The sequence below is a fragment of the Panicum virgatum genome, chromosome 5K (genome assembly GCF_016808335.1).
Source record: "Panicum virgatum strain AP13 chromosome 5K, P.virgatum_v5, whole genome shotgun sequence".
NCBI classification, from domain to species: domain Eukaryota; kingdom Viridiplantae; phylum Streptophyta; class Magnoliopsida; order Poales; family Poaceae; genus Panicum; species Panicum virgatum.
The window spans coordinates 29,394,435-29,466,372 of NC_053140.1; the positions used below are offsets into that span (position 1 = coordinate 29,394,435).

General features: G+C 49.1%; 2 protein-coding genes across 2 annotated transcripts; one reads left to right on the forward strand and one right to left on the reverse strand.

The window, feature by feature from the left end:
• Positions 1 to 26,495: 26,495 nt before the first annotated feature.
• LOC120707062 lies at positions 26,496 to 27,962 on the reverse strand. The gene is made up of 4 exons (XM_039991833.1): positions 27,506 to 27,962; positions 27,250 to 27,427; positions 27,015 to 27,180; positions 26,496 to 26,944 (listed from the first exon to the last, which is right to left on the reverse strand). Exons 2-4 carry the CDS (start codon positions 27,295 to 27,297, stop codon positions 26,817 to 26,819), a joined length of 342 nt encoding a protein of 113 aa, XP_039847767.1. The 5' UTR covers positions 27,298 to 27,427; positions 27,506 to 27,962; the 3' UTR covers positions 26,496 to 26,816.
• A 40,830-nt stretch (positions 27,963 to 68,792) lies between these two features.
• LOC120707063 lies at positions 68,793 to 69,438 on the forward strand. The gene has a single exon (XM_039991834.1). The coding sequence runs from the start codon at positions 68,963 to 68,965 to the stop codon at positions 69,080 to 69,082; it is 120 nt and encodes a 39-aa protein (XP_039847768.1). The 5' UTR covers positions 68,793 to 68,962; the 3' UTR covers positions 69,083 to 69,438.
• The last annotated feature ends 2,500 nt before the right edge of the window (positions 69,439 to 71,938 follow it).

Consider the following 71,938-nt stretch of genomic DNA (forward strand, 5'->3'; position numbering starts at 1 on the left):
ATGAATCCATGCAGGAACAACTGCGGCGTGACGATGTGGACTTCGTTGACGAACGAAGGTGGCGTGCAGCAATCCGAAATGCACGCTACAAAAAGGCGCTCAGGCGCTATCATCAACGGTTCGTGCACAGTAGGGAGCTCCGGGCTGGCGACCTCGTCCTGAGGTGGATCCTGAGCCGAGCAGGGCTCCACAAACTCTCCCCCAGCTGGGAGGGGCCCTTCAAGGTTATAGAAGTATGCCGGCCCGGATGAGTTCGCCTTGCCACATAAGAAGGGGTGCCGCTTCCCAACCCATGGAATATAGAACATCTGCGTATGTTTTACACTTAGATAGAGCAGGAAAATGAATTTTTCCTTTGTAATAAGATAGAATTAGCGTGCGGCCCAGAGTGGTGGGGGTCCGTCCTCGTAAACCCGGCCTCTGGCATCCATCGCACCATCGGCTAGCATTAACGCGCGGCCCAGAGCGGTAGAGGTCCGCCCACAATAAACCCGGCCTCTGGCATCCATCTCGCAAGCCATGAATATCAAGTTGCAAAGGAAAGATTTGCCCCCGGTTCTGTCTTTGTGTGAAAATTTTATTTCGCATTTTGATTCTCGAGTTTTTGCCTTTCTAACCCCCGCACGGACTTCCACTCTGGTCGCTACAGCTAAGATCTGTATTGAGTTGCTGCACTGCCGTACAGGTCCGGACCCCCTTGCTACTGGAGAGGGGTCCGGACCCCTAGGGACCTGCTCTGAAGAGGGGGTGCTTGTTTCCTGGGGTGGTCCGGAGTCCTGTGTAGCCGCTTAGCCTGTTCTTTACCCAAAGTCTACACACTCCACCACCCTGTAACGAGTGCTCTAGTACTCGGAGCTGGGTAATTAGGGGCCCGGACCTCGTTCTAGCTCAAGGGTTGGCTTCCTAAGTCCTACACGGCAGGTCCAGCTCCATATCTCAAAGGATCGAGTACGACAGAATGACCTCACCCACTGCTAGGAGGGGTCTGAAACGTCGGAGCCAGGTCCGGTAAAGTCGTGTTTGTTTCCTGGAGTGGTCCGGAGCCCTGTGTAGCGCCTTAGCCTGGTTCCGCACCCTAAGTCTACACACTCCACCACTCTGAAACAAGCATTGAACTGCCTGGACCTGCGTATCCGGAAGCTTTGGACCTCGTACTAGCCTGGTCCCTGGTCCAGAATAAGTCCCGCGGACCTGCTACTAAGCTTTGAGTTTGAGTGGTATGCAGGTTAGGCCTTAACTAGTGGTAGCTAGCCTCAAACCATTGAGCCTACCTACCAGGGGGTCCCGGCATCCGCTTTATTGCTTCATGCAGATCGAGGTCCAGTCTGTATGGTAGACAGACTCAAAACAACTGAGCCTATCTCCCAGGGGGCCTGGAGTGTTCGCTTTGAGCCAGACATCACGGATCGATTCTGCATGCATCAAACAGCTAAGTTGCAGTATCATTACTACCATACAAGTGAGTTTGATTTTCCTCTCTGTAGTTTTTTCTGCTATACAGGGAATAAGTCGCTCGTTCGACTTGCAATCTATGCTACACCTATGCCCAAGGACGCTTGCTCAATCTCATACGGGGGTCTGGAGTGTCTTCTTCGACTCTGATGGCAGATAGGTCCTAACAACTGAACCTATCTACTAGGGGGCCAGGGCGCCGGGGTGCTACATACCGCAAACCAGAACAACTGACAAATAGCTAAGTTGAAATTTTCTTCTATTAAGTTTCAACAAGTACAATGTTTTTTACATAACACAAAAAACAAAGGATCGCCTGCTGTGATGGTCTAGCTCAGGGATCTGCAGGCTCCCGCTTGAAGTAAGCAGCAATGAAGTCGACGACGTCCCGCACGCTTTCTTGAGCAGAGGCCTCCGTCTCTGCCACTGGCCCATCGACCACGGGGGCTAGCGAGATGGCTGGGTCGTGGCTCCAGAGGCAGGTCAGAATGTACTCCACCACCATCCGGCACAGCTCGCGACCCTCGGCTTCAAGATGACCGGCAAGGATCGGCTCCAGGCGCCGGAGTCTATCAGAAGCAGAGTTCAGCACTGGGAGGGCGTCAGCAATCGAAGCTGGCGGATCCGGATCCCACAGTCCGGGTCGCCTCCTGTCTGGCGCGCTGCCAGCCCACCGTCGTCGAGGGTCGGTAGGGTGACCAGCACCGCAGTCCTCAGGCATGAGTCCTCACAGAGGGGGACGACACCCTAAGGAAGGATTAGGTGCTCCGGGATGAGGATCTCCCCCGTCACCGCCCGCACCAAGACCTCCTGGGCTTCCTGGGTCAAATCGCTGTCCTCCCCGCGGTGGGTCCTGCTTCAGTCTTGGGGCCCGGTGAAGCTCCAGGCAGGACGCAGCCGTTTCTTCAGAGGGGCGATCCGGCGCTTCAGGAAGTCCCCGAGCACGTGCAATGAGGTGAGACCGCCCTCCGCCAGCGCCATGATCTTGCTCAGCACGGAATCGAACTCCGACGGCAGGGTCGGCTTGGCCCTCCAGGACTGGCGGTCGGAGGCGGGTCCCCCGGTCGGCATGATGAGGCGCTCGTTGGCTTCGGTGGTGGCGATCACCCACTCCTTGTGCCAATCCTCCCACTTCCCGCCAGTGAGCCCGGGGATGTAGGGCGTCCGCAAGTCGCTCCTCGTCTGGAAGTAGTACACCCCCACTTCTTCTTTGCCCTTCCCGGACTTCACCAGGACGAAGAAGTGGCGGAAGAGGATGACGCAGGGCCGCACCCCCACGAACATCTCGCACAAGTGGACGAAGATGGCCGTCAGGAGGATGGAGTGGGGCGTGATGTAACACCCTAATTTAAATTTAATCTTTTATTAATAAATTTAATTGGCTTTATTTAAATTTCTAAGGTTTATTGTGTTTAGTATGGCATATAATCCAATTTTGTTCCTCAAGTAATTAAAATTTTATCATAGATTTAATTGTTGGTGTTGCATTCATGCTGGTGCATTAATTTATTTGTTTGAGTGCTAGTTGAGAATTCAAATTTGAATTTGAATTCACCTAGTTGTGTGTTAGTTTGAATTAGAAATAGAAAAGGAGAAATAGAAAGAAACCCAAAACCAAAACCCAGCCCAACCCAAAAAACTGGCCCAACACGCTCCCCTCCTTTTCCCGCTCGGTCCGACCCAGGCAGCCAACACGGCCCAGCTTGGCCCAAGCACCGCGGCTTCCCCCTCTCCCGCACCCGGGCCCCGCTCGGCCTAGCAGCGCAACGCGCTTAACCACCGCCTGCCACTGGGTCCCGCTCGCCAGCGACACACCCCGAGCCAGTGTCGCCCCGCGCCCCCGCATTGCGCCCGCGCTCGCCCGCTCACCCGCTGAACTCCAGCCCCACCCCGCCAGCGACACACCGCGTCAGACGCTCTCTCACACGCGCTGCGCGTCGCCCTCCTCTCACTGACCGTCCGGGCCCGCTTGGCAGGCCCGTCTTCCCCGCATCCCTCGCGCTCGCGCAACGGCCCCGAGATCCCTGGCCGCGATCACCGCCGGCCTTCCATCCCGAGCCCAGGCGCCGAGATCCCCGGGCCTGCCCTTCTTAACCGCAGCCGCACCCATGGACCTCATCATCTCCACTCCGCGGCCACCCTCAAACCCTAGAGCAGCACCGCCGCCATCGCCCCGATGAGCAGAGGTGCTCCGCCACCTCAATTCCCCCACCACCCGTGCCACTCCGGCCGCGCTGCCCAGTTCGCCAGCACCGCCCGAGGCCGCTGTGACACCCTAGGTGCCTGCACAATAAAAACTGCATTTGTTTGCTATGCTTCATGTGTGAATTGTTTGAGCAAGGGCTTAATTTAAATTTATAAGGGCCTTTTGTGTAATTTTGAATTAATATAGGGTCATTCTTAGAGTTTTATTTGAATTGATTGTGTATATGTTGCTTTTGTGGAGGGTGTTTTTGCAAAATTCAGTGCATAAATTGTTTTTCACTTTAGACCTCGGTAAAAAGGAATATTTGAGCTTAGGATGACTTAGGTAATTTCAAAATTAAAGTTGTGTTTATTTGAATTTGAAAGATTTGACGGATTTCAAAATAATTTCAAATCTGTAACTCTTTTGAACTTGGGTCTGAAAGCAAAGTTGTAGAACTTTTTAAAACCTACAATTTTCATTTTAGGTGTTTTTCCATTTGAGTCCTAGTTTAGCGGAAAAAAATGACATTACAGTTGGCCCCCTAGGTTTTTGAATATTTACAATTCGGTCCTTGTTTTCCCTCTCTTTCTTCCCTCTGCCGAGCAGAGGAGCGCCGCTCACCGCTTGCCGCCGGCGTCCCCGCACGCCACCTGCCTCGCGCCACCTCCTGGCCTTGCCACCCGGCCCGCGCTGCCCCGCCTTGGTCCCACTTCCCCTCGCTCTGGCCTCTTCTCGCGCAGCCACGCCATCCTGAAGTACGCTCGCGCGACGCGCGCGCTTCCAGCAGCGGCCACGGCCGAGCGCCGCCTGCCGCCCTTCCTCCGGCTGCCGGCTGTCCCTGCCGCCCCTCCCCGGTGCCAGCCGTCACCATCAGCTCCACCTTGGCCCCCTAGCGCCCACGCGCACCCTCCCCTCCGCGACACACCGCCCGTCGGGCAGGGCCACCCCTGTAGCGCCTCTCGCGCTCGCCTCCCCTCTTCTGGCTCGCGTTCGAGGCGACACCGAAGCCCTACAACCGCTCTTTCTTTCTCCTCCTTCCATTTCTCTCCGCTCCAGCGCCAGCAGCTTGCCGGAACAAGCTCCTAGTGCCACCGCCCCTGCCTCCCCGTCGAACCACCACCTCCAGTCTCTCTCCTCTCAAATTGGCGGCGCAGTCACTTTCCTTGCACCCCCGTGAAGCTTCCCAGCCCCACGCCGCTGCCCACTTGCTGCCGGACCACCGTCGGCACAGGCACACGCCGCCGCCGCCTCCTGTCCGCCGTAGGGAGCCCCGCTCAGGCCGCCTCGACCCCAACCAAGGGAACCCTCGGGTGCGTGTCGACCTCCTCGTGCTCCCACGCCCTCTCTCCCCCGCCGCTGGTGACCCCTCTCACCGGTTTCGGCCGGTCAAACCACCGCCCCCCTCTCTGACCCGGCAAAGGGCTTCGGGTTTGAAATTCCAGAAACCCCAGGGGGTTATTTGAGTAGGTCGTGACTCAGTTGAATAGTGCCTTAGGGACTTCTTTGTAATTTCTAGCTGAAAACTTTGAAATTCAGTAGAAATTTGTAGGAAATTCGTAAAATAGTAAATCTTGATGTTCTGGAATCCTTGTGTAAAGCTCTTTGCAGTAGAACCATAATATGGTAGGTGTTTGTTACAATTTTTTGCTGTATAAATGGTTTTGTGTCACTAGGTAAATAAATACTAGATGTTTTATCTTTTTCTTAACTGATGATTGAAGCCATGTCTTGCAGTGAAACTTTTATGGTAGTTTTTTTTCTTGTAACACTAGTATTGCTATAAAAATTTCGTGGTCAGTTCTCATGTGTAACTATTTATTTGATTTAATCCTTGTTTAGTAGACTTTAATTATGATAAATAGTTTATGCTGATGATAAATCATGAAAATATTTTTGAGTGTTCTTCTGGAGTATCTTAGCTTGTACTTGAAGTTTGAGCATCAGTTCATGACTAGAACAGGAGCTAAAAAGAATCTTGCTAATCTGATGTCTGTTTTGTTTATTTTCTCATAATTATTTCTTTGTAGATAAAATCATCAAAAATTCACAGTAGCTAATTCATCCCTGTTTAGGTCTGCTGTTTAATATTGAGCTTCTGTTTTGCTCTAGATTAACCTGTGTAATTCAATCTTGTTCTAGGTGTGATCTGAATGATTGATTTGTTATGAATAAATGGCTACATGTTTTGGCATGATTTTTATAGGGTAGCCTACTCTGTTCATGTTCTGTTTTGGATAATTTTTTCTAAATTTATTACTGTTCATGCTCTAAGTTGTTAATTTATTAGCAAACCTAGATTTAATTGCTATAGGAATCAACCACCACTCGCTCTATAAAGTTGATATAACCTTCTTGTGCTGTTGATCATGATGCCTTGTGTAGTTAAATTTGTTGAGTTACTACTCTATAAAAGATTGCCCATGTGTGTTTATAATTCTGTTCTTGCATCACATATAGATACGACTGCCTTATCGGATGGGACGTACGAGCTGATCCCGGAGTCTGACGGAGGTGATCTCGAAGCTCAAGCGAACACCGCCGTACTAACTGAAGCCCCGGACCAAAGTTCGAAAGAGCCTAGGGCTGAAATAGTTAGCGACTACCGAGAAGGCAAGCCTCGGACATAACCTATATTTCAAATTATTATCACTTACTGTTATTACTTGTTTATGCATTTACAGTTCTTAGGTTTTGAATTGAAACCCTAGATGCATGATCCTAGGAACCTATGTACTGAACACTAGACCTGAGTTCGACTACTTGCTAAGCTTATAGGACCGGTAAAAGTCGAGTGATTGCCTGTCACTCGCGAGCTTTATAGGCATTGCTTGTTTACTTTCTGTTATCAATATAAGGACGACGGACGGGGTCATGTTCGATATCATGACCTTTGGTGAGATCCCGTCTGTATTGATGAACTTGCTAAGGTCGCGGTGTGTGGTAGCGGTGGTTAAGTTTTTGAAAGTACTAACCACATGCCGTAAATATGGTACGCGGCAAGCCTAGTAGCCGATTGGACCGGGGAGTGGATATACCTTTCACTCTCTCTTAGGGATAGGTTTTATTTTTATGTTGCACAACAATACGACTTCGAGGGACAAGGTTCGTCCTTGGAGCCCTGTAGTCGGGGAGAGTGACCCTATCCACAAGCCGGAAAGAAAGGTCAACGGTTGTTTGGGAACGACCCGACGGTGTTCCAGAGTGTGTGTTAGGTTTGCCTGGCCAGGTTAAGAAATTCGATTCGAATCGTCTGCTTCTCACAGTTTGGGACAGCTTGATCCCTTTGCCACACAGAGTAATAAGAGCAACAATACTATGATCAATCTTGATGTTTGCTTAAAGATCTACCTTGATTGGATAGTAGTTGCTTACATAGAATGGTTAATCAACTAGAATCTTGAAAGCTAAAACTTGAAAGTAAGGACTTACTCTTTATTGCTTTTCAGCAAAAGGAAAACCATAGCCTCACAAACCCTGCATAGTCTAGCTAAAGTGGGTTTAGTATACCCGTTGACGGTTAAGTCTTGCTGAGTATTAGAATACTCAGCCTTGCTGTTGGAAATCTTTTCAGGTATGAGTTTTGAGGAGAAAATCGCTAGCTTGACCTATCCCTGCTCTTTGCCTCCTGGCTGGTCCGTAGACTGGGATACGTCTTCGACCGGCAATGACCATGACGAGTGATACCTTGCTGGGGCTAGCTTGGTATACTTTTGCGACGTGTTGTAGCCGTCGTGTGTTATCTTCCGCCGTTTAAACTCTGAAGTTTTACCCTTATGTTTTGTATAACTGAGGTACTAAGTTGGTTTTGTAATAATGTTTTGAACTGGTTGTAATCACTACTGAACTTGCCTGTGTTGTAAAATTTGTGGTTGTAATATCTCTGGACTCGCCTTCGTGCGGGGTATGCTTGTTCGATCCGAGAACCGGTGGTTGTATCGGGACGTTACCCGACAGACCAAGAATTGTTCCGTTTGAAGTGCGTTTGAGCCGGTGTTGCCTTTACGGTGATGGCCTGCGCACTTGAACCGGGATAATTCAGGTGGTTCTGCCACAGCCGCTACCGTCCGGCCATCGGATCCAGAAGCCCCGAGGTGCCCTTCTCCGACCCCTCCGCATGCGCCTCCCCTCCTCTGCCGCCGGTGAGAAGTATCGGCCGCCGTGCAATTTCTCGCCGCCGGTGGCTCTCCGGCTTGCCTGACCACCTCTGCATCTCCGCAGCACGTCTCCGCATCTCCTCGACTGGATCCAGAAGCCGGAGGACCCCTGCAGCGCCCTCCTCCGTGAACGCCAGTGCACGCCACGCCGCCGGACCTCGCCGCCAAACCCACTGTGCCACTTTCCCGTCCGATTCCTGGCACGGTGAGCACCACCCCAACCCCCCTGATCTTTTGCACTAGATGCCGTAGGCCATAGCGCCATCTAGGTGCTAGCATGCGGCACACCGGCGACCCAGCGCCGCCGCGCCACAGCAAGCTCCCCTCTGCGCTGCACGTTAGGTCCCACAGAGCATGCCATAGGGCGTGCCGCGCTTTGCGCGTACTACCTGACCCCATTGCACACACATCCCAGCACCCCCTCGGCCTAAACGCGCGCGCTCTGGCGAGCCTCGCCGTGCAGCTCCGCCCTCGCCGTCGCATCCGCCTTCCAGAGGCTCCCCGAGCCCAGCTTGGCACCCAGTTCGATTACCCATCCCGCGCTTGTGCACTACGGCCAAACCGCACCCCAAATAGACCCCTGTAACGCCCGAACCGTCAACGCCGGTGAGCTCGCCGCCGCGGAGCCCTGTTCCGGCCACCGGCGCCGCCGCCCCTCGTGTGATTGGATCCTGGCCGCCCGATCCATCTCTGATGCTCAAGATTAGAACGCCGTAATGGTTTGATCCAGACCGCCAGATCGTGATCCAATGGCCCACATGCGTAGATACCGGTTCGGCCTGGACCTTTTGCTAAAGAGCCCTCGCTTTTCTTCAAAATCAACCCGCAGTCCAGTTTTATTCAAAACTATTTGCAGATCAGCCCAGAATTTTGCACGGACCCCCGTGAACTTTCCAGTATTCGAACCCGCTGTCCAGCCCCTGTCCTTTTGTGTGTTAGACCCCAGATCTATGTTTAATTACGTTTAGACCCTCAGTTTTTGCAGGAAACCCCCAGAAACTTAGTTTTTCTTGCAGAAAAGCCCCTAGATCTTGTTTTAGGCCTAGTTTTCACGTTCTAGCTCCGTTTTAGGCGTTCTTTATGTCCACGCGATCGTTGTAACGCGTAGAATAGTTCTAGCATAGTTTTGTTTGCTGTTTTCATGTATTTATGTACTATTTCTTAGTTTATGCCTTTGTTTGCATGTATGTTTATGTTGTGTATTGTCTTTGGCCATGTGTTCGTGAGTAGATGTTGATCCATCTGAGGAGCCCCAGTACCAGTACCAGGAGCCATCTTCTGAGCAGTTTGAGCAGCAGGAATAGTTTGAGGAAGACAAGTATAACATGAACACCACCTATCACTTTTAAATACAATTTTATACTGCATTTTAATACTGTATGCCTATAAGGACTTTCCTAGCCACTTTATATCCTTTATATATATCCTTGGGTTGCATTTTGGTTAGTTGTGCTAGGTTGCTGCGCTATAACACACTTGGTCCTTTTAAATTAATTTGATTAATGGTATATGCAACTTAATTTTGAGAGTGGCCCGTTTGAGGGGCTCACGTCTCGTTAAAATTGGTTTTTGTTAGAAACATGGTTTAGGGGGCCAGCACGGTGCTTACTGCTGGGTTGGCCACTCTCCGTAAGGACCAGTTCATAGAGCGACAATCTGGGACAACAGCGCTACCACAAGGCTGGAATGGGACGGTCTTGGCGTAATAATTAGGTCTTTTTGATTTGGAGTAACTTACCTGCGGGGCAAGGGTGGTAAGCTTCTATGCCCCTCGTACTGAGTGGCCTCGTCTGTGGTATTCTTAACGCCCACTAGACCTGCTCCATAGTCGCCGATCCAACCCTCGCGGTTATTTCCTTACCAACGAGATTCTTTGTAAAGGCCTCGTAGTGAGTTTGCTAGTCATCTCACCTAAGGAAGTGTGATGAACAACTGGCGTAGCTCACGACTTGTGGGTAAAGATGTGCAACCTCTGCAGAGTGTAAAACTGGTATACTAGCCGTGCTCACGGTCATGAGCGGCCCAGATCCTCCTTTTGATTAGTGGGGTTATCTCCTTCCGACGAGGAGGGTGCCTCTCGGGGTTACCTTGGCTTGGTTCGGTTTGGTTCTCAGTAGTTCTTAAATAATTTTGATTAATTATTATGTAACTGGGTTTATGGTAATTCATCCACTTGTAGTAAATAGCTTCAATAAAACTTTGCCAAGATTAAAAGCTAATGCAGTTGAGTCAGCCAACCTTAGAGCCTCATAGTTTATGTTATACTTGTTGAGTACGAGTTGTGTACTCACTCTTGCCTCCTCTATACTTTTTCTTCTTGTTCTTTTGGGGACACTCTACTGCTGCTCAGTTCCTGCCGACGCGAGGGAGTTCGCTCAGCGCTACCAGGACTACGAGGACTTCTAGGTGTTCATCTCCCAGTCGACGTCCCTATGGCGCCCTGCTTCCGAGAGCTTCTCGTATATGTTTTTACGCTTCCGCATACTCTGTACCAGACTTTTGTCATTAATGTAATAAATAACATTCGTATTCGCTTTATTATATCTTTTTACGTGATATGTGCTGTGATATACTATTCATTCTGTTGTATATACGTGTGACTTGATCCTAGCACGTATATAATTGCTCGGTTTATGTCCTTTTATAAACCGGGTGTCACACGTGAGATGTTGGAGCTGGAGGCCGAAATCTTCCAGCAGCAGCAGAAAGAATGAGGAGATCGGCAGCCCCAAGCCGGTGGAAATGTGCGAGATGAACAGCACGAATTCGGACTCGCTCAATTTCCAAAACCTGACTATCCTGGCTACGCCGCATAGCCGAACCGTATACTGGAGGGACTCGAAACTTGCCGGCGCGACCAATAACGTCCGGGTTGTGGCCTGCCTACATGATTTGCCCTATCAGTCGGGCAGACCCCTCTCTCCAGTCAGAGGAGAAAAAATTGGCGACACTGCCCTGGTCGATTACAGCACAACTCACTCTACCCCAGACAGACAGGTGTACGTCTCAATTCACGGGGAGGAAAGTGCACTCGGTTCTCAGGCTGATCAATACGCCAATGAGAATCTAGACCAAATATCAGATGATGAGTCCCAGCTGGATAGAGAAAGTCAGCGACGATGCAACCACTGTCGTGCCACTCGCAGAAAAAACGCAACTGCTCGAGCTCAACACACTCTAGTTTCGCACGGACAACAAAACTTGCGACGAGATTTAGACGAAGCAGCCGACAATGCTTTCTGTAGCCCACTAATCAACCTCACCGAGGCAGCCATATTGATGTAAGCCTTGCTGGACACTCCTCAAATCCGTGAAATTCGGCGCTTGACCAGAGATGCCTTGCATCAGATTGGAAGACAGAACTTGGCCCCATCTGCTTCCAACAACAGCCGGACTCCTACTAAACAGATGGACCACCAGGAAGCAGAACAAGGCAATCACCCGTGTGGCCAACCTAGGCCAAGATTCCAAGATGAGAGCTATCACGCTGGCCCTTCAAGAAATCACGACTGCTATCCTAACGACGCACGAGATATCATCAACGCCAAGTGTCACGGACGACCCGCAGATGAAACCGATCAATTCCCAGCCTTCAGCCAGAACATAAACTATGCTGAGTACCCGACCGGTTTCAACCCAGTGAACATGGAAAACCTGAAGAAGTACAATGGCAAGTAGGATCCTCAATAATGGCTGCGGATCTACTCGACCGCCATCGAAGTGGCAGGAGGGACTAACTCCACTAAAGTCATATACTTCCCGATGGCTTTGGAATCCACTCCGCTCATATGGCTCGAGAGCTTAAGACACGAATCGATCCACTCGTGGGATGATTTGAAAAAGATTTTCATCGACAACTTCCAAGGTTCCATTCATCACCCAGCTACTCGCCATGACCTACAATTGTGTAAACAGGAGCGAGGCGAAGCCCTGAGATCATACATAAAGAGATTTTTTGACACGCGAGCTACCATCGCCAACATATTAGATGATGATGTGATCGACTGCTTTCACAATGGTCTTGCCGCGCAGCAACTGTACCGAGACTTCAGGAGGAACAGACTTCGCTCGGTCGTAGCACTACGAGACATGATGCTGGCATGGGCCGATCAGGAAGAACAAGAACGCGATCGTTTTCCCCGCCGTGAAGATAACAACCAGGAACGCAATGGAGATCCACGATCAGATAAGGGCCAACGCAACTTCGACAAGAAGTGAAAGCCGGAAGATACAGTTGCCACGATGGATCGAGGTCAACGAGGCAAGAAGGGAAATCAGCAGGATGATTTCCAAAAACTACTCGCAAGACCTTGCCCTCTGCATCCTAAGGGCAAACACACGATCCTCGAATGCGTAAACCTTCGCAAGTCTCTCCAAGAGTGCCAGCTGGAAGAAGACAAAAAGAAGAAGGATAAGCAGGATGAGGAAGACGGCGATAAAGATGGAACTATGGGTTTCCAACAGCCCGCCAACAGGGTCAATATGATCTACGGAGGATATTCTTCTTTCAACAAGAGAAACTAGAAACTGGTTTGGCGGGAAATTCTAAAGATGGAACCAGCCATTCAGAAACCTCTAAGGCACAGTGAGATACCGATAACCTTCTCAAGGGAAGACCAGTGGACTAGTTTTTCTGAACCTGGAAAGTTTCCACTTGTACTGGACCCAGTGGTAGTAGGTTGCATTCTCACTCGAGTACTCATCGATGGTGGCAGCGGCCTAAACCTCATCTTCATGAGTACGATAACCAAGATGGGACTCGACATCTCCGACAAGTTAAAACCAAGCAAGGCACCCTTCTACGGTAACGTGCCAGGGAACGCTTCTTTCCCAGTCGGAAGTGTGGTGCTCCCAGTCACTTTCAGTGCTCCCAGTCACTTTCGGTACTCCAGATAACTACCGAACAGAACTCATCAAATTCGAAGTAGCAGATTTCGAATCATCATACCATGCCATACTTGGACGACCAGCTCTAGCCAAGTTCATGGCAGTTCCTCACTATGTCTACCTCCTACTAAAGATGCCGGGGAAGACAGGAGTTCTCACCTTCCGCGGAGATCTTCAAAGGTCCTTTGAGTGTGAAAAAGAAGCCATAACTTAAGCTTCCACTAATCGACTACCAGATACCGCAGGAGAAGTACTCGCAATAGCTCAGCAGTATTCAGCATCAGGGACAGAAATCCCTACGAAGAAGATAAACTGCTCCGCTACAAAACCACCCGATAATGTTGGGGTCAAGGCAATTCAGCTACAAGAAGATGATCCGTGAAAAACAGCCTTGATTGGGACAGGCCTCACTAACAAATAGGAAAGCGCGCTCGTCAACTTCCTTAGGGCCAACCGCGACGTATTCACATGGAAACCAGTTGATATGCCCGGTGTCCCGAAGGAGTTGATCGAGCATTCCCTAAATGTCAAATATACTGCTATCCCAAAGAAACAACAGCTACGAAGATTCTCAGCAGAGAAAAGAGAAGCAATCAAAAAAGAACTCGCCAAACTACTCGCGGCTGGGTTCATCAAGGAAGTTTACCACCCCGAGTGGATGACGAATCTTGTCCTCGTTCTTAAAAAGAACAACAACAAGTGGAGGATGTGCGTCGACTACACTGACCTCAACAAGCACTGTTCGAAAGATCCTTTCGAGCTCCCTCGAATCGACTAAGTCATTGACTCGACGGCAGGATGCGTCTTGTTGATGCTCCTTAGCGCCCCGATTTGTATACCGCAAGCGCACGGTTCGTGTAGCTTTTCCCTTAGAGTATTCCCCCAAGGTTTATCAATCCGTGGATCGACAAAGAACTACCTAAGGTTTTCCATCTAATCTAACGGATCTATCCTAACATGAAGCATTGATTGCATATAAAGGGTAAACCTTTGACAGATATGAGTGATGTGTAAAGGTTGATCTCATCCATGGACATAGGCTTAATCATAGCAAAACCAAAGACATGACTAGGCCTATCGTCATCTAGTTGTAGTTCAAGCTAACGAGCAAATAAATCATGCATCTCAATCAAAAACATCTTTAAATCAAAATCTCCAATCCGATCCTTCGATACCCCACCTACTCAGTGGCAGCGCCCTGTCACGACACCCCCCTTTGGATGAAAGTACCCTGAAGCAAGTCGAACCCCCTTTGGTAGTTCCGCCATGAACCTCTTGCCACCATGACTACAAGATCATGCTAAGCGATCTATATCGATAATAGATCTAAGATGAAGCAAATCCAAAGAAAAGAATGAAATCGAAAGAGAGAACATGATCGCTAATAGATTCGGAAGACATGATTATCATTACTCACATAATAGATTCGTTTGGATCGTCACCACCAAGTACATACCATTGACGACTCCAACTAGCTCATGAACTCCACCATGGCACAACCACACAGGGAGGCCATGGCAGCTAGGGGTGGCCTAAGCCATCTCCTAGACAACTTCGAAGACTTGCGGCGGCCGTCGTCTCCCTCCGGTCTTGGCCCTAGGTTTTCGTCAAGTTCTGGGTGGATGGATGCCACGAGTTGAATAAGGTGCGAGCAATTTATAAGCCGAGGAAGCCACCGGTCGAAGGGGAGGCCGAACCGCCTCGGAAACGGGCTAGGCCGGCCGGCCCCATGGGTCTAGGCCGGCCGGCCTACCCCCTTTCGGGCTCGCCTCTGTCTCATCTTTCGCGTGCAGACTCCTCGCATCTTCTAGAGTTTATGTCCTTCACGATTGCACCCCTTTGGACGTCGTTATCTTGGTGATATCTTCGAGGAAAGGATAGGATAAGGAATTCTTCCTTAAATCTTCATTTGCTTTGCTTAATCCCGAAGTATCTTGATCTCATCTTCGTGGGCTTGGTCCTTTGGGCTCTCTTGGAGGATGGATGTGCATGAATGGGCTTCGAATCAACATGGGCTTTGGTTCTTTGGGCTTTGGCCTTCATCTTTCTCCGTGTTAGTGCTTGATCACGGGCCTCGTCATTTCATACTCCAAAATAGGCTAAAACCCTGCAAAAACAAAGTTCCTCCAAAATATATGTGCAATTGTGAAAATGACCAATAATTAGGCCGGGGTTAGGACGGTTAGTGATTTTGATATTAAATTCATGCCATTATCAAGGATAAACAAGGGATAAAGTGGGTACTTAAGGAGCGCCAACATTCCCCCCATGCTTAAACCTTGCTCGTCCTCGAGTAAGTCCAGGAGCTTTGCTTATAAAGAAATCAGTGTTGCCCCTCAATGTCCTCTCTGCACTTAGTCATACATAACAAGACATATTGCTCTCTCAAGTATTTAGCATTTAAGTTCATGTTGTAACCGGCTACTTTTTCATTATGGAAGATAGACTAGCAATTAAAGAACAAGCCACAATAATAAATAAATGCAATGCTCTCAAACTTAAGCAAACTTCAAACCTTTACCTTGTTTCATCGTGAAGAGTTTTCAAAAGAATGCATATCAAACATAAGTGAGGTTCTCTTGCAAAAGATCATGGAAATACTCATGTCATCAAGTCACTCAGGCCTACGTTAGATTGTCTTCAACTTATTCTACTAATATATAAAAGTGGAAGGCTTATGTGGAGCTTGGTAGGTAAAAACAATCCTAGCAAAACATTATATCTGAAATATTGTCAAACTAAGAGAGAGATCTATTGGATTATAGAGACTAGTCAAAAAGGCCATTGGAGAATAATGTTGGAGAGGGAGAAAGATGAAACACATACATTTAGATAGGTGGACATGTGCAAGTGGCAAATGGATGATCCCGAGACACAAATGAAGTTCTCGTTATCGGATTGCACATGGTTGGAAGATTTGAGTATGGAATAATTCTTCAAAGTAACTTGGAAAATTAATGAAGCAAAAAAAGAGCTAAGGAGCATTTTATTCTTCTCTTTTTTTCTTTTTCTATCATTTTTCTATTTTCCTCTTTCTTTCTTTTTTTCTTTCTTTTTGCTCCTTAGAACTTTTGATAACACTCCTTAGAACTTTTGATAACATAGAATACTTACCCAGCCATCCCCCCATGCTTGAACGAATACTCGTCCTCGAGTATGAATAGTGGGAGAACCAACTAGCTAGGGTAAGTATCTCAAATTCACCTTCTTCTTCGTAGAACCACTTGAATCTCCGGGGAGCCTTGTCTGCCAAAACTTTTCTTAATATGATGCCCTTGATTCTTTTGATTTCGTCGAAATGATATTCCATACTCAAAGTGGGTTGTGGTCAAGGAGGTAATCACAAAAAGATATTTTTGGTTTAGGGTGGATATCCAGCGAGGTTTGTAAGATTCCCGAAGTAGAAACTCACAATGCATGGATAAATAGGCAAGTAAAAAGAAGGTTACACAAAAAAAATGGAATGACCAGCTTCTTAGTCTCATACCAAAGAAATCAATCTTAATTCAACTCATCAAAATATAAGTTTGCAATCTAAAGGTTTCATCATGAAAGAATATGTATGTATAGGCTTTGGTAGGTAGAACTTTGCAAGAGATTCACAAATGTAGATAGCATAGGAATTAAGTTTTCAAATTAAACAATCACAAGGTGTAAGGTCATCAGTAGACTTAAATCAAAGAGCAACATAGAATATGTGGGTTTAGAATTTAGTCATTTAACCTCCACAATTTAAAGAGCCGGTATTTAATCATTTTAATTCCATTTAATTGAATGCAAATGGTCAAGTCATATACAACATAGCGTAGGTAAAACAAAGCAGCAACTTTCATCATTTTTCCATAAGCATAAGGCATTGCCAAAATGTATCAATGTGGTGAGCACAAAGTGATGGTGATCCTACACTTATTGAAAACAAAAACAAGACTAGGTTGTCCTCCTAGAAGCCATGTGATAGGTTGAGAGGTATATACAAAGGTTGCATCTATGGTTGAAGGCATATATGTACAAGCATTTAGAAAAAGAGAGAGTTGAGGAAGAATTACCGTCCTTCTCGATGCTCGTAATGAAGTGTAGCGCGGCCTCCCCCATACTTAAGCATTGTGCTAAGCATGGAAGAAGAATCATGAACATATTGTGGCAACCGTGATTATCTTACTCCATGAGATCTTTCTTCCTTGTCCACGAAATCCTCCCCCATGCTTAGCATGATGCTAGGCGTGGAAGGAGAAGATGGACCATCTTGAAATTCTTGAAGTCCTTCCTTCATGTGTATGAATATCATCTTCAATGTGTCTTCAGCTTTGTTGCCTCAATTTCCTTCAACTTCTTCTTGTACTAAGTCATGGTCCCAATCATTGCTTCACATCGTCGTCGCCTCCGTCAATTCCTCGTTGTCCCATTGCTGCCTCATCTTCATGAATTTTTTTCTTTCAATTTCCTGAACAGAACATGTACTGAAACATTGCTCCATTGCGAAGCGCACGAATTTTCCTTTACAACGAGTCCTCATTCGCCCAAAACTGATTCCGAACAAGAGAGTTATGTCCATTTCATTCCAGCGCTGCAATCTGTCTCGACGAATTTCAGAACGTGCAACGTCCAATGTTCTTGCCATATCTCCTTGTACGGGTCTTCAAATTCATTGATCTTGGAAGCGTTGGAATGAGAATTTCAAGGAGCTTCGGAATATCAACTTTTTCTTCCTTGTACATCTCTGGTCATGTGCAAAATTTGATGAAAACAGCGGGGCTTGCTTTCAAACTTTGGAGATGTTGACGAATTTGATTTCTTCTTTGATCACGAATTCATGGGAACACTTTGTCATGCCTGCAAAACAATTCAAGTGCCCAATCTACCCCCAAGGTGACAGTCGGGAGTAGAGACAATTGCCAACAAACCTACCATTCCTAAGATCTCAATTTGTGGCATAGCTAGCTTAGCGAAACTAGTGAGTGTACGTGTGTGCTAGTGTAAATGCAAATGAGAGGAAGGTATATAAACAAAGACAATGTTTACACCTAGTTCTAAACACCATGTTTACAACTAGGTTGCCGAACTTCTCCATAGCCACAAAGACTTATTTAACCAAGGTCAAAACACCATGTCTATACCAAGATCAATAGGCCTTCATAGCACAAGAAAAAAATAAAGCGCATTGCAAAGCTTATAAACCAACCAAATGCAACCTCATAGCTTGGTTTATAAAACTGAATGATGATGGTCTTCAATCATGTCTAAACACCATGTTTACACAAGATTGCAAAAAGGAAAATGCTCACGTCAAGCATTAACATGGATATGAAAGCTTTCATCAATAAAGTTCTACCGAAGGATCAAGCTAACAAAATGAAAGTGAGGACAATGAGGTGGATGCAAAATGTAAATGCAGTGCAAAGTGGAGAATAAAATGCACATGAGGTGGGAGAACAATATGGTCAAACAAAATGATGTGACATGAAAATATGGAGGTCCTATAACAAAAAGAGAGTTAGCCTAAGTTAACTAGCCACAAGTTTAGAATCAAAGGGTGGTGCAATGCTTCATAAATCTCTCTAAAAAGGACACAAAGAAAAAGACTCAAGAAACTAATAGGCACACAAAAAGGTCTACAAGTTTCCCAATATCAAATAAGAAAGTGCTCCCTCAATAACATTTAGAATGAACAACATGAAGTTGTGGTTTTTATTAGAGCAATGGTACAATGTTACTTGATATTCTGATTAAAGAGTGCAATGTAGATGGTCATATTAATATATATAAAATAAAAGATCGGGTTGCCTCCCGCAAAGCGCTTCATTTAGAGTCATAGAGCTTGACTTTCTTGCATACCTTCTCATTGATGCGAAGCCATGGTCCTTCATGCAAGAGGTGAAGGTGTTCCATGCAGCTCTTATTCCACTTTCCATGTTGGACATGATCAATCACGCTTAATGGAAAACTTGCCCAATCGTCTCTCACATCATGGTCACCTCCTTCTTTGTTGTCCTTCGTCGCTATCTTTCTTTTCACGGATTTTCCTCTCTGTCCAGATTGGGAATTGCGCCAAACAATTGATCCAATGCAAGGTGCACGGAATCTTCTTTCTAACAAGTCTTCATTTGCCCAAAACGCATTCCAATTGAGGGAGTTATGCCCCTTTTTCCCCGTCACTGCAATCTGCCCCGTGCTGATTTCAGCACGTGCATCTCCGATGTTTGAGACATAACTCCTCCCATGGGTCTTCAATTGTATCGATCATGGATGTGTTAAACCGAGAACTTGATGGAGATCCTAAATATTCAACTTTCTTGCATTGTAAATCTCTGGACTTGTGCACAAAATTGATGAGGCTTAGCGACGTCCGTTCTTGAAACTTGAAGATGTTGACGATGGTGTTCAAAATTTTGGGCACAGTTTCCCTCCTCATCATTTGAGTTTCATGTCCTGCATGGTTAGTGAAATTCGGGGCTTCTCCTGACATGTGCTCTTTTAGGGTCATGAGCTTGACCAAGCGCAAAGCAAGATCGAGATTTGCAATTATTTGTAAACATATGCAACATAATCACATCCTCAATTAAATTTCATCAACAAGGCATGGTGTAATTAAATGCAGCATGTGTTTCTTGCATAGCGCAGAGCTCATTATTAGGCAGAGGTTCTTTAAGCATGAAATCAATCTTCTCAAGAAACTCTAGCCTATCATCATGAAAAGAACAAGGCATAGAGTTTAAACTTTCATTCCGACTATTGGTTCGAGCATGAGATTTTTAACGATTATCAACAAAACCAATAGAAGCTTGAGAATTCACTGTATACCTTAGCCTCGGAGCTTTTTCATACTCATTGGAGTCGTGGTGCTTTGTGCAAGATGTCATCTTGATGCACTCCTCGTGGTCCGTCGTGATTTTCTTCTCACGTCTCCATGTGTTGAATGTTGCGCTCTTGTAATCCGTCGTGGTTTGTTTTCAACATCTTCGTTTGTCGAAGGTCGACCGCTTGTGCCTTCATTTGCCAATGTCATTGGAGTTCTTCCTCTGCTCCAAGCCTCTGAATTTTATCATGTACGCTTGATGAAAACATCGCCCAAGCTCCCCTTCATTGTTGTCATCGTCATCTTTTCTATCTTGTTCTCATCGTGTTGCTCCTGCCTCTTCTTCGTAGAATCTCTCCTATATACTCAACAGAACATATACCAAAATATAGCTCTATTGAAAATTTTATGAAATTTCCTTTCCAACGAGTGGTCATTCGCTTTAAACGGAGTCCAAACGAGGGAGTTATGCCCGTTTCACTTTTGGCGCTGCGTGCTGTCTAGAAATTTTCAGAGTGCACAACCTTCAATGTTTTGGCCATACCCGCTTGTAGTAATCTCCGATTGACTTGGTTCTTGATTCGTTGGGACGGGAACTTCGTGGAGCTTTTTAATATCCAAAAATATGCTGCTATTTGCTTCTGAGGTTGAGCAGAATATTGATGATAACAATGACTTCTTACGAATCGATCCGAAGATGTCGATGATCTTGATCTTGTGGTCTTCGGAGCGTCTTGTTGTGCATCCTTAGCTTCAAGGTCATCACCATTGATTCACCAGCGAGTAGCATGGCTCCAATGGTCTGTCTCCATGGTTCTTGCTTTGCCTAAGGTGTCGGGATCGAAGGAGGCTCCCGTGCTTTGTGTCGATGATCAGAGCGGTCTCTTTCTTTGATTGCACTCGACTAGAAGCTTCTTGAGCATCCCATGGAGAAGATGGGTGGCATCATGGTTCCTCTAATCTTGTTGCCTCTAGCATTGGTCAACTTCAAATCATCAACTTTTGTGCACAAGGTTCTCCAAACATCTTGCGACATCGCCATCACTTTCTCCATTGTTTGTTGCTGCCTCTTCTTCGTTGCATTCCTTGATCATCATGCACAGAACATGTACCAAAATTCTACTCCATGAAAAGCCTTATGAAATTACCTTTTCAACGAGTGGTCATTGATCCCAAACGGACTCCGGATGAAGAAGTTATGGTCGTTTTACTCCGGCACTACGCTCTGTCCCGAGACATTTCAGAACGCACAGCGTTGAAAGATTTTACCATAACTCTTCACACCGATCTCCAAAATTCATGATTCTTGATGCGTTGGAAAGTAGACTTGATGGAGCTTCAAAAAAATCTATTGTTTTCTCATGGTACTTCTCGTATCTTGGACGAAAAACTCATTACAACAGTGACACTTTGGAGATGATGATGATCTGATCGCACGATTTTCTTCGCGGGCATGCTTCATACCTATTGCTTGAACAAACAATTTTTCCAAAAAACATTAGTCTTTAAAATCAATTGACACGGCGGCGTACCTTATTTATCATCTTTTGCTTTGGGGAGTGGGGACTCGATAGCGGATGCTGGGCCACTAACAAAAGTTAGCACCTACCACTAAAGAGCGGGTCTTCACGTAGCCATCAACTTGCTTGAGTGAGATTGGACTTGTCAAAGTACGGACGTTGAGAACTTCTCAATCGCTTTGTGTCTAGGGTTTTACCTGCATTCATGGACACAAACAAGAAACACAGGATACATGCAATAATAAAATTAGGGTTAGTCCAAAAACTAGATAGATCGTCTTAGGGTTCGTGTTGCCGATCCCCGGCAACGGCGCCAGAAAAGCTTGTTGACGCTCCTTAGCGCCCCGATTTGTATACCGCAAGCGCACGGTTCGTGTAACTTTTCCCTTAGAGTATTCCCCCAAGTTTTATCAATCCGTGGATCGACAAAGAACTACCTAAGGTTTTCCATCTAATCTAACGGATCTATCCTAACATGAAGCATTGATTGCATATAAAGGGTAAACCTTTGACAGATACGAGTGATGTGTAAAGGTTGATCTCATCCACGAACATAGGCTTAATCATAGCAAAACCAAAGACATGACTAGGCCTATCGTCATCTAGTTGTAGTTCAAGCTAACGAGCAAATAAATCATGCATCTCAATCAAAAGCATCTTTAAATCAAAATCTCCAATCGGATCCTTCGATACCCCACCTACTCAGTGGCAGCGCCCTGTCACGACACCCCCCTTTGGATGAAAGTACCCTGAAGCAAGTCGAACCCTCTTTGGTAGTTCCTCCATGAACCTCTAGCCACCATGACTACAAGATCATGCTAAGCGATCTATATCGATAATAGATCTAAGATGAAGCAAATCCAAAGAAAAGAACGAAATCGAAAGAGAGAACATGATCGCTAATAGATTCAGAAGACATGATTATCATTACTCACATAATAGATTCGTTTGGATCGTCACCACCGAGTACATACCATTGACGACTCCAACTAGCTCATGAACTCCACCATGGCACAACCACGCAGGGAGGCCATGGCAGCTAGGGGTGGCCTAAGCCATCTCCTAGACAACTTCGAAGACTTGCGGCGGCCGTCGTCTCCCTCCGGTCTTGGCCCTAGGTTTTTGTCGAGTTCTGGGTGGATGGATGCCACGAGTTGAATAAGGTGCGAGCTATTTATAAGCCGAGGAAGCCACCGGTCGAAGGGGAGGCCGAACCGCCTCGGAAACGGGCTAGGCCGGCCGGCCCCATGGGTCTAGGCCAGCCGGCCTACCCCCTTTCAGGCTCGCCTCGGTCTCATCTTTCGCGTGCAGACTCCTCGCATCTTCTAGAGTTTATGTCCTTCACGATTGCACCCCTTTGGACGTCCTTATCTTGGTGATATCTTCGAGGAAAGGATAGGATAGGGAATCCTTCCTTAAATTTTCATTTGCTTTGCTTAATCCCGAAGTATCTTGATCTCATCTTCGTGGGCTTGGTCCTTTGGGCTCTCTTGGAGGATGGATGTGCATGAATGGGCTTCGAATCAGCATGGGCTTTGGTCCTTCCTTTGGGTTTTGGCCTTCGTCTTTCTCCTTGTTAGTGCTCGATCACGGGCCTCGTCATTTCATGCTCCAAAATAGGCTAAAAACCTACAAAAACGAAGTTCCTCCAAAATATATGTGCAAGTGTGAAAATGACCAATAATTAGGCCGGGGTTAGGACGGTTAGTGATTTTGATATTAAATTCATGCCATTATCAAGGATAAACAAGAGATAAAGTGGGTACTTAAGGAGCGCCAACACGTCTTATTATCCTTCATGGATTGCTACTCAGGCTATCATCAAATAGCCCTCATGGAAGAAGATCAGATCAAAACTGCGTTCATCACTCCATTTGGTGCATGCGCCTACAAGACCATGTCCTTCGGACTGAAGAACGCTGGAGCAACTTATCAGCGCGCCATACAGCTATGCTTCACCAACCAGCTACACCGCAATTTGGAAGCTTACGTCAATGACGTGGTCGTAAAAACAAAGGAACTCGATTCTTTTATTCCAGACCTAGAAGAAACTTTCAACAGTTTGCGGAGCTTCAGGTGGAAATTGAACCCGACTAGGTGTGTCTTTGGCGTACCATCAGGAAAACTACTTGGCTTCATTGTCAGCCACCGAGGGATCGAAGCAAACCTGGAGAAAATTAATGCCATCATGAACATGGAAGCCCCGGCGTCCATCAAAGACGTTCAAAAGCTCACAGGGTGCATGGCCGCCCTAAACAGATTCTTATCAAGACTCGGAGAAAGAGGCCTTCCTTTCTTTAAACTGCTCAAGAAATAGGACAAATTCAGATGGTCCCAAGAAGCAGCCGATGCTCTCGAAGACCTTAAGCAGCATCTCCAGTCTCGTCCCATCCTCACGACTCCATTGCCAGGAGAGGAATTGTTCCTCTATATTGCAGTCACCACACATGTCGTCAGCACGGCAATTGTGGTAGAACGCAAGGAAGAAGGTCACGCCTACGGCATCTAAAGACCAGTCTACTTCATCAGCAAAGTACTCTCTGAAGCAAAGGTGCGATATCCACCAATTCAGAAGCTCCTTTACGCAATATTAATCACTTCAAGGAAGCTGCGACATTACTTCGACGAGTACAAGATTTCAGTTGTCACAGACTTTCCACTGGGTGACATCTTACACAACCGGGACACAACTGGTCGAATCTCAAAATGGGCAGTCGAACTAGGGGCACTCGAGCTAAAATCCACGCCAAGAACTGCAATCGAGTCCCAAGCTCTAGTCGACTTCCTGGCTGAATGGAGAGAAAATCAAGTACCCGCTCCACAATCGTTTCAGACCACTGGACCATGTACTTTGACGGATCACTAAAGTTGGGTGGAGGAGGAGCAGGCGTACTCTTCATCTCTTCAAAAGGTGAACAACTCAAGTACTTCTCTCAAATTCTCTTCGAAGTATCCAACAACGAAGCAGAATATGAAGCTCTCTTGCATGGCCTCTGATTGGCCATCTCCCTCGGCATCAAGTGACTACTCGCCTATGGAGATTCCCTCCTCGTAGTCCAACAAGTAAACAAAGAATGGGACACCAACAAAGAAACCATGGACGCCTATGTGGCAGAGATCAGGAAACTGGAAAACAAGTTTTCAGGACTGGAGATCTACCATGTCATCCGCGACAACAATGTGGCTACAGACGTCCTTTCAAAACTCGGCTCCGACCGAGCAGAAGTCTCTCCAGGAATTTTTGTCCATGAGCTTCACCACCCGTCAATCAATACCTTCACCCCAATGGAAGTCGACTCAGTCCCTCAAGGAACCAGTCGAGAGGTAATGATGATTGAAGCCGACTGGCGCAATACGTTTATCGACTACATCAAGGACAAAGTACTCCCACCGGGAATTGAAAAAGACGACGCAGAAGCAGTATGCATCATGCGTCGCAGCAAGAACTACGTCCTCGTTGACAACAAACTCTACAAACGAGGTGCTGGATCCGGCATCCTCATGAAATGCGTCACGACAGAAGAACGAAAAGGAATCCTTCAAGAAGCTCATGAAGGCACGTGTGGAAACCACGCAGCTTCACGTACGCTAGTCGGCAAAGTCTTCAGATCGGGTTTCTACTGGCCCACAGCATTATCAGACGCAGAACTACTCTTCAAACATTGTCCTGGATGCCAATACTTCACCAAACAGAGTCACTTGCCTGCCCACAATCTAATAACCATACCGCCATCTTGGCCGTTTGCTTGCTGGAGCCTTGACATGATAGGACCACTCCCAACAGCACCAGGAGGCTTCACACACGTATTGGTGGCAGTCGACAAGTTTACCAAATGGATTGAAGTCAAGCCAATCACAAAGATCTCATCAGATCGTGAAGTCAAGTTCATCAGTGAAATACTCCACAGGTTCGGTTTCCCCAATATAATCATAACCGACCTCGGATCAAACTTCACTTCGCAAGAATTCTGGGATTATTGCGAGAACTCTAGCATTGACATCAAATATGTATCAGTCACACACCCAAGAGCCAACGGCCAGGTGGAACGCATCAACGGACTGATAATTGATGGCCTAAAGAAAAGGATCTTCGATTCCACAAGCAAAAAGGGAGACAAATGGCTAGCAAAACTATCAATGGTAATCTGGGGGCTACGCACCCAACCTAGCAAGGCCACTGGTCAAATACCCTTCTTCCTGGTGTACGGCTCCGAAGCAATACTACTGGCAGACATCATCTGGAAGTCGCCTCGTCTAGAGATGTATGACACAGCAGAAGCCGATGGAAGCCGCCAACTGGAACTGGACTCACTCGATGAGATGAGATGCAACGCATTGCTACGATCAACTCGATATCTCCAAAACATGCGAAGATATCACGATCGCAACATCCAGATAAGATCGTTCAACGTAGAAGACATGGTCCTCCGCAAAATTCAAGATAAAACGGGTCTGCACAAACTCAACTCAAGATGGGAAGGACCTTTCATCGTCACTAAAGTCACAGGACCTGGATCCTACCGACTAATCTACGTGGATGGACTAGAAGTCTCCAACTCATGGAACATCGAGCATCTTAGGAAGTTCTATCCTTAAGCTGTCAGAGACTACCTCCCGGATTTCAATCTTCCATAAAGAAACATGATCCTTCGGAGTTCAATTCAAATACTCAAGATAGCTTCAGGAGTCGTATCTCCATCGGCTACCTCGAATACCAACCTTTCTTTGTTCACTCAAAGTCAAAGGCACGGCGAATCGAGTAGTCGGGGCTAAGGGATATGAGCCATGCGGCCCTAGAGACAAGTTCTCTACCCTCTTCAAGAGTCATATCTCCATCGGCTACCTCGAATACCAACCTTTCTTTGTTCACTTAAAGTCAAAGGCATGGCGAATCGAGTAGTCGGGGCTAAGGGACATGAGCCCTGCGGCCATAGAGACAAGTTCTCTACCCTCTTCAGGAGTAGTATCTCCATCGGCTACCTCGAATACCAAACTTTCTTTGTTCATTCAAAGTCAAAGGCACGGCGAATCAAGTAGTCGGGGCTAAGGGACATGAGCCCTGCGGCCCAAGAGACAAGCTCTCTACCCTATCCAGGAGTCGAAACTCCACCGGCTAAGAGACATGAGCTCCATGGCCAAATAGAACAGGCTTCCTATCTCTCAAAAGGATTTTCTCATCCATGAGACGACAACTGGTCGACTACTACGATACTCGGCTTCTGAAGGGACAAGCTCCCCATCTCTCAAGAAGATTTATTCGTCCACGAGACGACTGATTCGACTACTACGGTACTCGACCTTTGAAGGGACAAGTTCCCTATATCAAAAGAGGACTAAATCACCCACGAGGTACCAAGTCATCGACTACTTCAATACTCAATCTTCGGGCGGGACAAGTTCCCTATCTCCAAGAATTACTCGTCCATAAGATGACAATTCATCGACTACTACAGTACTCGACCCAAGAAGAGACAAGATCTCACCAAGAGCTATTCACCCGCAAGATGGAAGCCAAGAGACACGATCTCTGCATCTACACAAGATGATGACTCAAGCAAAATCCTCAACAACTCATTGGCAAAAAGTCATAATTACATGGCAAGGAGAAGATACAGTACATCCTACTGTTCTATCAACTTTACAAATTGGTCAGCCACGGGTTCAGCCTCTTCAACATACTTGATGAATTGGTCATGTTCACATCGTGAACACATTCCATCGCCAAGAACGGCTATTTTCGCCCTAGGCCAATATGACTTTACAAGCCCAACAGTTTGCGCTACATAATTTCTAGAAGCTTCAGCCAAGAACTTGGCGAATTTCTAAGGGACCCCCCGCAACCGATCTGCAAAGCTGCCGCCAGACTCCTCAGATAGACCTATGGACTCGACCACAGTCTGTGCCGCCACCCGAAGTTCTTGCAATTCTTTCTGGTGCCCTTCAGTGCCGTCTGCATCAAAAAGAACGTAAGCACCCGCACAACCAAAAGGAAAATCTCATAACATAGATCAGAAAGTTACCTCGGTTCTTCTGGATCACCTCCTTCAACATCCTGACCCTCTGTTCGAGTGCGGCTTTATCCTTCCTCAAAGCAGCATTCTCCGCCTCGAGCAGAGTGATCTTCTGGCGATCCGCCTCGGTCGTCTTCAGCTTCTGAGACTTCAGATACGAGCGATTGACCATTTGCTACAACAAAGAAGAGTCAGCTTCCAGAAGCACTCACAGAAGTAAAAGTACTCAACAAAAAGTACTCACCACAGAAAACTTGGTAAATTCCCGAATCACAGCCTGGAATTTCTTCATATTCCCAGCCGTCAACTGCGGATCATCCTCAAGCTCTTCACCATGATTGCACTCAAAGTGAGGGGGGACGCCATAATTTCCTCTAAAAGGCTATCACTCGACTCCTCCTCTTCAGCATCTGGTGAAACACCTGTTGCTCTATCTTCATGAAGCAGTCGAGCAACTGGAAGTACCTTCGAACCATTATAAGGCGGAATAATGGGCTCACCAACTGGGATATCATCCGAAGGCTGCAATCCCTCCCACCGGTCCTCCTCGATGAATCTGCTATGTCAGAAGGAGTGGCAGCAGCAGGAGCCCCTTCCTCAACCACTCGCCTCTGCTTGGGAGCTGGACCAGGGCTACAAAAAGCAAAGATATCAGAAGTCAAGCTCGGAATGAGACTGAAACAACTCAACGGGTTACCTGACTTCTCTGCTAATCCTCCTCTTCCACACAGTTGTCCTCGGCTTCTTAGGACAACTAGTGCCGGCTTTAGGCCCCGGACTCCCATCACGGGAAAACGACCCTTGTGACATCCCGAAAAATCTACCAAAATAAAACACGCGCAAAAAATATTTCTCAAAACTTTTTCATCATTGAGCTCAGACCTTTCCCGCCCGATCTCCTGAAAAACCGGTCCTGACATCCGAATCCATCGCTGTCCCGTCTCCCTGTTCACCCTCGTCCCGCGCGTCACGCCCGACCGGCGCGCGTGAGCGTCCGGCCGCGGTCGCCGCCGCGATTTCCGCCGTCTCTCTCTCTTTCTCTCTTTTCTTTTTCTCCATTTTTCTTTTTCCTTTTTCCTTTTTCTTTTCTTTTCCCTCCCTCTCTCTCTCCTTCCTCTCCTCTGTCGCGCTCCCACACGCGCGATGCGCCGCTCGCCGGCCACCGCCCTCACCCCGGCCGCTCCCCGCTCCTGCCCACACGCACGCGCCCACCCCGCTTCCGGCCGACCCCACGTGCGGCACGCGCCCGCCCCTGCCCACGCGTGCACCACGCGGCCGAGCCCCCCGCTGCGCCGCTTGCCGCTCGCAGCTCGGCGCCGGCCGCCCCTGCCACCCCGCCTCGCTGGGTCGCCGTGCCGCTCGCTTGTCTCGTCGCGCACCGTGCGCCCCACGCACACCGCGTGCCCCACGTCACCGCTCCGGCCGTCGTCAAGCCAGAGCCGCACAGCTCCTGCTCCATGCGCGCACGCGCGCACGCGCTCCGCTTGCCCGGAAGGCTCGCCGCGCATGCTCTGCTTCCCGCCCATGCGCGTCCCTGTGCACCCCGGATGCTCGCCGTGCCGCTCGTGCCTGCCCGAGACGTCCCGTCGTCCTGTGGCCGCCTCGCCGCCCGCGCCACCGCTCCACGACACCGCACCGGCCCCCACCGCCATTAAAGCCAGCCGCGACCCTCGCCGGCCGAACACCTCCGCGGCCACCGCCCCACCGCCTTACCCCGCCTTTAAATAGGCCTCCATACCGCGTTCCACCACCACCACAGCCACCTCAGCCGCCGCTCGCCTCCTCCCTAGCTCTGCAGCGCCGCCGCCACGAGCTCCTCCGCTCGCCGCCGCCGGCCTCCGTGGACCGCCCACCCCGCTACGTCCTAGCCCGAACCAAGGTAGGGAATATGGTCCTAGTGGCTCCCTCTCACCTTCCCTCTTCTCCTTGGCCGCCATCGAGCCTTGCAGCGCCGCCTCCACGGTCGCCGCCGCCCGCCGCCGTGGCCAAGCTCCCACGGGCCACCCCCGCTCGAGCTGCGGCCGGGAATCAACTCCCCGTGCCTCGCTATCCCTTTCCCCCCACTCCCCGAGTGTTGACGAGCTCCCAGGCCGCCGGCCCAAGGCCGTCGCCGGCGCGCCAGCCTCCTCCCCTGTTCTGCGGGAAGAGAGGGAGGGGGAGAAGAAAGGGGCAATTTTACCCATAACCCCCTGCCCCTCCTATTTTCTAAAAAGTCCTCCCACCTCTCTAGCTCTTTTACAAAAGAGACCCTTCCTATTCTTATATTCCAAAACAAACCCTTCCACCATATAAACATACTTATAAATATGCCCCTGCCTTTTCCAGAGTAGCCCAAATATTTTCCAAAATTCCAATCAAGCCCTTGCCCTCTCAAAAATATTTACAAATAGGCCCCTAAACCCCGGTTTAACCCTAAACCCCTCTCTGACCTATCATTTCATGCGCTAAAAATCCTCCGATCGACCTGAAACTTTACCACGCCATTTCTAATATAATTTTGGCCATGCCATTAGAAAACCGCCCGAAAATATTACTCCCATCCCCATATCCTAATTGTTTCCGATTCGAGCTCATCGATAAAACCTTTATTTCTTTTTCTTGATTGTGTGTTTGTTTGTATACGTTGTAGATCACGGTGTGAATGAAGGAGAGCCCGTCGACGAGCAGCAAGTGAACGAGGACCAATTCCGCGACCCCGATCCCGAAGGACAGTACCTCGATCAGGACTTCCCGGAAGGCTTTGAAGACGGCAAGTTCAATCCCACCCTTTGATGCATGTTTTGTCCTAGTTTTTATAAACACAACCTACTGGCCTGTTTTATAAAACTGCATATGTTTTGCCTGCTGAAAACATTGTTGGATAGCCACCCCTTGATTTGTTATAACCATTCCTTGACCACCTAGATTAATGTCTGAATGTGATTTGTTTGGACGTTAATCACTGCTAATACGCTTAGGACCTTAAACACGATACAACTTGTTTTATAAAAGGAAAATGCGTGAGTGTGTGGGAAGGGAAAAATGTAGAATTTTCGAAAGATGAGTTTAGATGGGATGGATGACATTTCTGTGTGAATTGTCGAATGGTGTGCTCTAACCTGTGTGGTTGGGCAAGGAAGGGAGATATCCATCTTGTCACAATTAAGCACCGAGTTGGTGTGTCATCTCACCTAACTCCACTATCGTGCAAACCACTCGACCGTTGTATGGGCAACGGCTTAGCATAAACTATCGTGCAGTAAAAATAGAATGTTAAAGTTGTAGCAAGCAACAACTACGTTCACTTGCCTTTACCGAAGAAGACAGTCACCTTAGAAGCCACATCGCCTGCTAAACCACTCATGTATATTAGTACAATAAACCCAAATGGCATTCTCATATAACAAAATATAGTGCTCATATGTCCAAGACCCCAATATCAATAAGAATAGACGAACTCCATTCCTTGTCAACAACATCGATAACGAGCAGCAGTGCTTCTCTTTTTCACATCTATTTTTATACAACAGATTAGATAACAAATAAATATATATTGGGAAACTAGAGTGAATAAACTACAACTTGGTAGCAAGACTAATTTTATCGGATCTCTAGGGTCACCTAATACACAACTCAAAACGGATCTGCCTAACAGCTCATGTACCGATATATAGAGATTCATATCTCCCAAACTATACCATAAACAAATATGAAATTTTGCTGGCAGTAAGAACTTTTATCCCTCTACAAAAGTCTTCATAGTTGGAAGAACTAATTCGTCCATTTACAAGATGAAAAACATCAATGAACAGACCTTCTCGATCTGCTAGGCAAACTAGAACAGACATAGTAATCTGGCCATAACTAGAGTTCTAATCCACCAAAAATTGCAATTAAAAACAGTATAGAAAGCTTGCCAAAAACTCTACGACTTTGGTATTCATTGTATAAACTGATTCTGCATCCTATGCCACTGAACTTGAATAGATCTATTACTATCCAGAAATTCGTCAAAAAAAAATCTGGGTCAAATTGTAGCGACCATAACTCCCAACTTACAGCAGCTATGAACATGATTCTTGCGTCAAAAGAAAGATGCACGAGTCTAATTCCACAATATAATTTTTCTAGTATTTTTACCCATCAAGAAAAAATCCTACAAGCCACGAAATCAGCTCTGCCTGATCTGAAAATCTCTGAAACAAATCGATTCAAGGTCTACCGCTAAAAATCCATGCCTAACCCTTCCCTACAACGGACTCCCACACCAAAGCAACCCTAAACCAAGTGTAAAAATAGGAGATCAAACCTCACATTGATTTCCCCACTAGAATCATCAAGGGGGAAGGTTAGGAAAACACCAATCTAGTACATCTCCATGATCCTCTCTTCCTCCTCGATCCGATTTGCAGCTTCGTTCCATTATTGGTGATGCAATAGACGGGATCTAGAGGGGGAAGGGAGCAGGAGAGGAGGCGTTCTTGGAGGGCTCGTGAGGAGGGGAGGGGGCGGCGTTGATGTCGGCAGAAGGGGGGTGGGGCGGTTAAGGGTTCGGTGCCCTATGTTTTTTTTATTCATCTCATCCATTCATTCTTTGGATGCACATAACTCCATGATTATAAATCCAAATATTAAACATGAGTACTCAAACGGATTGCTTTTGGATAGATCTACGCATCCATAGTCTCCAATTTTCTACACGAACTACGGATCAAAAAGTCAACTTTTGCCCCTTCTTAAAATACCCGGTCAATATGTACATCTTTTACACTTTCTACCATAAAAACCGTGTTTTTGCTCAAAAGCTCAATCAATTAATTATAGACAACAAATCTTCATAAGACCAACCCAAATATTTTACGAAGAATACACGATTACTGACACTTTAATTTTAACAGCATTACATGTAGGGTGGTGCCCCCCTCCACGGCCGGTGTTCACACTAGAGACTTACCTGCTAAGCCAGCGCCATGCTATAAATAGAATAGTAGTACGACTTACGACTTGTAAAGGGGGACTGGGGGATGGGGGGATGGGAAAAACAACTAGCCTTGAACTCTAATCAACCGACATCCACACATGACGTAAGGTGTTACGCCTCCGGGCGGCTTGAACCTATCTAAACCCCTGTGTCCACAACGCACTCACATAGGTAGAATCTTATCGCATGTTACACCCCTGTCCGGATCTCTAAATGGGGGTTCCCATGAGTCCCTAACCCACCGTCAGCGGGTAAGTGAGCCTGATTGGTCGACATGTTTTTACCTTGGATCAATAGGTGCTTGTAACCTGCATTTCTGCTCAATTTCCAACACTGCATATTGTCCACAGACACATTGGGTTTTGGCATTATTTTAGATAAGTATACGTGTAAAAATTGCAAACTCTCTAGATGTTCTGATCAAATTGACGCTTAAAAACGGTCTGTAGCAAGTGTCAACAGACCGCTGGCTAGGCTAGTTTGGCTAAGGGTTTAGGCTGGGCTAGACCCATGTTTAGGTCCGGGTAGCAGGTTGGGTTGGACCATGGGTTAGGGTTAAACGTGCTAGGGGCTTAGGGCTTAGGTAGGACTCCTGCAGGATAGTTAGCATTTGAATTTAAATTGAGGGACGCACTTCAATTTAGATTCCACGCAATTTCAAACAAGAAAGTAAATCAAAATCAAATTCAAATAAACAAGGTTTATTCTATTAAATCCAAACATTTCCAAATATATTCAAACTAACATTTAATTTTCTTAAATTCCACTTCCAATTTTTAATTCCTACGAATTTTAGAAGGGTAGAATTTCACACTTAAGTGGATCTAACTACAACATTCCCATAAAAAAATTTTAAATCCATATTTTTTGACTTTCTAACATTTTAGAAAAATCTGGTACGTTACAGGCAGCCTGCTCCTAGTTGCATCTAAAAAAACAGTACTCAAAACCTAAAGCTTGAGTGACGGCCGTGCCGCCACTGGGCCCAACATGGGTCCGCCCTTGATTATATATGGTTCGACATTTTTTTGAATTTCTTACATCCAGGTTACTTTGCACTATTTTCTAGATCTTGATAATATGTCACCACCCTACTCTCTAGAAGGTAGTAGCGGGAAATTCATAAGATGTGTTCCACCACATGTGCTTTTTGAAAAGTTGAATAATTTGCTCCATATCTATCTTAATTCGGCAACATACATCATAAATTAAATATTTTCTATGAAGTATACCAACAACTATAATATTCGCAAACATCTATTTCCTTTATATACACATCGACCCTTTTTACGGTACTTCTAGCTGATTTTCAAAAAAAAAATCAGTCCATAAAACTATAAGACTTGCGGATTTGTATAGGTCCAACCAGTCCAGATTGCTTGGCCCATATGTCACCAAAAACATATTGGAAAAGGAGGTGTAAGGAACGTGGTCCTATTAGGCCATTGTTTGTGATTTTGATGATTCTGTGGCAATATAATCAATGTAACTAACAAGTTTGTGAGATCGTATTTGTAGGATTTTTAAGTTCCATCGATGTAATTTGAGGCATTGAATCCGTCGTCGAGATGTGTCCAATTTGCCGTAGAGATGCCAAGTCATGGTGAAAACTAGAGTTAGAATACTTTTGAAATGTCCAATTGATCACTGCGTCGCATTGGACAAGTGTCAGCAGAATCAGCTGCATCAGTTAAATTGACGCCTAGCCATCGGTCTAACCGATGGTCTTAGGATAAACTGATGCATAGGCATCGGTGCAATGGAAAGTGCTTGTGGACGCCAACTGAAGAAAACCAATAAGCACCGGTTAAACCGACGGTCAAGAAACAAGCGTCAGTGTATTCAACGTGCTATTACTCAGAGAGCATGTCAAGCGCATAGAAGCCAAGCCTCAAGCACCGGTTGAACTAGTGGCCATTGGAGCATAGCGTCGGTGCAATGATGTCAGCAAAAGAAGTGAATTGCAACAGCTATGTGACAAGTCTAGTGTGACCGGTTTAACCGATACCCCAGCATCGGTTTAACCGATGGTTGCAAGAACCAACTGCAGAAGTGTCAGATGAGCCAACGGATATATTTGACCTGTGAGTGGCCAGTTAAAGTGACAGTACCCAGTGGTTTAATCGATGCGTACGCAGAAAAAGGCATAATAGCTAGCAACGGCTCTATGGACTTTGTGGCCTATATATATGCCATCTCCCGATCACTTGAAGTTTGCTGGAGTTTCTAGAAGTCACACCCACACCCAAAAATGTCTCCAAGCCATCTAAGTGCTTAGTGATCAAGTCTTTAGTCTTTAGCACACCTTTGAGAGTGTTAGTGCTAGGTTTAGCTCTTGAGAGAGTGTGACAACAAAGTGTTGAACCTTCTGTGCTGGTTCTTGAGTGAACCAACATGTATCTTGGTGTGCCAGTCATCCTTGGAGTCTTGGTGGCTCACCGGCTAGTCTTCATCCCTCCGACTTGGTGTGGGGTGGCGTCGACGAACTTGTGAGGGGGACGTGGAGACCCCATCCTTCATGGAGAAGCTTCTTAGTGGAACAAGGAGCCAAAGTCAAGGTGTCCCCGAAAGAGAATTGGTGGCCGAGAAGCGGATATTCTTGATTGAGTGCTTCAACAATGTGGAGTAGGAGTGACTTTGCCAAACCGAACTATGAGATAAATCTCGCGTCAAGAGTTTGCTTTCTCTCATCCCTTATTTAAACTTTCACATTTCATATTGCAACTTGTGTGCCTTTACTTTCTTAGAGTAGATCAAGATAGGATTGGCTATAGGTTGCAAAACTCTTTTGCATATTTTAGATTGAGTTTATGTGCAAACTACTTGGAGCCTTAGGTTAAGATTTTAAGTTGCCTAATTCACCCCCTCCCCCTCTTAGTCTATGAGCACCCGATCACTTTCAGGAGGGTCAAGCCAATTCTCGTGATATTGGGGATTGAAAATTAAACTTTTGTGTCCAATAAAGTTCGTACATTGTCACACAAACTTGGCGGGGCCTAGCTACACCTAAAAATGATCTGTAGCGAGCGTCAATAGTGAGTATGCGGTCACGGTCCATAACCTTAATCATTTCATCATTTCTAAAATAAGGTCATGTGTTTAGTTCTTTTGGTGTAAATTTTTTGAAGCCTACGAACACACAATTGAAGTATTAAACATAGACTAATAACAATACAAATTACAAATTCCGCCTGCAACTGCGAGATGAATTCATTAAGTCTAATTAATCCGTCATTAGCAAATATTTACTATAGCACCACATTGTCAAATCAAGGCGCAATTAGGCTCAAAAGATTTGTCTCGCAATTTATACGTGAACTGTGCAATTGGTTTTTTCTTTTATTCACATTGAATATCCCATGCATGTGTCCAAACATTCGATGTGACATTTTGGCCAAAAATTTTGGGATCTAAACAAGGCCCGATGGATTCATTTTGACCAAGAGAATAACCTTCCTGGTGATGCATGACTACGATCAACGTTGGTCAGAATGTAATCATATACCACCAATTACCTTCATCATATATCTAATCAAAGACATCCCGTTGGTTCCTTCTTTGATTAGGGATATCATAATATTTATAATCATGGTCTCATAAAGGTTTTAGGAAAAATGCCTCCGAATAAAGAATTAATTAAGTGACATATGGCAATAAATTACAATGGTTAGAGTAAGAGCCATAAGCCACCAGTTAATCACAATAAAGCTCATCAAGTCTCTTACCAAAATACATTGATCAAAGATAATTATTATGATTATAACCATACTGATGAAGCGTTATCATAAGATAATGTCAATAAGAATATTATTCCTATCTGAAAACATAATTGTGACATAATCTTAGGGATCATAATAAATTATCAATCAACCCCATCTTTATGTTGTCTTCAAAATTCCGTTCGACTTTATTTATGGCCTAACTGAGAAAATGTTTGAAAACCAACCTTCTTATGACCAAAATTGGGCCTATCAATTTTGCAACGCTTAAGATATAATTCTTAATTGTTGGGCAATCCTTTAATTGTGACGACTCAATGATCATAAACAACTTTGGTTACAGTACAACCATACTGCTGAAGCGTTATCATAAGATAAAGCACCACTTAATCACTTATTTTAATGCCAATAAGAATATTATTCCTATCTCAAAACATAATTGTGACATAATCTTAGGGATCATAATAAATTATCAATCAACCCAATCTTCATCTTCTCCTCAAAATTCTGTTCAACTTTATTTATTTATGGCCTAATTGAGAAAATGTTTGAAACCCAGCCTTCTTATGGCCAAAATTGGCTTATCAATTTTGCAAGGCTTAAGATGTAATTCTTAATTGTTGGACAGTCCTTTAATTATGATGATTCAGTTATCATAAACAACTTTGGTTAGAATACAATCATGAATCATCCTTTAGTTAATATCCAACTAACACTCCGGATCTCAATGCAAAATTTTGCATTGGTTCCATTTTGATTGAGACCGATTTTGAATATTTAAGGCCATAGCCTTCAGTAAACAGAATATGCATTCCATTTACCAATGCATCATATTTCCATTTAGAGGAAAATTATCATCAAATGTCTTTACCCATTTCTTAGGCCACATTTATTTGATGACTCATCAAACTATATATTTCCAAACACTGGGCTTTCTTGATCATGTGATGCCTATTAACAGAATATACCCACTTTATATAATTTATCCTTAGTCAAAATGAATAATCATCAAGATGGTCATAGATCATTATAGTGGGCATGAAACTTTGAATAGTGCACCCCAAAAGTCGAGATGACTTTAGTTTTGCACTAAATAATCACATTAAAATGTTCGATGATAAGACTCATCGATCATTTCTTATAAACAACCTTCTTTTATTATTCAAATCCATAAAAGCATTGGTCAAATTATGGATAAGAACAACAAAATTTCGCGACAAATATTTATCAAACAGATTGGTCAAATTGATAAATATAAGCCACACTCAATTTTGTCAAAAATTGCCTTAAAATACTTATGATTAAATCTTTCTATTGGTTCGGATTAAAGATTTTTTAGTAATTGCAATTCTTTAATGAAGTTCTCCCGTTGGTTCCAACTCAATTAGAAATTACACCGTTAACTTTGCAGCGGAAACATGGATTAATTTGTGTATAATAACCAACAAATACTAGTTGCGCTAGAATAATTAAAGTCCAAACATCCATTCAAAAAAATCATTTTGAGCTCAATATATATACAAAACAGTGAATGAAAATTCACTGAAATTAACAAGTCTCAAATCTCATTTGTTCAGCCCAAATGGACCATTACTGTGCAGCCCATTACTTCAATCAACATAACTAAAAGAAAAACATTGTTCTCCTTAATTGGGCCGCACCCACACGAGCTGGGCTCATTTTACCCCGGCCCGTTTTCCTCTCCCCGCACCCCACCTGAGAGCAAGCCCAGCAACGGCTTGGGCCGCGCATCGCCGCTGGGCCGCCGGCCTGCTTCAGCCTGGCGCAGCGCAGGCCGTCCGACCGAACGGACGGTTCGGATGGGGTCCGGCCGGCTCTCCCCAAGCCCGCCACACCATGTGTGGCGCCGCCCCAAGTCATGATGGCTCGCCATGGCTCGCCACGCTGCAAAAGATGGCGGCGCTGAACTTGAGACGATAGATGTGTGGCCTCAAGTTCGGCGCCACAACTTGTGCCATGCCACACTTGCGGCTGCCACAGGGAGTTAGGCGCCGAACTTGTGGCAGCCGCATGTGTGGCATGGCGAAATGTGGCCTGAAACCAAACATCCCCTTAGTGTTCACATAATCTTTAACACTCCCAACACCTCTTGCTCCTCTATATAAGCCAGCTGTGAACTTAGGGTTTAGGGCCAGGAATACGAGAAAGTGCACGATGGAGACAAGCAAGGTGGCCATGTTTTCTATCCTCATCCTCGGGTGCTTCATGGTTACTTCAAACTGTAAGTATCTATACCGTAGACAAACAGTTGAATTCAACCTTGAAGAAGCCATTATTGCGTTGTGCTCTGACAAGTTCTTCATGGGTTTTTCTTAGATTTGTATCAGTTACGTGATCTCATAATGCCCTTGTGCTACATTGTCAAACAAGAATGTGACAAATCTGAAACTGAGTTCAACTAATGGCCCCTATACGAATGCAGGTCAAACCGTTGATCAGATTGATAGCAACAAGATCGTAATATGCCCCTGCCCAGAAATGAAACCCGGGATCTACTGCTGTTCGGATGTAGAGAAAGACTGTTTTCCGTCAAGGGGAAAATGCAAACAATACTGCTGCAACAAGAAGGCATCCTCCCTTTCTGCACCTTGAAATAAACAACGTAACTTCTTGATATGGGAAAAGAATTAATGCGTTCAGAACTTCTTGGAATAAACTACTGGCCATATGGCTTCATGTCTTGGTTGCTTTTATAATTGTTTTCTGTTTTGAACTATTATGAACAGGTTTTCAATAGCATGTGTAACTATACGGGTGAATCTATGTACTTGTGAGTGCATTTGTGTTCTTGCCCCTAATTTAGATTGCAATTGTGATTGTATCCTCGTTTTCCTTAATTTTGTGATTTTGCTCTTGCTGTGCACAAATCAACACGCGATTTTGCCCCTATTTTGACTTGAAGCATTCATTAATAGGGGCAAAATTGCGTTGAATAGGGGCAAAATCGCATTGGTGAATAGCAAGGGCAAAATCACAAAGTGAAAACGAGAGTATAATCTTATATTTTGAAAGACCTGGAACATTATCCGGCATTCATTAATAAGGAGAGTCAGAGATTACAAGGCACATGCAGTGCCTATAACAGCTTGCTTGCTAAGAGTGCTAGGGAGGCAGGAAGAAACAAAAGGGCAGGGGTGTAGACAGGGGGGGGGGCGGGCAGGGGCCTGGGCCCCCTATGGCTCCCAAATTTACATTGAAAATTTGAATTTTAATTAAATTTTTATATAAATTAGCATGGTTCGCCCCCCTAATAATGAAAAAACAAATTCCTGGCTCCGCCCCTGCAAAAGGGACTACTCGCTAAAAATATGACCAACAAGTGAATCTAAGTGTTTTGCCCCTGCAAAGATACAAAGTCTGATGTCCTTGATGAGGGAGAGAGATCTCGCAGGGAGCAGCTCTTGTTGCCTAAAGATCCTGTTGTTCCGTTCCTTCCACAGGGACCAGAATATTAAAAGTAATGGTATAATCATAATAGTATAATCATAATTGCATTATAAAGTAAGGGTAAAAACACCAATTTCTCTTAAAAAAAAGTTGTTGCAAACATGAACAAACTTGAACTGCCACGATAACTTTTACCCACCACAGGAAGGCACTTTAACCCAAACCTCTACCTAGTGCTTGGCGTTGGGGATAGTAAGCAACTAAGACGCGGAGGTGAAAAAGAACCGGGGACAAGGAAGACCTGGAAGCATGTTCAGCTTTGTCTTGTTTTTGTTTTCGTAGTTGGTTCCTGAGGTAATGACGGTAAGGCATGTTTGGTTGCCAACAACACTTTACCACACTTAAGATTAGACAAGTGTGGCAAGTGTGGTACATAATTGAATGGTGGCATCCCCACAGTCCACGGATACGCTATAATCTGATTTTCGTCTTTCGATGAGTAAAGGCCGGCGGGGGCTCAGTGTAAAAAAAATGGGAACAGTACTCCACTAGACTTGATGTTCTCTGCCCTCCACGAATCCCGTTGAGCACAAGCAGCTCCTCTATGCTCGAAGTCCTTCCCCCTCTCCCAAACCCTTTAAGGTGAGCAAATCGAAACAATTTAAACCTCCAAAAGTAGGAGAAATCAAAATGAAGATCACACTATTGATTCTCCGCTTTGATCTGCCCTTAAACAAGGAAGATCCATTGATCGCCGGGTTTCTCACTCTAGTCTTTCTCTTCTGCCTTAGTTCGCTGCCTCGCCTTAGTTCTCACTCTAAGATATAAAAGATCCATTTGGGATCCATGGAATACATGTTAATAAATCATGCTATGATCATATTCATGTACGACTAGGAGTGGTAAAGGCCTCAAAATTGAGGCTTGATGATTTAAGGGTCGGGTTAAAAAAGGATGGGACTCTTACCTTGTATATTTTGAGCTAAAAATATATAAGAGTTAAGTTGGATTGTGAAGAGAGCACTAAGGCTATGGTGCATTACCACACCTGTGTGTACGACACATTGATACACACCAACCTTGGGAACTTGCTTAGACAACAAGCTGAATTACCTCAGACTTTCTGCACCACTGAAGTTTGCATGCCTACTTCTTGATTCTCTCTTATTTTAAAAATATGAGTTTCATCAATTCAGCTCACAACATCGGTAATAATGTGCTTATTAGTTATTGGTAAGGCACTAGGCAGCAAATCAAGTTAGCGACATATGTATTACAGACCGCCTAATAAGCTAGCTTGCTATGGGAATTGGCCACCAAATGCAAAAATATATGTAAGCATGAGAACAACTCCAATAGGTATCACGATGCCATATGACTTGTGCCTGGAATGTCCTTGACGTTTGTTCCATTATGTTTTATCCTGAATGGTTTCAGACTTTAATGGTAATCGCTTGCGAACATGAGAAAACCTGCATACAACTAATTAGTCAGAAGATGGCAATCAAAAGTTAGAAGAACTAGAAGCTAATTTAATACATGGAGATTTATTTACAGTTGTAATTCACCAAACCAACATGCATGTTCTCACCATCATACACAACGAGTTTATCCATTAAAATGTCTATGCAACAAAATGATACAAAAATTATTAGTGGAGCACTGGTTGAAAATGTTACATTCAAGAAGGTCATAATAGAAGATAATTAAGGCTAACCTCCAACTATATATTATTCTTGGTGTACCCTCTTGCCGCTTCAGCCTAAGCAAAACAGCGATTAGCCATCCTACAAACAACTTGTTAGAAGATAGATGCAGAAAATAAGTCTAGCAGGAGTAGAAGGCTCTAGGTTTATTTACCATCAAAACTTGCAGCTAAAGATAGTTCCGTGGCATCACCAACATCCAGTGGCGGATCCACAATTTGTACTGGAAGGAGGAGCTCATCTCCCTTTTCTTCTTCTTTTTGTCTCTCTTCTTTCCTCTTCTTCTCCCTCCTCCTTTCCTCTTCTTTTCATGGAGTTCCTACGGAGAGGGGGCCTTGAGCCCCCCTACCCCCATGCTGAACTTGCCTTTGCCAGCATCTCAACAACTCCATTGAAGTGTAGTGTAACAGGTGGAAACGATAAGTCGGGACTGCCATAGAAGGAGAGGCATATGTATATCAGTCGAAATTTGAAGAAAGGTAATAAGAAATTTTGTTGAAGATTGAAAGAATGAAAAAACCTACCATAAGTATTGAAATAATGTTAACCATTATTTATGAAAGGGTTTCGTCTTATTCCAATGGTTTGGGTATGTAATTTTAATGTCTTGCGAACTTGAGAAAAAACTCCCAAAAAATCAATTAGTCAAGAAGATGGCAATCGAAAGTTATAAGATTTGGAAGCTAAATTGAGACTTTGAGACTTATTTATAGTTGCAATTCCCTTCTTCCCTCTTCTTCTCCATCTCCTTTTTATTCTCGGGAGTTCCTGGAGTAAGGGGGCTTGTGACCCCTAACCCTATGTTAGATTGGCCCTTGCCAGTATCTCAACTCCTCCCGTAAAGTGAAGTGTAACGGGTGGAAATGATAAGTCAGGACTACCACAGAAGGAAAGACATCTGTATATCAGTCGAAATTTGAAGAAAGGTAACTAATTTTTTGTTTGTGGATTGAAAGAAAGAAAAAAACTACCAGAGGTACTGAAATAATGTTCCTCATTGTTCATCAGAGGGTTGTGTCTTATTCCAATGGTTTGGAGTTGTAATGTTAACCGCTTGCGAACCTGAGAAAGACCCCATACAATCAATTAGTCAAAAAGAAGACAATCGAAAGTTAGAAGATCTGGAAGCTAAATTTAGACTTAGATACTTATTTACAGTCATAATTCACCTAGACAACATGCATGTTCTCAACACCGTGCACAATGAGTTTATCCATAAAAACAATGTTTATGCAACAAAACAATACAAAAATAAGTGGAGGACCTATTAAAAATATTATTTGGCCAAATTATTTATGTCAAGAGGGCCAAAGGGAGAGGACAATATGAGATAATTATGATTAACCTCCAAGTATATATAATTTTTGGTGTACCCTCTTGCCGCTTCTAGCCTAACCAAAACAATGATTGATCTTGAATACAAACAACTTGTTAGAAGATAGACGCACGGAGACAAACAGTAGCAGAGGTAGAAGGCTCTAGGTTTATTTATCACCAGACCCTCTGACAAAAGATAGTTCGTGGCATCACTAGCATCCGAGGGCGGATCCACTATTTGTGCCTTCGAAGAGAGGTGGGTCATCTTCATTCTCCTTCCTCCAGCCTCCCCCCTTCTTCTTCTTCTCTCCCTCCTTTCCTTTTCATTCCAAGGAGTTCCTGGGGTAGGGGGCTTGTGTCCCCTACCTGCATGCTAGATCGGCCCCTGTCAGCATCTCAGCTCCTCCCGTAAAGTGTAGTGTAATGGTTGAAAATGATAAGTCAGGACTGCCATAGAAAGAAAGGTATCTATATATCACTCGAAATTCTGAAGAAAGGTAACTGAAAATTTGTTCAAATCGAAAGAAGGAAGAAACCTACCAGAAGTAGCAAAACAATGTTTCCCATTGTTAATGAAAGAGTTGTGTCTTATTCCAATGGTTTGAGGTTGTAATGTTAACCGCTTGCAAACCTGAGAAAGACCCCCGTACAATCAATTAGTCAAGAAGATGGCAATCGAAATTTAGAAGATCTGGAAGCTAAATGAAGACATAGACTTATTTACAGTCGTAATTCACCCGGACAACGTGCATGTTCTCAACATCGTACAGAATGAGTTTATCCATTAAAACAATGTCTATGCAACAAAATAATACAAAAACAAGCGGAGCACCTGTTGAAAATATTATTTGGCCAAGGTAATTATGTCAAGAGGGCCAATGGGACGGGACAACAAGAGATAATTAAGGTAAACCTCTAAGTATATATAGTTTTTAGTGTACCCACTTGCCGCTTATAGCCTAAGCAATACAATGATTGGCCTTCCTACAAACAACTTGTTAGAAGATAGGCGTACGGAAATAAGTGTAGCGGGAGCAGAAGACTCTAGGTTTATTTATCAGCAAATTCTCAGAGAAAACATAGTTTCATGGCACCACCAATATTCAACCTCGGATCCACGATTTGTGCCTGGGGGTGCAGCTCATCTCCCTTCTCCTTCCTCCAGCCCCCTTCTTTTCTCCCTTCTTTCCTCCTACTCTCCCTCTCTTTTTCATTCCAAGGAGTTCCTGGGGTAAGGGGGCTTGTGCCCCCCTACCCCACACTAGATCGGCCCCTACCAGTATCTCAACTCCTCCCATAAAGTGTAGTATAACGGGTGGAAATGATAAGTTAGTACTGCCACAGAAGGAAAGACATCTGTATATCAATCGAAATTCAAAGAAAGGTAATTGGATTTTTTTTCAGATTGAAAGAAGTAAAAAACATACCAGAAGTAGCGAAACAATGTTCCCCATTGTTAATGAAAGAGTTGTGTCTTATTCCAATGGTTTGAGGTTGTAGTGTTAACCGCTTGCGAACCTGAGAAAGAGACTTATACAATCAATTAGTCAAGAAGATGGCAATTATAAGTTAGAAGATCTGGAAGCTAAATTAAGACATAGACACTTATTTATAGTCATAATTCACCTAGGAAATGTGCATGTTCTCAACATCGTACACAACGAGTTTATCCATTAAAACAAATCTGTGCAACAAAATAGTACAAAAATAAGTGGAGCACCTGTTGAAAATATTATTTGTCCAAGATAATTATATCAATAGGGCCAATGGGATAGGACAACACGAGATAATTAAGGTAACCTCCAAGTATATATAGTTTTTGGTGTGCCCTCTTGCCGCTTCCAGCCTAAGCAAACACAACGATTGGCCTTCCTACAAACAACTTGTTAGAAGATAGACGTACAGAAATAAGTGTAACGGGAGTTGAAGGCTCTAGGTTTATTTACCACCAAACCCTCTAACAAAACATAGTTTCGTGTCATCACCAGTATCCAATCTCGGATCCACGATTTGTGCCTGTAGGTGAGGCTCATCTCTCTTCTCCTTCCTCCAGCCCCCTTCTTCTTCTTCTTCTTCTCTCCCTTCTTCCTTCTTATTCTCCCTCTCTGTTCCATTCCAAGGAGTTCCTGGGGTAAGGGGGCTTGTGCCCCCCTACCCCCATGCCAAATCGGCCCCTACCAGTATCTCAACTCCTCCCATAAAGTGTAGTGTAAAAAGTGGAAATGATAAGTCAGTACTGCCACAAAAGGAAAGAGATCTATATATCAATCAAAATTTGAAGAAAGGTAATTGGAACTTTTTTTTGCAGATTGAAAGAAGTAAAAAACCTAACAGAAGTAGTGAAACAATGTTCCCATTATTCATGAAAGTGGTGTGCCTTATTTCAATGGTTCAGAGTTGTAATGTTAACAACTCGCGAACCTAAGAAAGACCCCATACAATCAATTAGTCAAGAAGATGACAATCGAAAGTTAGAAGATCTTGAAGCTAAATTAAGACATAGACTTATTTATAGTCGTGATTCACCCAAGCAATGCGCATAATCTCAACATCGTACACAACGAGTTTGTCCAGTAAAACAATGTCTGTACAACAGAACAATACGAAATAAGCTGAGCACCTGTTGAAAATAATACTTGGCCAAGTTAATTATGTCAAGAGGGCCAATGGGACAGGACAATAGGAGATAATTAAGGTTAATCTCCAAGTATATATAGTTTTTGGTGTACCCTCTTGCCGCTTCTAGCCTAAGCAAAACAACGATTGGCCTTCCTACAAACAACTTGTTAGAAGATAGACGTATAGTGTAGCAGGAGTAGAAGGCTCTAGGTTTATTTACCACCAAACCCTCTGGCAAAACATAATTCAATGGCATCACAAGTATCCAACCTCGGATCCACAATTTGTGCCTAAAGGTGGGGCTCATCTCCCTTCTCCTTCTTCCAGCCCCCCCTCTTTTTCTTCTCTCCCTTGTTCCCTCTTCTTCTCCATCTCCTATTTATTCCAAGGAGTTCCAGGAGTAAGGGGGCTTGTGACCCCTAACCCTACGTTAGATCGGCCCCTGCCAACATCTCAACTCCTCCTGTAAAGTGTACTTGTCGGTGTCCTGACCCGGGGGCCCGGATCCCAACTAGTAAATGCTGCGTGTTTCCTCGTCCCAGATGATGATGCAAGAGGCAACACAATAACGCACGGTTTATCCTGGTTCCGGCCGCGGGGCCGTACGTCCAGCAAAGGGGGTGTGCGAGGGCACTATATTATCTAGCACCCAGAGTGCTTGTAGTAGGGGGTACAAGTGAGGCGAGAGAGGGAGGGAAGCTCCCAGGTCTCTGCTAGAAGAAGAGTTGAGTGTGGCGATGATCGTGAATGTGGGTGACCGTGGTCGCTGATGTCCAGAAGCGTCCCGTCTAAAGGAAGCCCGCCTCCTCCTTTTATAGTCACAAGGAGGGGCGGTGTACATGAGTGGGGGCGTAGAAGTTATTGTTTTCCCCCGAATCGCGGGGTACAGTGGCCGAATACTGTAGAAAGTACTCTATGGGGCATGGCGTTGGGCGTGGCGATCGTCCTGGCCATCATCCTTTGTCTCGTGGAGATCGCGCCGGTGTCCTGCCAACCCTTGTAGGCTGAGTGGTCGTCGCTGTAGGGCGTACAGTTCTCCAGATGTGGCGTTCCGTGGGCCCTGCAGGTCAGGATCTTGCGTACTCCAGCGGCGGCGGGGCACGCGGCGGTCCCGGACCCCCTGGACGGAGTGCTGTCGTGCACACTAGGAGGTCCGGGAGACACGCGGAGGTCCCGGACCCCTCGAGGGGGGGAGGTCCGGGCTCCTGGCTGCGAGTTATGGGCGTCCCTCTCCGAGTGGCTCGTGGCGACACCGGACCCCCTCCCGAGCAGGAGGTGGTCCGGGGCCATACGTATGTTGAGGTAGAGTCCGGACGCCCAGAGTTGGCAGAATAGTGCGGGGAGCAGTGCCGGGCACGCTCCGTCCCGCGTCGCAGGTCCCATAGTATCGCCACAACGCCGGGGATGGCGGTGCAGCGACCGGAGTTGGCGGATGGGACTTCGGTCACAGTCATCATGGGAAATGGCGGTCTGACACCGTCTGTCCTGAGCACTGTGGAGGAGTGGTTGGCACTTAAAGCCTCCGTACGACGGGCGGGTGAGCAGCAGGGCAGTTTGTCCCTTGCGCCAAGGGGTGGCCTCGAGCGAAGCGGAGATGAGTCACCCCCTCGAGGGTAGGTTCCCTACCCTCGACCGAGGCAGAGATGATTCGGCCGCTCGAGGGTAGGTTCGCTACCCTCGAGCGAGGCGGAGATGCGGGGCGCAGTCGAGGGGTCTCGACGGGAGCCCTCAGCGAGGCGGAAATCATCCCGCGGTCCGAGGAGAGCGTGGATGGGCCGCACCGTGTCGGGGGGCCGCGTGTTTGGGCTTCTTTGAGAACTTTCCTTTCTTTCAGATCGGAGGGAGGCCGTGGGCCTTCGCGGACCCAGTTGCCTTAACATGTGTTTGCGTTTTAAAGCGATCTTAGTACCCCGATTAGGGTGTCCCTAATCGTGGTACCCGACAGTAGCCCCCGAGGCTTTGGTCGAGTCAAAGGATTCGGCCAAAGGGTGATTCGGCGATTTTCTTCTTGACGTGATCAGTCAATGCCGCGCACCCGCCCGACACGCCTGAGCGCCAGCCCGGCGGATGTGACAACACATCGGTCGGGGTAGTGCGCCCGCGGGGGAGTACTTTGAGGCGAGCACCCTTTTTGTTTTGTTTGTTCCGGGGACCCGCACGCTGAGGGGGGGCCAGGGCGACGATGGCGCCTGCTGCTCGGCAGCTGGCGCTTTCGTCGCGCTGTCCTGCGCTCAGGGTGTTGGCCCCGGCTTCCCTGGTTGCCTTGCGGCGCGCCATTCGAGGGCGGTCGGCCTGAGCCGATGCGGCGCCGCTTAGCGTCCATGGGCTTAGCTTCGCTTTATTTCGTTCAGTCGCGTCTCGGCGTGGTAACCGAGGGCATCCTTTGCTCATGAAGTGCTGCACCGTCACGGGCTGTCCAGGCCCGTGCCTTTTGACAGGCTTGAAGCTTGGCGCTCGACGCAACTATAAATAGGGGTCGTAGGGTTCCCTTCCTTCTCCAACCTCCCTGCTCTTTCTTCTAGCATTGCCCAAGTCTTGTAATGTTTTACTTTGCCTCTCGTGTCCGGCCCCCAGATAGGGTGGCATGGCTTTTTTAGGCTTTGATGCTAGAAGAATGTTTGCGTGTGGCGGGGGAAGACCGGAGAGGGCGTGCGCACCATCCCTCAGCTTAAGTGGGATCAGCAGAAGAGCATTGGGCCCATGGCGTCCTGCTCCTGCGATGTCCCCTAGCCTGAAGGGGGATGGAGACGCCTGACCGTGGCGCTGGCGCCAGGTCTGGCGGCTGTTCTTCGCATCGTCCCCCTGGCAACAAGGTTGCTCTCGGGGAGACGGTGCGGAGGGCGCTTGTCCGCCAGCTCGACCCCCCGCGTGGTCTTTGGTGGAGGAGACGCTAGAAGAAAGCTTGCGAGGATAGCATGCCGCTGGACCCGTAAGGTCTGGAGGCTGTTCCTTGCATCCCTAACAGCCTGGCCGTCGCTTCGGCCAAGGGCTCGGTGCCTTTCTTCGCCACTTGCTCCTCCCCAAGACAGGGAAAATTGTCACGCAGGTGGCAATGTGCTTGTACTTTTCGACGGCTTCGCGCCGGTAACCCTTTGTAATCTTTATTTGCATTGAGCAATAAAGTCCCCCTTTCTTCTTTACGGGAAGTATGATCGAGGGTATAGGGACATACAGAGGGTTACAGTCCTCAAATATGTGTGAAGTCTCCTTCGCGGGGGCGCGTCAGCGCACCCGCGGGTGTAGCCCCCGAGGCCTTGGAGGAGAGTTTGTGCTCGTCCAAGGGCTATAAACGTTGCCCCACTGGGTTGCCTCACCGGGATGGTCGTCCAGCGTCTTTTTCAACCGGCAACGGCACTCTTTCAGCCGCCCTCAGCATTCTCCGTGCTGGTACAGCGACCCGACGTTCAGCTTAACCATCAGGAGAGCGCACGTTAATAGCGGGGGATTTGGTTATACACGTGGAGCTTCGCAATTGACGGTCGTCGACTTATTCGATGGTGCGGTCGGAACCGTGGTGTGCGAGGAGCCCCCGAGCCCAGGCCCGTGTGAAGGCGTTCAGGGGAACCCACGACTTTGATTACAACCCTCGTCGCCCTTTCGCAGGGAGGAAGGGTGAAGTGCACCATGCTACCCATGCCCGGGCCGCGAGCTATGGCTGCTTCAGTGAGCTGTTAGCGGGTAGTTCAACCGGACGTCCGTGCCCCGTTAGATAAGGGTCGGCTCGTGGTCCATGGACACATCGCATAAAGCGCTCGCGAGGGTTCGCTAGGCGGAGCTCGGATCCGTTCGATAGGATCCGAGGGCTCGATGCTCTCCCTCGATGGGATCCCCCTTCTAGGCACCCTTGACTGGCCTTGAACATTGCGCAGGATGTCTTGAACTCCGCATTCGAGGGTAGCTTGTACGGCACATCCATGCAGTCCCTGACTCTGGCGATCTGGGGCACCTGTCGAACCCCCGACGGGCCAGGCTTCGAACCCCTGATCAGTAAGGCCTCGGAATGCGATTCCTTCGAGGGTAACGAGACCCCGGAAGGAATATTCCGTCATGATTCGAGAATGGCGTGGAGTCACGAGTCACGCGCGCGGGTCTTTCGCTGGTTATGGGTGACGTGGCCCGATTCGTGCGGTGCGGTGTGGGCGCGCCTTTTTAGGCGACAGCCTCGGGCAGACGAAGCGGCGTGGGCGGCAGCCGACGGATGGGATAGTGCAACAGTCGCGCCATGCCCGCCGGTTACCGTGCCGCAGTCATTGCTGCGTGCGCGCGTGGGAGACTCCACGGTCGTGGGGCCCAGCCGTCGGCGACAGCGAAATCTACCGCACTCAATGTGGTAGATTCGGGCAGTGGCGGCGGGTCCGCCCATCGTGGTGAATAAAAACGAAGAGAAGGGAGTTGTTTGGGCTCACCTAGATGTTTGCTTTTGTCTCACTTTGCCTTCTCCGCCTCCCCTGCATCCTGAGCCCGCAGCCAAGAGCGAAAGGAGGAAGAGGAAGGAGAGAGAGAGAGAGAGAGAGAGAGAGAGAGAGAGAGAGAGAGCGCACCTTAGCCATCCCAGAGCCTTCACTCCCACATTCCCCCTCGAATCGAAGAAATGTCGGATATCCAGGAGCCCTTGCCGTGGGGGAAATCCTCCGCCACCGTGGCGGTTCTGGAGCAGCTGGTCGCCGACTGGCTGCTGCCGCGGAACCCCGACTCGGGGGCGCCGGCGTGGATTTCCCTGCGGCCAGAGGAGACCGAGCCGAAACCCCCGCAAGGCTACGTCGTGAGCTTCGTGCGCCTTCACGAGCGAGGCTTCGGCGTCTCCGTCTGCAGGTTTATGCGGGCGTTGTGTGATTATTATGGAGTGGAGCTGCACAACTTCAGCCCCAACTCCATCTCGCAGGTGGCGGTCTGCGTCGCCGTCTGCGAGGGGTACCTTGGGATATTAGTGCACTGGGATCTCTGGATCCACTTGTTCCGCGGCGAACTCTTCATCGAGAGCGCGCGGGGCCAACTGAGGCGGTTCGCGCGCGCTGGTGGCCTGACGTTCCACGTGCGTCACTCCCGGAAGAACTTCTACATCCCGAGCAAGATGACGACGAACAACGCCTGGTGGAGCCGAGGGTGGTTCTACCTTCGGAACTACAGCGGCGCGCTCCCGGCGTTCACCAACAGAGTTCTCTGGGAGCGACCTCCGACGTGGGACTGGGGGGTGTCACCCCAGCCCAACAATCCAAGCTCGAAGTCCTCACCGACGCGCTGGCGCATCTGGCAAGGAAGGGGTTGACGGCAGCGGCCGTCATCCCAAACTTCCACTGGCAGAGGGTGATCCCTCTCTTGGAAAGGGCCATGCCGATCTTCCAGCTCACCCTCGGGAGCCAGGCTGAGGGCCCGAGGACGTCGTTCAAGCTGCTTTCCCGCACCACCGCCGCCCGGAGGGCAAAGTATGCGGTGGCGGAGTTCCCCCATGATCCCGAGGATCTTTGGAGAATCAAGATGCGCCCCGAGACAGGGTACATTTCTCTGGTAAGTTTTGATTCTGAATCCGCTGTGTCTTGTGTAGCCCCTTTTCCTGACTCCAACTCGGGCATGCTTCGCAGGGGTTGAAGTGCCGCCCCTCGAAGCCCCCGATCCCAGAAGAACGCCAAATCAACCGCCTCCATGCGGAGAAGTTGAAAAGGCGGAAGGACGCGGCGGAGGCAAAGGTCGAGAGGAAGAGGAAGAGGAAGGCGAGGCACGACAAGGCGTGCAGGCTTGCTCGCGGGGAGGGGAAGCCGCGGCCTGCCACGCCTGAGTCCACGGAGGAGGCCTCGGATGCCGAGGACCACGCTCTTGGGGGCGACGGGGCGGCAGCGGGTGCGAGCTCCCCGCCGACCTACCAGTGGGACGATGATGAGGGGGCGCCGGCGGCACCGGAAGAGACAAGGGCCGTGGTGGAGTCATCAGCGGATCCATCCCTCGAGGGTGCGGAGCGGGAGTCGTCCCCTCTGGCAGCCGGTGAGGAGACGCCCGTGCCCCAGGTGCTGAATCGTGGCGACGAGTCTGCGGCGGGCGCGGAGTCGTCCGTGCTGGCAGCCTCGAGTCACCAGGCCGACATGAGGGGGGGCGCCCTTGGGGCAGTCTTCGAGGGGTGGCGCGGTGCCGCAGGCCCGAAGAAGCGCCACGAGGAAGCGGAGCATGAGTGCTCGATCCGGGTAAGTAAACTTTGGGTTTTGTTTATGTTGCGTATTTGGTCGATTTCTCGATCCCACTATCTTCAGCTTTTGCTTCTCGATTTCCAGTCCCGGGGCCGTTGCCAAGGACGCGGTCCAGCTCGCCCCGACTAAGGCCCTCAAGACTGGGGCCCGCAGTACGCCGCACACGGCGCCGCAGCCCCTGCCTGCCGTGGACCTTGTGGCGGAGGCCGCGAAGCTGCGGGAGGCAATGGCTCGAGGGTCCGAGGCGGCCCAGCAAGCTCGAGCCTAGGGGGATGGAGGCGGCGTTGGCCAGAGCGGTGCTGAGGTGGCCACTCCGGCCGATGCCGTCGAGGAGATCGGCCGGGGCGATGCGGATGGCGTCGCCCGGCCGGACGTCGAGGTTAGGGCCGGTCAGGGCGACGCGGGCAGCGCCGCCCGACCGGATACAGGAGGAGAAACTGGTGGGGGCGCGTAGGAGCGCCCCGCCGACCATGTGGAGGTGGAGACCCTCGTCCTCGAGCCCCTGAGGGCTGAGGTCGAGGACGTCGCAGAGGAGGAGACGACGCTAGGTGCGCCGGGGGTGGAAGGAGCCCCCATCTCGGAGCCCACCGAGGCCTGGGATGAGGGTATCGTCACGGTGGTGCCGGCGCCAACGGCGCAAAGGAGCGTGGTGGTGGTGGTGGAGTTGCCGGACAGCAGCGAGGAATACGGGGATTCGATGGACATCGACCCCGCTGCTGCGGCAAGCGCCGCCGCGCACATTGCCGAGATCGCATCGGCCAGTGCGGACGTGCTCGAGGTGGGGACGTCCGAGGGGCGTCATCACAGGGCAATCGTCCCGTCCGGGCTCCCCTCGGAGTTTCTTCGCAAAGAGCAAGAGGAGGAGGAGGCCTGGAACGCGCAGCTCGACGTCGGCCGCGAGATCCTAGAAGCCCTCGACCATGCCTTCCAGCTCCATCAGAGGACGGATTACCAGGTCAGCCAGGTAAATACTTTCCCCTGAAAATTGCTCGGATTCGATTTCGGTTTTAACATGCTTTTACCCACACCTTTCCACTTGCAGCGGCTGAGGGAAATCTCGCGCGAAAAAGCGCCGAGATGTCCCGGATGTACTCCCAGATGAGCTAGCTTGGGCAGCACAATGCCGAGCTAGTGCTCAAGAACATCGAGGCCAACACTAGGATGACGGATCTGGGAGCGCGTTAGCAGGTGCTGGAGGAGGACTTGGCGCGGGTAACCGGTGAGCGAGACATCCAGAGGGCTGTAGCAGAGCAGAAGGCTCGAGAGGCCGAGGCGCAGGCTGCCGAGCTGCAACACCTCCGGCCGGCGCTCGAGGAGAGGGCTCGGGAGGCCGAGGCGTAGAGCACCGAGCTGCAGCGCCTCAGAACAGCGCTCGAGCAGCAGAAGGCCGAGGTGTGTCAAGAACACGCTCACCGGGACCCCCCGGGAAAAGGGTGAGGCCCTCGAGGAGAAGGAGGTGGCCCTCCAGAACGTGGGGACCGCCCTTAAGGAGAAGGAAGACTCCTTGTCCTCGCTCGCAGAGGCCGCCCGAGTCCAGAGGGAAGAGGCGCAGAAGAGTATCACGGGTAAGTACCTTCGAGTTTTCGTTGTTTTGTTTCTTTTCGTAGCTCACCTTGATTTCCTTTACTCAGAGCTAAGGCAGAAGGTGGCGGACGAGTCCACGGCGAAGGAGGCAGTCCACACCGCACTAATGGTAGCACAGATGGAGTTCGCCGAGCTAGAGCAAACCGCCGTGAGCGTGTGTCAAGAGCTCGAGGGGGAGGGTGCCATCTCGGGCAGTTCGGTGATCAGCCGCCTGCGTGCGCTAGGCGGTCGGATTGCCGAACATGCCAAGAGCACCTTCCGCCTCGGTGTCCTGCGGGCCCTCGCCGTGGCCTCGACACACTACCTCATGGATCTCTAGAGGGTGTCGTCGGGGTACGTCGTTACCGATGACGCAGATGCGGACACCGCGTCGGCCATCATGGACGAAGCCAATGCAGCCGCGGAGGAGTTCGCCACAATCCTCGCCGAGAAGCTCAAAGCCAACATCCGTCCCATTGTTGAATTCGACGCCACTGAAGACCCGCAAGGGGGGATGGTAGCCTGTAGGAAATCTGGGCCTCGAAGCCCATGTAAATAGATTAGTGTTTATCGTAATCACACTTTGTAATCGTACCTTATGAATATAAGAGATTTATTTTCAATAAATCGACTGTGTGGCCCATCGAGGCCTTGTCCGTTCGAGCCTATGTTTTCTTTACTTTATTTCCATGTTCTCGTATGCGACTTAGATGAACGTCTGCGAGGAATTTCGCGTTCATAAGCAACGTAGGCGTGGGGTGGTGAGGGGGGTGCCGTATCCCGGAGACGTAGGCGGCCCCGCGACTCGGCCGGCCCCGTACTGTAGTTGCTTATGCCTCGTGTCCATTTTTTCCAAGGATACGAGAAGCTTAGGGTCGAGACGGAAGTATTTCGAAAAAACATTGGCAATTTTTGGGGACGTTCGGGGGTTCCCCCCGCAGTAGCCCCCGAGGGAGGCGTGGCTTTGCCGAGGGTAAAGCCAGGCGTACCTCAGTGTTCGTGCGCATCCGAGTCTTCGAGGGTCCGGAAGGTTCCCAAAAATAAACAAGTAAAGCGTACTTCTTTATTATTTCGGGAAATCGAAAATGCGAGTACAAACGATGTACTAATAACTTGGAATTCTAAGGATAGAAGCGACGTAGCTGTTGTATGTTCCAAGCGTTGGAGAGGACTTCGCCTTTTTCGTTCGCCAGCTTGTACGTGCCGGGTTTGAGCACCTCATCAATTATGTACGGTCCTTCCCATGGAGGTGAGAGCTTGTGGCGGCCCCTGTTGTCCTATCGAAGCCTCAGCACCAAGTCCCCTTTGTTGAGGTCTCGGCGCCGGACTCTCTGTGCCTGATACCTTCGTAGAGACTGCTGGTAGCGCGCAGAGTGTAGGAGCGCCACGTCTCGAGCCTCATCCACTTGGTCCAGCGAGTCTTCGCGGGCTCGCTGGTTCTGCTGCTCTTGGTATGCCCTGAGCCTCGGCGACCCGTATTCCAGGTCCGTGGGGAGTATGGCCTCGGCGCCATAGACAAGGAAGAACGGGGTAAAGCCCGTGGCTCTGCTTGGTGTCGTCCTTAGGCTCCAAATGACCGAGGGTAGCTCCGTGAGCCACCTTCGGCCGAATTTGTTCAGTTTGTTGAAGATTCGTGGCTTCAGTCCTTGGAGGATCATGCCGTTGGCACGCTCCACTTGCCAGTTCGTCTGTGGGTGTGCCACAGCCGACCATTCCACACGTATGTGGAAACTGTTGCAGAACGCCAAGAACTTCTTGCCTGTGAACTGGGTGCCATTGTCAGTGATGATCGAGTTTGGGACCCCGAACCTGAAGACGATGTCGGTGAAGAATAGAACCGCTTGCTCGGATTTGATCTTGCCGATGGGTCGAGCCTCGATCCACTTAGAGAATTTGTCTACTGCCACCAGCAAGTGGGTGAAGCACCCGGGCGCCTTCTGCAGCGGACCGACGAGGTCCAGTCCCCACACAGCAAAAGGCCACGTAATGGGGATGGTCTGCAGAACGTGCGCGGGGAGGTGCGTTTTTCGAGCGTAGAACTGGCAGCCCTCGCAGGTCCGCACGACGTCAATGGCATCGGCGACCGCAGTGGGCCAGTAAAAACCTTGCCGAAACGCATTACCCACGAGGGTACGTGGTGCGGCATGATGGCCGCAGACGCCAGCGTGGATGTCGCGGATCAGTTCCTTGCCCTCGGGGATGGGGATGCATCGCTGCAACACACCCGAGGGACTGCGCTTGTACAGTTCGTTGTCGATTAGGACGAAGGACTTGGCCTGCCTAGCCAGGCGCCGCGCCTGAGCGCGGTTCGAGGGTAGGACCCCTCGAATCATCCAGTCAAGGTACTGGACGCGCCAATCTTGCGAGGTGGGGGCCTCGTCGACTTCCATTGCTTCGGCCTCGTCCGCGGAGGTGGTCCCGAAGTCAATGTCCATGGACTCGGCCTCGTCCGCCGGGGGATTCCCGCCGGAGGGCCCAGCGGTCGAGGGGCCCAGCTCCGCCGGATCCTTGAATTCGACGGAGGGTTTGGTAATGTCGCGAGCGAAGATGTTCGGGGGAACGGTGGTCCGCCCCGACACGATCTTGGCTAGTTCGTCGGCATCCTCGTTGTACTTGCGCGGGACATGATTGAGTTCTAGGCCGTCGAACTTGTCTTCGAGGCAGCGCACTGCATTGCAGTATGCCTCCATCTTCGGGTCGTGGCAACTAGACTCCTTCATTACTGGGTCAATGACGAGTTGAGAGTAACCGCGTATGTCGAGGTGTTTGACGCCGAGCTCGATGGCGATTCGGAGACCACTGAGGAGGGCCTCATACTCCGCCATATTGTTAGATGCAGAAAAATGCAAGCGTATTACGTACCGCATGTGTTCCCCGAGGGGTGAGATGAAAAGGAGGCCGGCGCCGGCACCGGTTTTCATCACCGACCCGTCGAAGTACATGGTCCAGCATTCGGCCTAGATCTGTGGTGGGGGTAGCTGAGTGTCCGTCCACTCAGCCATGAAGTCAGCCAAGATTTGGGACTTGATCGCTTTGCGAGAGGCGTAGGTGAGAGTTTCTCCCATCAGCTCCACAGATCATTTGGCAATTCTACCCTCGGCTTCCCGGTTGCGGACTATCTTTCCCAAAGGGAAAGATGAGACCACGGTGACGGGATGGGCTTCGAAGTAGTGGCGCAGCTTGCGTCGAGCCAAAACCACTGCGTAGAGCAGCTTCTGAATCTGCGGATAGCGTGTCTTAGTTTCAGACAACACCTCGCTGATGTAGTACACCGGCCGTTGGACGGGCAGAGCATGGCCCTCCTCTTGTCTTTCGACAACGACCACTGCGCTGACCACTTGGGTCGTCGCAGCTACATACAGGAAGAGGGGCTCATCGTTCGTGGGTGGTGTGAGAATGGGGGCATGAGTGAGCAATGCCTTCAGCCTGTTGAGGGCTTCTTGGGCTTCGGGGGTCCACGTGAAGTGCTCGGTTTTCCTCAAGAGTCGATACAGGGGTAAGCCTTTCTCGCCGAGACGCGAGATGAACCGGCTGAGGGACGCTAAGCATCCCATGACCCTCTGTACCCCCTTTAGGTCTCGGATCGGTCCCATCCGAGTGATGGCCGAGACTTTGTCAGGGTTGGGTTCGATACCCCGCTGGGAGACAATGAAACCCAAGAGCATGCCTCGAGGCACCCTGAACACGCACTTCTCGGGGTTGAGTTTTACCCCTTTGGCCCGTAGGCAATCGAACGCGATCCTGAGATTGGCGACCAGGTCGTCCGCCTTCCTAGATTTCACAACGATATCGTCGACATATGCCTCTACGTTGCGCCCGAGATGGTCTCCAAAAATGTGGAGCATACACCGCCGATACGTAGCTCCGGCATTTCTGAGGCCAAAGGGCATCGTAACGTAGCAGTAAATGCTGAAAGGTGTGATAAAAGAAGTCGCGAGCTGGTCGGACTCTTTCATCTTGATTTGATGGTAACCGGAGTAAGCAACAAGGAAGGATAAAAGTTCACATCCCGCAGTAGAATCTACGATTTGATCGATACGTGGCAAAGGAAAGGGAACCTTCGGACATGTTTTACCAATTTCACGGAGTTGTGGTGGCATGAATCGAATTTTCCCTTATTTAAACTAGTGTAATCTACACACATCCTCCAGTTTCCACTCTTTTTCTTCACTAATACAGGATTAGCTAGCCACTCGGGATGGAATACCTCCTTGATGAACCCGGCCGCCAGAAGTTTCTGCAACTCCTCGCCGATCGCCCGGCGCTTGAGCTCGTCGAAGCATCACAGGCACTATTTCACCGGCTTGGAGTTGGGTTGGATATCAAGGGAGTGCTCGGCGACCTCCCTCGGTATGCCAGGCATGTCCGAGGGGCTCCACGCAAAGATTTCTGCGTTGGCACGGAGAAAGTCGACGAGCACCGCTTCCTATTTGCTGTCGAGGGTGGCGCTGATCTGCAACGCCTTGTCGTCGGAACGATCAGGATCGAGGGGCACCTTCTTGATACCCTTGGCGGGCTCGAAGCTGCCCGCGTGTCTGTGCGTGGAGTCCAAGGACTCGCCTGCCATTTTATCGAGGGTGGCTGCGAGGGCCTCGTCCTCCGCCTGAGCCTCCGTGTGCTCAACGCATTCGACGTTGCACTCGTAGGCATGCTCGAATGAAGAGCCGACGGTGATGACGCCCTTCGGACCCGGCATCTTCAGCTTGAGGTAGGTGTAGTTGGGGATGGCCATGAACTTGGCGTAGCAGGGACGACCAAGAATGGCATGATAAGATCCTCGAAACCCCACCACCTCAAAGGTGAGTACCTCCTTGCGGAAGTTGGCTGCCGTGCTGAAGCAGACAGGCAGATCGATCTGGCCGAGGGGTTGGACGCGCTTCTCTGGTGCAACGCCATGAAATGGCGACTTGCTGGGGTAAAGCTTGTTCAGTCCGATCCCCATGAGCACCAAGGTGTGAGCGTACATGATGTTTAGGCTGCTACCTCCATCCATGAGCACCTTGGAGAAGCGAGTGTTGCCGATGATGGGGTCGACAACGAGTGGGTACCGTCCCGGGTGCGGGACGTAGTCGGGGTGGTCATCGCGGCCAAAGGAAATGGTGTCCTCCGACCAGTCGAGGTAGGATGGCGTGGCCTTGGTGACGGAGAAAACTTCTCGGCGCTCACGCTTGCGCTGCTGGGAGGTCATGTTCGTCGTTGGTCCTCCGAAGATGAAGAAGGCGTTCTCCACTGGGGGAACTCGTCGTCTCCACCTTTGTCGCCAGCATCCTTTTTCCTGTCCTCGTCGCGATGCGCGACGCGATTGTAGTACTTCTTGAGCATCTTGCATTGCTCGAGGGTGTGGTTGACCGAGCCCTTGTGATAAGGACACGGCTTCTTAAGCATGTCGTCGAACAGGCCACCACCGCCTCGAGGGGGGCCTCGAGGTCCTTTACGGTCCGGGGCAGCAGCGAAGGCCTCCTTGGTGTCCTCTGCCTGCCCCGATCCGCGCTAGTTCGGTGGGACCGGCTTCTTTCCCTTCCTCCCCCGCTTCTGTTTCTTGGGGGCGTTGGGCTTGACGTTGCTGCCCTCCGCGGGCGCATCGTCCTTGCGCTTGCTCGGCTTGTCGTCGAAGATAGCACCAACTGCTTCCTCGCCGGCAGCGTAGTTGGTGGCAGCATCGAACAACTCATTGGTGTTGGCGGGTCGACTTCTCGCAAGCTCGTGCACCAGGTTCCTGCACGTCATACCCTCGAGGAAGGCGTTGATGACCTCTACGTGGGTAATGCTGGGGAGCTCGATGCATTGCTTGGAGAAGCGCCGCACGTAGTCTTGCAGGGACTCGTTGGGCTTCTGGCGACACCCCTTGAGGTCCCAAGAGTTCACAGGGCGCACGTATGTGCCCTGGAAGTTGCCCACGAAGATCTTGACTAAGACGGCCCAGTTGTGAATCTGGTCCGCGGGCAAGTGCTCGAGCCACGTTCGTGTGGCATCAGCAAGGTGAAGAGGAAGGTTGCGGATGATGACCGCGTCTTCCGTTGCACCGCCTAGCTGGCATGCTAGGCGGTAATCGTTGAGCCAGACTGCGGGATCGGTCTCGCCCGAGTACTTGACGAGGGTGGTGGGTTGTCGAAAGCGCGGGGGAAAGGAAGCAGTTCGAATCTCCCGGCTGAACACCCGGGTGCCCAGAGGCTCCGGGGACTCACCCCTGTCGTGCTCGGGGTCGAAGCTTCCACCCCGTCGAGGGGTGTACTTTATGCCACCGACAATGTAGCGGGCATCGCCGTCTTCGGCGTGCCCGCGTGTGTCGAGGAGCCGTTCCCTCGCGGGAGGCCTCCCAATGCGGTCGTGCACCGAGGGTGCCTTCGCACCGAGCGCTACGGCTGCCTTGCCCTTCCCTGCCAGTGGAGTGTGCACAGAAGCCTCGTGGTCCTGGCGTGCGGTCCCACCGGGCTGCTTCGGGGCTTTCGAGCGTATACGAGACACAGAACTCTCGGCTTGCTGCACGGCAGCTTGCTCGATGAGCACCTGTGCCTCGCGGCGCAGGTTGCGACCTGAAGGAGTCGATGGCTCGGGCATGGCTTGGAGTAGGTAGGCCACAGCGACGAGTTTCTCGCCGGCCGTCTTCATTTCCGGAGGTTTGTCGATGTTGTCGTCGGCCAGGATGCGTTCCCGGGCAACGCACTGCTGCTCGAGCGCGGTGCGCAGCTCCTGGGTCTGCCGACGTTGTTCGTCGAGCTTGGCTTGGAGCTCTTTGAGCTGCGCCAGCTGGGCTTGCCGCGCCGCCGAGCTTGACGAAGAAGAAGGGGCTGCAGGCGGCACCACCGGTTGGTTTGCCTGCGGGTCCGCCTCGCCGCCCCCGTCGTCACCCAGGGCGTTGCCGTTTTGCTCGTCCGTAAGATCTTCCATGAAGCACTCCCGGGCGGGATCATAATCCCCCTCGCTGGAGTCCTCAGAGTAAGTGAGGCAATAGGCCATCGCGAGTTGGAACGAGCGGAATGCGTCGGGGTCGCGAACCCCGGAGTAGTCCTCGGCCTCCTCGGCCGTGAAGTTGTTCATGAAGAAGTTGACGTCGTCGGCGGTCGAGCTCGCCCTCTCGGGGTAGGATTCATCGGGGGATGACACGATGAGGTTGCGGATCGACAGAAGGTGATGACCCGGCAGATCCTCATACTCGGTGAAGTTAGAACTGATCCAAGAAGCGTAACTCGCAGTATTGCGCATCCCGAAGGGGAAGGGCGATGGCGAGGTCGAGCCCCCCCTGGGAGGCACTGGTACTGGGGCAGATGATGATACCAGCGCAGACAACGCTGAGGCACGTGATGACGATGCGGTGGCCCCGTTGGCCGCGATGCCGAGTTGCGACATGCCAGCCTCAACCCACGCGGGGGATCTGGGACATGACGCACGGCACCGCTCCGTGCGTGCTTGTCGGGAACGCTGGCCCGAGCGCCTGTTGCGCTGGGATGGTGAAGTCGAAGGGACGGGGTTGCGTCTGGGCGAGAGGAGCTACAAGAGGTAACCGTTGCCGGTTGCTCTGAACTGGAGACTCCTGAACCAGATCACGAACCCCGCTGGGAGCGGATCCGAAATGCCCATGGGATATGGGTTGGATCTGCCCGCCATCACTGGAGATCAAATGGGAACAAGAGAGAAAATGTCACGCGGCTTCCACTACCTGGCGCACCAACTGTCGGTGTCTTGACTCGGGGGCCCGGATCCCAACTAGTAAATGCTGTGTGTTTCCTCGTCCCAGATGATGATGCAAGAGGCAACACAGTAACGCATGGTTTATCCTGGTTCCGACCGCGGGGCCGTACGTCCAGCAAAGGGGGTGTGCGAGGCCACTGTATTATCTTGCACCCGGAGTGCTTGTAGTAGGGGATACAAGCGAGGCGAGAGAGGGAGGGAAGCTCCCAGGTCTCTGCTAGAAGAAGAGTTGAGTGTGGCGATGATCGTGAATGTGGGTGACCGTGGTCGCTGATGTCCAGAAGCGTCCCGTCTAAAGGAAGCCCGCCTCCTCCTTTTATAGTCACAAGGAGGGGCGGTGTACATGAGTGGGGCGTAGAAGTCGTTGTTTTCCCCCGAATCACGGGGTACAGTGGCCGAATACTGTAGAAAGTACTCTATGGGGCATGGCGTTGGGTGTGGCGATCGTCCTGGCCATCGTCCTTGGTCTCGCGGAGATCGCGCCGGCGTCCTGCCAACCCTTGTAGGCGGAGTGGTCGTCGCTATAGGGCGTACAGTTCTCCAGAAGTGGCGTTCAGTGGGCCCTGCTGGTCAGGATCTTACGTACTCCAGCGGCGACGGGGCACGCGGCAGTCCCGGACCCCCTGGACGGAGTGCTGTCGTGCACACTAGGAGGTCCGAGAGACACGCAGAGGTCCCGGACCCCTCGAGGGGGGAGGTCCGGACTCCTGGCTGCGAGTTATGGGCGACCCTCTCCGAGGGGCTCGTGGCGACACCGGACCCCCTCCCGAGCAGGAGGTGGTCCGGGGCCATACGTATGTTGAGGTAGAGTCCGGACGGCCGGAGTTGGCAGAATAGTGCGGGGAGCAGTGCCGGGCACGCTCCGTCCCGCGTCGCAGGTCCCATAGTTTCGCCACAGCGCCCGGGATGGCGGTGCAGGGACCGGAGTTGGCGGATGGGACTTCGGTCACAGCCATCGTGGGAAATGGCGGTCTGACACCGTCTGTCCTGAGCACTGTGGAGGAGTGGTTGGCACTTAAAGCCTCCGTACGACGGGCGGGTGAGCAGCAGGGTTGTTTGTCCCTTGCACCGAGGGGTGGCCTCGAGCGAAGCGGAGATGAGTCACCCCCTCGAGGGTAGGTTCGCTACCCTCGAGCGAGGCGGAGATGCGGGGCGCAGTCGAGGGGTCTCGACGGGAGCCCTCGAGCGAGGCGGAAATCATCCCGCAGTCCGAGGGGAGCGTGGATGGGCCGCACCGTGTCGGTGGGCCGCGTGTTTGGGCTTCTTTGAGTCCTTTCTTTTAGATCGGAGGGAGGCCGTGGGCCTTCGCGGGCCCACTTGCCTTAACATGTGTTTGCGTTTTAAAGCGATCTTAGTACCCCGATTAGGGTGTCCCTAATCGTGGTACCCGACAGTACTGTAACGAGTTGAAATGATAAGTCAGGACTACAATAGAAGTAAAACATTTGTATATCAGTCAAAATTTGAAGAAAGGTCACTATTTTTTTGCAGATTGAAAGAAGGAAAAAACCTACCAGAAGTACTAAAATAATGTGCCCCATTGTTCATGAAAGGGTTGTGCCTTATTCCAATGGTTTGGAGTTGTAATGTTAACCGCTTGCAAACCTGAGAAAGACCCCATACAATCAATTAGTCAAGAAGATGACAATCGAAAGTTAGAAGATCTGGAAGCTAAATTAAGACATAGATATTTATTTACGGTCGTAATTCACCCATGCAACGCACATGTTCTCAACATCATACACAATGAGTTTATCCATTAAAATAATATCTGTGCAACAAAACAATACAAAAATAACTGAAGTTCCTGTTGAAAATATTATTTGGCCAAGTCAATTATGTTAAGAGGGCCAATGGGACAAGACAACAAGAGATAATTAAGGTTAACCTCCAAGTATATATAGTTTTTGGTGTACCCTGTTACTGCTTCTAGCCTAAGCAAAACAACGATCAGGCTTACTACAAACAACTTGTTAGAAGATAGATGTACGGAAACAAGTGTAGCAGGAGTAGAAGGCTAAGGTTTATTTACCACCAAACCCTCTGGCACAACAAAGTTTCGTGGCATCACCAGTATCCAAACTTGGATCCATGATTTGTGCCTGATGGGGGGGCTCATCTTCCTTTTCCTTCCTCCAACCACCTTCTTCTTCTCTCCCTTCTTCCCTCTTCTTCTCCCTCTCTTTTTCATTCCAAGGAGTTCCTAGGGTAAGGGGGCCTGTGCCCCCTACCCCCACGCGGTAGGGGTAATGGCAGTTCTCGAGGTGCAAATTGGTGACCCTTAGATACATCTCTAACCATCGTTAATTTAAATTTTATGTCATTTCTCCAAAATAGAATCTCAATTTGAAAAATTAACACAACATTTGAACCAATGTGGGTTGGAGGCGTAACTAAAATTCACCAATTTACACCCCTAGGGAGTTCTATAGCAAGTCCCCAACATTGACCACTAATTGTTTAGCAGTATAACACATAGAACAAGTCTTATTATACAACTATTACTAACACAAATCTACAAATACCACAGCTTGAAATGATTGACTTCAATTAGATACTCCCTCCATCCTGAATCTTGGAATGTAAGGCATTAGAGGGTTTAAAATTCGTACTCAAATGTAGGGCACCATAGGATCCTTTGGATAAAAGGAAAGAATAATCTCTTTAGTTTTGGTACCAGTTTTGTAAAGAAATCAATTGTTGTGGGTCTGAGAATTAAAAAAAAAAGGCAATGCTAATCTCCTTGTTTTGGTGCGACAGTTGAAATAGTGTGCTAATAAGCAATGCATCGTCTTTTTTGTACCTTCATAATATGTCTACAAAAATCTAAAGCGCCCTACATTCCAGGATGAAGGGAGTAACCCAAACTGCCGCCACTTATTTGTGACTTCAGACAGTACTAATAAGCACAGCTTGTAATGACAAATATTGAAGAAAAAACAGAGGAAATTACAGAGCCGCGAATCTGGATGCACGGTGTACTTGGTCACCACTCACGTGCGCTGTCCCATGCTTGACCGGATCGCTGGACGCGCTAGGACACCATCTACAAGCGAAGCAGCAGCCACTCAGTATAATCATAGCAAAGCCAATCAGGCAATCAGCACAGGCCACGGGGGCACTGCGCGCGTGCATGCATGCTTACCCAAGTCAGTCAGATCGATCACCCACCGTGCGCCCATGGCCGACACGGGCACATGCGTGCGCTCCCACTCCAAGTCTCCAACCCAAGTGGTTAGCTTGTTAGCGTCCTGATCCGGTGCCTCAGGCCGGGACCGCGCTCAGCCGAGTCCGAGAGGGACAGAGCAGTGGCGAGTCATTAGCAGGGTGTGGCATCCTTGCATTGGAGCCTTGGACACACAGTGCCCCCTGTGTACTCTGCTGTCCGTAAGGTCGATGGTGACGACTCTCCTCATGTCCCCCAAACCAGCTCGACGGAGACGCATTTTCATGGTGATTGATGATATTTATTAGCTATATGTTGATCAAGACAGGTCCACTTTTGAAAAAAAGGTACTTGAATCCTCCTCAGAAAGAAGCTATTTGAAATAGATCGAGATGAAGTAGTTAACTTTGTTACTAGTGGAACAAGAGAGAGGAATACAAGAACACCTGGTTTCAGCGTATCACCTACTGTTTTTTTTTCATGAAAGGTTGAAGCACTGCCACATCATATAAGAAGAAGAAGAAGTAATTGTACATAACGTGCTGAAGCCAACACCACCACAACCACACAACAATGCACCCAACAAAACACTACACAACCACAAACTGGGAGAGGAAGCGAAAGAAGCCGCTGCGAACTGCCCCGTCGCCGCCAACGCTTTGCCACGCCAAAAGCCGCGGCCCGCTGCAAGCCTGAGCGGCACCTCGAACTCCTCCACCATGAGAGATCACCCTCAAGACACACACACGATCGTCGATCCCCCTGTCCCAAAGGAGCATCAGCAGAATACCCCCGTCGCAGCGCCGATGAAAATCACTGATCCTGTCCACTCTGCATGGGGGCCTCGCCTCTCCCACCTCCTCGTACTCCTCTGCCAAGGACTCAGATATATGAAACTGCTATGAGAACGACACCTCCACCCAGCCGACACTAGGGTCACCACAGCACCAGGCGCGCCAGTTCAAGACCTCCAGCACCCATAGATCCTCTGCACCTTCCTGCCAACACGAACCACGCGCACCTCCTCTGCCGCTGCGCGTGAGCAACACCACCAGCCAACCATCGCCACTTCCTAACCAAGACAGGCCTCAGATGCGGTGCCTCCAAGGAGGTCACGACATCAATGGCGCCGCCGTCGCATGTCCAGAGATGGACAGGTTTCTCACCCTCGAGAGGCCCATGCAGCAGGGGACATGGTGCCTCACAATGGTGCCCCCAGTAGGGAGAACGCCGCCACTATCGCCACTGACAAAGACGTCAGTGAAGGTTTTCGCCCGACTCAGCACTATTCCTACCACACGTTCTTGGCCAAGCTAGTAGCCCGCTCCTCAACGCCTCCGCATCGCCTCCACCGGAAGAAGCCCGGCACAGCCGAAGCACCACCACGGCACCACCAGCATGCACCAGCCAGCCCCCAACCCCACCACCAAGACGGCGCCGGGCTAGCATCACCGTCGAGAAGCACCAACCGCCTCACCTCAGATCCCGTCGCCGAACACCGGCCCAGCCATGGCCATCCACGGCCCGCAGCCACCACCACCAGCCCCCTACGCCCATTCACACCTGTCACACCCGGTTTTAAGGACAAAACCGAATGCATAGCTATATGTATGCCAGGATCAAGTTTCATACATATAGAGACATCATAAGTGAATAATCAGTAACAGTATCACGTAAAAGAGAATTACAACAAATAGGAGATTATCAGAGTTATACAGCTTATCCTGGAAACGGAGGCTCCAAACTTCACAGGCAATCGACTGGGGGTTGCGTACGCCTAGAAGTCAGCAACATCTTCAGAAAACTTCATAAACCTTCTCCTTCTGAGCAGCAGTAAACAAGGGTGAGTACACTTATGGTTGGTACTCAGTAAGGCCACAAGAAATAATCAGAATGTGATTTATATCCATCTTTAAGTTTATTAATCATGTGAGGGTCCAAGCCGCTCGTGACCGTGAGCACGGCTGATATATCAGTTTTACACTCTGCAGAGATTGTACACTTTCACCACAATTCGCGTAAAAGTTCCGAAGAACTTTGAACCCAACCACGCAATGTGCTAGCTAGACACAATACCACACTTCCGAGGTGTGATTGCATAGGGACGCTACGAGACATTTACAAAGATTCCCTAACCTATGACAATCCGCTAAGGTTTCAAGCCAAAGCGGTCATAACACTGTCCTAATGAGGTGGTACCTTGCCAAAGAACCATTAAACAATACCAATTTCCCCAAGAGGACCAAGCTATACCCCGTCGATGCATCCCCTCTTGCCCTTTCGGTAAGATTGTCACAAACTAGAGTCTCTAATTAATCAGCCAAGACCAGAGCCATATAGTATTGTGGTTGTACTGTTTTCTTGGGTGGTTCTCCACGTTCCAATTAAATCAAGTACTCTTGTATATAAGCATAGACAGAAAGATGGTTAGGGTCACTTGCCTTTCTCCAATGAAAAGCTATTCTTACTGCTCTTCAGCTTTTGCTCACTTGGAACTCTTGATCTTCAATCTTCGAACAGCGATCCTTCTACTCGGAGCAATCAACGAGCAACCATACAAAGCAAACAAAAAGATACATCTAAGAACAATACACTAAAATAAAAGAAAAGCTTTAAAAGAGCGTACTAAAGGATAAGGCTCGCTGCTACGATGACGAGAGCGCAAGAAACGCGGAAAACAGAACTAAAACGACGATTCTATGGGACAAACGATGCTTCAAGGATCTAGTCGCGATTAACTATAGAGTTAAGAGCTAGCGGAAAAGATTTGCAAGACACAAAAAACTGTGCTCACAGAGGATAACAAGGTCATAAAGCTATCGCACACGTTGCAAGGATCACGTGAGCGCGAGAATCGATGGAAACGGAGTTAAAATGAAGAAGTTATGGCTAAAACAGGATTTCAGGGCTTATTTATAAGAGTTCTGGACGAACAGGGGCTCTGAGTAAAGAAACCGAGGACTAAAACATAATTAAACCCTATACGCAGGCGCTAGCATGTAAAAAGGCAGGGCTGGGTCGGCGGGTTAGATTTCTGAAGAGATCAGGGGCTTATGCGAAAAGTTTTGGGCTGATTTGGAATTTCTTTTGAATAGATATGGACTGCGAGTTGATTTTTGAAGAACCGAGGGTCTCTTTAGCAAAAGAACCACTCGAACCGGTATCTAGGGTTTAGGAGCGTCGGATCTAGATCTAACGGCTGAGGCTGATCCGGGAAACCGATCTAATCTATACCGTTAGCAACGGATCAGGCGGCTGAGATGAAAAGGGACGGGTGGCGGCGGCGCTGGCGCAACGGCGAGCGGCGGCAGTGACTCGCCGGAGAAACGCGTAAGCGCGTTCCCGGGCTCGATTCGACGCGGGACTTGGACAGGGAGGTAGTGCGCGACGCGGGGAGACCGATTGCGGGCTCTGCGAGACATGCTGGGAACCGGGCGTGGGTGCACGGCGGTGCACGGCAGTGCGTCTGCACACTACGGCTCCGGTGAGTATTTACCCGCGGTGCAGAGAGGGAAAACGCAGGGAAAACGGCCGGGGAGGAAAACTCACCACAACGCGGGACTCTGGGCCGGCGAGATTACAGCAGAGCAGTGGCGGCGTAGCAGCTACGCGGCGGCGGGCGAAGCTTCGAGGGCGGCGGCGCGCAGCTAGCTAGGGTTAGCGCGGGGATTGGTGGCTGCGGCTCGATGGGGTCCCTGGGACACAGGGGTGGCGTTTTCATAGGGGTGCGAGGTCGCCTTGGCGTGCGGGTCCAGGGCGGCCGCGGGGAGGCATGCCTCGGCCAGACTCGGGTCCGAGTCCCGATCGGTTACGCACTCGTGGGGGACGAGGGTCCAGTGATTCGGTAGGTGCGCGCGTGGGGCGGGGCTGCAGGGGAGTTCTCGGGGCTAGCCAGGTCGAGCGGGGGCCCACGGGCAGCGGCGGAGCACGGCGCGGCCGGCGGTTCAGCGAGCAGAGGCTCAAGCGGGATGTGGAAGGCGACCTGACAAGTGGGCCCCACCTGTCAGCGGCGCACGAGAGAGGGAAACGGGAGCGGGCTGAGCCGGAAAGGGGAGGAGAGGCACACGCTTGCTGGGCCGACGCGGACCGCGTGGAAAGGAAAAGAGAGGGGGAAGGAAAAACGGGCCGGGCTGCTGGTTGGGCTGAAAGACTGGGCCAAAAGAGTTCTTTCTTTTTTTTTCCAAACTGATTCAAATCAAATTCAAACTCAACGAATTTGAATTCAAATTGAACCACAAACATTAAAACAATGCAAAAGCGGCATGAGTGCACAACAAACAAAACATCTTCGTTTAATTTTATAAAAACAACCAATCATTATTTATTTTTACTAAATTCCCTTTGAAGAAAAGTAAATGTTGGAAAAATTTTAAAATTATGAGAAAATTGTGGAATTTTTTTAAATTTTAATCACATCCTGAAATTCAAAAATTTCAGGGTGTGACAACACCAGCCGCCGCTACAGCTGTCGACCTGCACCGACCGCCGCCGCCGCCGGTGCTGTCCGTGCCGGCCGCCGCCGCATCCCAGTGCCGCCCCCACCCCCACCCCCCAGCATCCACACGCCTCCCGTCACGCGGCCACCGGATCCGTGGCCCGCCGCCGCCGCGGAGGGCCACCGCGCCGCCGGGGAGCCGCCGCTCCCCGACTTCTAACGCCGCCCCCGACACACCGCCGTGCGCCCCCGTCGACCAGATCCGACAGGGGCGACACCGGATCTGGTGGCCCCGCTGCCGCCAACGAGGAGCTCTAGGGGAGCCGAGACGACCGCACCCGCCCCAAGCTGCCAGATAGAGGGGGAAGGCCCACTGCCGCCTTCACCACGGGTTGCACGAGCTTTCGATGGCCCGCTCCAACGGCGGCGCGGCGGGAAGAAGGGGAGGTGGGAGGTGCAACGCTAGGGTTTGAGGGAGCCGCCCCGTCGCCCGAGTGGGGCGACGCGAGCGGACGCGGGCTTATACGGGGCATCCTACTGTTTTTTTTTTCATTCACTAGATCTCTTGCTATGGCTTTTTTTTTTGTGCAAAGTAGGAACGCCGAGGAGAAAAAGGACTTTTGGCTGTGGTCTGGTACTGGTACTCTGATCTAGTCATGACTCAGCAACCACCATTCAAAGCTGCATCTTGGATCAGTACAGAGGAATCCACATCCGGCGACGCGCGCGCCCGCACGGGCGCCCGCGGTAGTCAGGCAGGCGCACGCGCGGGCGTGGCAGCGACGCCGCAGCGCACGCCCCCGCCTTTCCTCCGACACATTTTCCATGTCCAAACAGTGGCGGAGCCCACGCCCCGACACCGCTGGGCACGGCGCGCACGACGGCCGAACCACCCCCCCTCGGAGCCGGGGGGACAGCCGGAATCTCGCCGCGCTGGCCGTGTCACTGGCGCCCAACCCCGCCTGCCTGCCGTTGCACGCTCCCCATGTGGCCCGCTTGCATTATTGCGAGTCTTCTTTCCTTCTTCCTCCTCCGCTAGCAGCTAGCCCTCTTGAAGAGTTCTTGCTTATATATACAGCTGCCATTGGAGTGCTGCTTCAACACATCATCCACTGCTACTCGAGCCAACAAGACAGCTTATTATCCAAGTCTACTCCTAGATCCGTGCCCCAGCCGAAAACACACGCAGCCAGGGCAAGATGAAGCTTGTTGGAGGCCAGAGGAGGCAGAGGGGGTTCGGCAAGGCCCTCAAGGAGCAGAGGGCCAGGCTCTACATCATCCAGCGCTGCGTCGTCATGCTTCTGCGCTGGAACGACTGATCCGATCCGATCCACCGCCGGACGCCGGATCGATCGGCGGATCGTCTTTGCCCAGATGCTCCATCGGGTGCCAAAGTTTTGGGGATTCTGGTTCTGTCTCCTTGGTGGTGCCAGAATGGTCGCCGGCTGCTGTACATAGAGGGCCAGCCAGGGACAATATAGAGTAGTACAAATTAGTGGTGGTAGCAGTAGCACTAGCAGTAGGATTCACTCTGGTACGGTGTTCATCGATCGGGGTCTCTGGCTTTCCCTGAAAACTAGTATGCCAATGTACAATCGCATCAGTGTGGAATGCCAAATCAATGAACAGAGAACAAGCAATGGGTCGATCACAATGCGCATGCCTTCATCGATTACTAGCTCTTCGATTTATCTTTCGAGTCTCTTGCATTTTGTGTGTGCAGATACATGGATTCTGCAAAATTTAGTTTGGCTTTGAGCTCTCTGTTTATTTTCCCTCTTCGTTGCCAGACAAGAGCATCGATGAATCTCTATGGTGTATATGGCAGATCCTCCTACTGAATGAAAAGAACTAATTTCACTGTCTTGAAAATGCAAAACTTGAGGCTACAGAGAGTGTGTTAGTCCCATGATTCTGAGGTCTTATTATGGACTTCCAGTTATCTGCATCCAAAGAAATGGACATGAAGATTTCCAAAGAAACAACACAATAACTCTTTTTCCATCTTTCGGTCTTCCTTATGTGTTCTTCAAATGCTTGAGGCATTTGCCTTGACTTCTGAACTTCCGGTCACTCTCATGGCAACCGATGCAATCATGGCAAAATTGCCTACCAATATTCATAAACACAACACATAAATACCATGTACAACACATTTTCGCCCTTTTTATTTCTTTTCACCTTTATTCTAAAAATATATAAGCTTACGTCTGTTGATTGAGTTGTGGCACGAAATCTCAATATGAAATTACTGATATATCATTTTGTGGTCATTTTTTTTGTTTTCAAATATTTATTTATGTTGACTTCATGTTGAAACAAACAAAAAAACAATCTTTGCGTTCTACAATCATAATCTTTAATAAGTACTCGAAAGAAAAACCTCTTCGGAATTCATCCAATAAAAGGTACGCTGACGACTAGCATCATTTAGCTTTCCATCAGGGGAAGGAACTCTTAAATTTTTTTTTTATAAAAAACATGTACGAGGTTTCACTTCAGTAATTAGTTTACTGCTTTTTCGCAAAAAAAAGATTATTGCTTGTTAGGATTTCCCATTTTTCTGTTGCATTAATAAGAGGCACATAAACGTACACTCTTAAGCCAAAGGAAAAGAAAATTGGAGAAAATGTCAATTAAAACTGCCATAAAAATACTTATTTTGATTGAGCTCCGGAGTGGCAGATCATTGCATTTTCCAAATTACATTTAACTAGTTAACACAGGGAAAACACAACCTAAAATCACGCCTGGAATGTTTGCCATGGCTTTTTTTTAATGCCCAATTATGAGGAACCAAACATGGAATAATCTATGAGCTTTTCAGCTATGCCTCTCCTAAGCTCGAACTGCCATGACAAGCCAAGCTAAGCGCAGCTTTCTCTACATGCTACTATTTTATCACCGGGGACTGAGATATACATAGCTGTTCATCATGTTCTTGAGCAGACACCAAATACTAGATCCAGGAAAATCCTTAGCTGTAGTCAGATCTCAGCACATGTGTTCCACGCAAATCCTCCTCAGTGTGTGCGTGGGTGAGACCGGTCAGGTTGTCGATCCGTCGGGCGCACCCGGTGGCCATCTTGGGAAGTCGGGCATCAAAATTGACATTGCCAATAAACTGATGCCTGAAGGTCAAGGAAAGACAAGGATGGGTTATTGTAAGATGAGAGGAGCCAGGCTCACATAATCAGATGGACACTGGACTTTAGTTTTTCACCTTGTTGTCGGATGGTCCAAGTACATGCAATGTGGGTTGCCAGTCTTGCCACGATGCAGGTGGGTGTACTATATGTTTTAATCTGCTAACTACCATATCCACCTGTGCCTGACCCTTCCTATATAACCTTATAGCATTGTGCCCATTGAGGGTCAGCCACACCAGGAGCAAAATCACACAGTAGTTGTGTTGTGTTCTCAGCCACATAAGCACTACATACACCTTGTGATGAGTTCTGTCCAAGGTGTGACCATTCAGGCTGCAAGGATGAAGCTTGGGAGCCAAAGGAGAGGAGGAATCACCAAGGCTCTCAAGGAGCAGAGATCAAGGCTTTACATCATCTCGAGATGCGTTGTTATGCTGATACGTTGGCATGACTGACGAAAAGCAATTTTGATTATTGTTTTTCAAGTTCTTCTGTTGTTTTTTCAGCTACATGATAGGGGGAGTTGTATATATAGATAGATACAGACCCTTGTAACAGAACTGTGATATGAATATTCAGACTTCGTTCTTCTCTTATAATTTGTCTCTTGCAGAATTGCTGTTGCACAAGAATGTTGGTACTTTAACAGAATAGCAGATAAGCTGATTTATATTTTTTGTTTCATGAATGTCTCATAAGTGGAACTAATTAACACGGAAATTTGTGTTCTTTGTTAGAAGCGACGGCGAACAAAACGATGAAAACAGTAAAGATCAAACTTCAAGAGACACAAGGATTTAACGTGGAAAACCCCTCCAATGCGAAGGGTAAAAACCACGGGCGCCAGCCAGCAAGAACTTCACTATATCGGGTGTGTATTTACAACGCCTAACGGTGGCTTACAAGAGAAATAATCGAATTGATGTTCTCCGGTGAAGTCTATAAGTTAGATATATAGGAGAGTCATATGATCTCCTCAACTTCTACTAGCAATGTGGGATTAAAAGTTTGCACCACATGTGCCTT

Coding starts and splice junctions, on each gene's coding strand:
- LOC120707062 (XM_039991833.1), bottom strand. CDS start 27,297: ATGAAGAAATTCCAGGCTGTGATTCGGGAATTTACCAAGTTTTCTGTG. Junction 27,181..27,249: donor AATTTACCAAGTTTTCTGTG/GTGAGTACTTTT, acceptor TCTTTGTTGTAG/CAAATGGTCAATCGCTCGTA. Junction 26,945..27,014: donor GGTGATCCAGAAGAACCGAG/GTAACTTTCTGA, acceptor TTTTTGATGCAG/ACGGCACTGAAGGGCACCAG.
- LOC120707063 (XM_039991834.1), top strand. CDS start 68,963: ATGAAGCTTGTTGGAGGCCAGAGGAGGCAGAGGGGGTTCGGCAAGGCC.